The sequence below is a fragment of the Onychostoma macrolepis genome, chromosome 04 (assembly GCF_012432095.1).
Source record: "Onychostoma macrolepis isolate SWU-2019 chromosome 04, ASM1243209v1, whole genome shotgun sequence".
NCBI lineage: Eukaryota > Metazoa > Chordata > Actinopteri > Cypriniformes > Cyprinidae > Onychostoma > Onychostoma macrolepis.
The window spans coordinates 24,647,302-24,719,390 of record NC_081158.1 but is presented as its reverse complement, the minus strand read 5'-3'; the positions used below and the strand labels follow the sequence as shown (position 1 = coordinate 24,719,390).

The 72,089-nt window shown below is 37.2% G+C and overlaps 4 protein-coding genes and 1 long non-coding RNA gene across 10 annotated transcripts; 1 reads left to right on the top strand and 4 right to left on the bottom strand.

Moving 5' to 3' along the window:
- Positions 1-25,824: 25,824 nt before the first annotated feature.
- On the bottom strand, positions 25,825-34,782 carry LOC131539344 (uncharacterized). Of its 2 annotated transcripts, XR_009270829.1 has the most exons (6): positions 34,119-34,251; positions 33,044-33,959; positions 29,883-30,022; positions 28,350-28,458; positions 27,895-28,122; positions 25,825-25,839 (listed from the first exon to the last, which is right to left on the bottom strand). It is a non-coding gene; the product is annotated as an uncharacterized LOC131539344 (long non-coding RNA). The 2 variants fall into 2 exon arrangements; XR_009270830.1 differs by lacking the exons at positions 25,825-25,839; positions 27,895-28,122; positions 28,350-28,458; positions 29,883-30,022 and having other exon boundaries at positions 33,500-33,959; positions 34,119-34,782.
- Positions 34,783-35,013: 231 nt separating this feature from the next.
- si:dkeyp-38g8.5 (uncharacterized protein LOC568385 homolog) lies at positions 35,014-40,465 on the top strand. 3 transcript variants are annotated; one of them, XM_058773874.1, is made up of 7 exons: positions 35,014-35,097; positions 36,903-37,074; positions 37,175-37,310; positions 37,661-37,809; positions 37,987-38,080; positions 38,225-38,312; positions 39,648-40,465. In XM_058773874.1, the coding sequence occupies exons 2-7, from the start codon at positions 37,038-37,040 to the stop codon at positions 40,368-40,370; spliced, it is 1,227 nt and encodes a 408-aa protein (XP_058629857.1). In that variant the 5' UTR covers positions 35,014-35,097; positions 36,903-37,037; the 3' UTR covers positions 40,371-40,465. The 3 variants fall into 3 exon arrangements, with proteins under 3 accessions (XP_058629857.1, XP_058629856.1, XP_058629858.1); XM_058773873.1 differs by lacking the exon at positions 35,014-35,097 and adding an exon at positions 36,361-36,577; XM_058773875.1 differs by lacking the exons at positions 35,014-35,097; positions 36,903-37,074; positions 37,175-37,310 and adding an exon at positions 36,436-36,577.
- Positions 40,466-40,609: 144 nt separating this feature from the next.
- Positions 40,610-52,606, bottom strand: epyc (epiphycan). Of its 2 annotated transcripts, XM_058773877.1 has the most exons (10): positions 52,440-52,606; positions 49,559-49,739; positions 45,957-46,170; positions 45,462-45,698; positions 44,137-45,015; positions 43,661-43,756; positions 42,839-42,997; positions 42,280-42,482; positions 41,926-42,021; positions 40,610-41,714 (listed from the first exon to the last, which is right to left on the bottom strand). In XM_058773877.1, exons 2-10 carry the CDS (start codon positions 49,730-49,732, stop codon positions 41,544-41,546), a joined length of 2,229 nt encoding a protein of 742 aa, XP_058629860.1. In that variant the 5' UTR covers positions 49,733-49,739; positions 52,440-52,606; the 3' UTR covers positions 40,610-41,543. The 2 variants fall into 2 exon arrangements, with proteins under 2 accessions (XP_058629860.1, XP_058629859.1); XM_058773876.1 differs by lacking the exons at positions 43,661-43,756; positions 44,137-45,015; positions 45,462-45,698.
- A 1,590-nt stretch (positions 52,607-54,196) lies between these two features.
- On the bottom strand, positions 54,197-61,151 carry kera (keratocan). Of its 2 annotated transcripts, none has more exons than XM_058773756.1 (3): positions 61,072-61,151; positions 56,464-57,338; positions 54,197-55,596 (listed from the first exon to the last, which is right to left on the bottom strand). In XM_058773756.1, the coding sequence occupies exons 1-3, from the start codon at positions 61,086-61,088 to the stop codon at positions 55,433-55,435; spliced, it is 1,056 nt and encodes a 351-aa protein (XP_058629739.1). In that variant the 5' UTR covers positions 61,089-61,151; the 3' UTR covers positions 54,197-55,432. The 2 variants fall into 2 exon arrangements, with proteins under 2 accessions (XP_058629739.1, XP_058629740.1); XM_058773757.1 differs by lacking the exon at positions 61,072-61,151 and adding an exon at positions 58,551-58,625.
- A 5,417-nt stretch (positions 61,152-66,568) lies between these two features.
- On the bottom strand, positions 66,569-69,774 carry lum (lumican). Its single transcript, XM_058773257.1, has 3 exons — positions 69,518-69,774; positions 67,779-68,684; positions 66,569-67,698 (listed from the first exon to the last, which is right to left on the bottom strand). The coding sequence occupies exons 2-3, from the start codon at positions 68,656-68,658 to the stop codon at positions 67,544-67,546; spliced, it is 1,035 nt and encodes a 344-aa protein (XP_058629240.1). The 5' UTR covers positions 68,659-68,684; positions 69,518-69,774; the 3' UTR covers positions 66,569-67,543.
- Positions 69,775-72,089: the final 2,315 nt, after the last annotated feature.

Here is a 72,089-nt window from a genome sequence, read left to right as displayed (position 1 = left end):
ACTTCCCTTTGTCCCGTTTAACACAGTTTCACAATTTAAAGTTTAAACACATAATAGTCTTCAATGGCCCACACAAAAACACGGTTCCCAAAACATTCATAAACACCTTAGGATCACTGGACAGTAAAAACAGATGCTCATTTAGATGGATGGGGGTGGACAAACAGGTGTCCAGTTTGGGTGGGTGGGAGGGGTGGGGAGGGGGTCTTCATGAGAGGGCAATAAATAAAAAATTTGGACACATAGCACACTGGGATCTCTCTGTTTGATGCTTTCAGCCAAAAATCAGGTTACAGCATGAAATGTGCTAAAGCCCTGCACACAGAGGACAAATGGAACATCTAAAGATGCCCAAAACATTCACTCCACAAGCAACTTTAAAGGGATAGTTCACACAAAAAAACGGGGGGTTGTGTTATCAATTTTTCACCTTGTTGATTTAAACCCTTTCTCTCTTCCGTGGAACATAAAAGATGAATCTCTTAACCAATATTCTGGCTGTTTTCCCCCCAGTTAATTAATAACAGTGAATAGGGACTGGAGTTGTCAAGATCCAAAATGACAAAAAACTTCCATTAAAAAGTTATATTAAAGTGATTCATATGACTTCTGTGCCATATTATAAGTCTTCCAAAACCTATATGATAGCCTTATGTAAGGAACAGACTAAAACTGAAATCAATTTTCGCAAATAATATAATGCCAGCATATGATTTAGCAGCTACAGAGGGGATGGTTTTCAGTACAAAAAGACTGACAAAAATCTATAAAACTGCTTTGGAAAAATTGGAAAATGGAGCACAAGTCATATGGACTCCTTTTTCATACTTTTATAGGGATTTTATTGTCATTTTGGAGCTTGAGCGCTCCAGTCCCCATTCACTTCCATTATATGGAAAATGTTCTTGAAGTGTTCCTTTTGTGTTGCACAGAAGACATAAACTCATACAGGTTCATAATGACATGAGGGTGAGTAAATAGTTATTTTCATTTTCATACAAGTCATATGGATTTGTTTTTTAATATTTTTATGGGGCTTTTATTGTCATTTTGCAGCTTGACCGCTCCAGTTGCAATTCACGTCCATTATATGGAAAATATTCTTCAGATGTTTTTCTTTTGTGTTTGTACAGTAAATGACATGAGTGCAAGTAAATGGTGATTTTAATCATCATGCACAAGTCATATGGATTCCTTTTAATGTTAATATTTTCATGGGGCTTTTATTGTCGTTTTGGAACTTGCATTCATTTCCATTACATGAAAAATATTTTTCAGAATTTCTCCTTTTGTGTTCCACAGAAGAAATGAAGTCATGCAAGTTTGGAATGACATGTGGGTGAGTCAATTACAATTTTAACTTTTAGGTAAAAATATAAAAATATATAGAACTGCATTCATTATCCCAGCATTTTTGTCAACGGGTCAACACGAACGAGTTTACGAAAATGCTTCCCAGAATGCTGTGTCGGCACTGATGTTATCAGAGTGCAATGCCAATTCCAACTGCTTCTAATTTCTGACTTGCCCCTAAAACCGCTGTAATTTCTCTCTTATCCGACAACATCTCGCTCCCCTCCCTGGAAAGGATTATTGCTGAAACTGGACCCTGATTCTTTTGGAAGCCACAGAATAGTACGTTCAGGTTGCATCGGCTCAAACTGAATAAACCATACACTGTAAAGTCATTAAGGCTTAACAGCTCTATAGACGGTAAGCCAGTGGATGTGTGCCTTTTATCCTTAAGCACAGGAGTTGTGCCTCGATGACTGCTTTACAACTTTTCAACACATTTGCAATGGGAGGAAGCTGGAGATAAATGCAGAAAGGCATGTGAGAGGGATATACATATCTCTGCTTGTGCTTAAGTTGAGCGCAGTTGTGACGTTTGCTCTCTAGGCATCTCTAAAGTTGGATGAGCATTACGTCATCTTTCCACTATACTGGATGATATTTCTGCCACCGTTTTCATTGTTACTAAAGCCAGAGTTCACTGTAACACCTTACAACCAACCTTTTAAAAACAACTGTAATTCATTCCATGGTTGTTCATTTTTTACATTGATTAAATGAAGTATATGAAGTTTTATGGAATAAAAAAGGTAGTTGTGACTTGCATGTTAACACACTGCAATTTTTTCCGTTTAAATCTCACAATTCTGACTTTTTTTCTCAGAAGTGTGTGAAAAAGCCGCAATTCCATTATTACATGATGTAAAACCTTCCCAAATAAAATTCAAAAGACACTGCATGAAAGAAGAATAACCGTTCCTTAAAATAAGCCTTGCAAAGACTTTCATAAACTACTGAAATAACTAATTTGATGTCCATGAATTAACTATGAATCAATTAAAATGGGATGCATTATTTAACAAAAAAAAAAAACATAATATTTGGTGAGAAAAGTCACCAAATGAAGATTCAAAGACATTACAGATAAAATCATTGAACAGACTACATACTACAAGTGATTTTAGAATTCAATTATTTCCATATCATTGACCATTGAGTATATAATTGAACTAAATTAACGTGTTAAATTGACAGCCATGAATAATTCATAAAAGAATTGGGTGTCTCATGAGCCATGTACATGTGCACACACACACACATTCACACCACTGCTCTCTTCTTTCTGTGGCTCTCAGCTGCCAGACTGCGTAACCCTACACTGAAAGTTGCCCCCTCTGCCTGCTTCCCTCTCCTTCCAAATGTCATATGTGAGACATCCTGCTCTCAGGGACAAAGACAGGCATTCAGTTTCCAAGTGGGACTTAACAACATCCAAACTTAGCTCTGACTCACGTAGAAAGGGGGCATGAGGGGGTTCTACCGTGCAATGACAGGGCAGAAGGAGATCCCCCAGCCTTCATGCTAACAGTAAAAATAGATGTACAATGAGTATATGAAAATATCTCTCTTTTTTGCCTTTGTGCTCCTTGGAGGTTGGAATATTCCAATATGTTCGTGCCACCCAGAAGATTGGATGTTCAGGCATCACATATGGATAACACCCAAACAGCGACTCTATCATGTATGAATGATGATTAATGATTTTTCATTATTTACAGAAAAACATGTGGCTTTCTTGTGTGGAAAACAAAATAATAAGAAAAAAATAATTGTAATGTATTATTTTAATTTTAAATTATAGAGTCAAATTTATTTTATGTGGTGCGTCAAATCAAATACCATTTAAACCATTGAAGGGCTTAATTTGTATGTAAATGGGCTTAATATCTTGAATGCAATCATTTGTATCTAAAAGGGCTTAATTTAGCTTTAAAATGCCTTAATTTTATTTCTCTCCCATAAATAATACTTTTAAAACAAACAATAACAACACTTTTATTATAATAAATATTAATTTGTATTTATTTTTGGTTTTAATTATTATTTTTGCATAAAAATAATTTTAAAACAAGCAATAATTGTATTATTATTATTATTAAAACAATAATAATAATTATAATAATAATTTAAAAATGAAGCCCATTTAGATCCCACGAAGTCCATTGAATTATTACCGTATTGTTTAGATTATTATTATATAAAAACAGATACAAATTAACCCATTTTAAAGCATTTGAGGCACTACATACCACCACAATAAAAATAAAATAAATGCTGACAGTTATGAACTACTGCACTTACAATGAAGTCTATGTGGCAAAAATTAAACATGAAAATATTTCTATTATAAACTGATGCCACATGCATCAGTGAAACAGAAATAATGTTTCACCAAGTCTTTAAAGCAACTTATAGAAATTGTTAGACACACTGTGAGCAATGCTCAACAATAAACATTATATAAAAACAATAAATTAGTTGTAAATGGAAAGGGTTATGGTTTAGGTTTCACAGCATATTATAAAGCTGTAGCTGGCTTCTAGTTACACAGAGACAAGTTATTAGAGCAATCATGTATTTAACCTAGAATATCTCTTTAACGAATGCGCTTTCAGCTTGTTAAACAATCCTAATGTAGCAAAATGTTTTTACAGTGGGAAAGAAGAAACAAGATTTGACTCTACATCTACTGTTATTTGAAGATACAACTCATTATAGCCCAGTGTTTATATTCATATACTACATGTACCTAGTAGCCTTCAGCCATATTAATGTGTGTTTTGACCACAACATGGCAGCTCTGATGTTATCAGTCCAGCTCACTAATGGCTGAGCCTAATGATGGGTGGCAGACGGAAAACTTTTTTCTTCTCCTTTTTGCTATCATCCGGATATCCATGTTTCATAAATACAGAGATAGCACAAGTACGTTGCTTTACGAAGATATATATGGACAGAAAAAACAATAAATGTGTGTTGATGATAGGAACCTGATTATGGAACACGAGTTGGAAAAGAAAAAAAAAACATTCGTCCATTTGTACTTGCAATATGAGGACACAGAACAGATCCTATGTTAGGTTTGCCCTGTATAACATGACCTGACATTTTCATCATGTTAAGTGCAATAACTTTGTTACTGGAGCCGGTGAGTGAGATGGGAATGATGAAATAGCCTCACTATTTAAACACAGGCTACCCTATTGCATAGGAAATCATCTTCTGAAATAACATCCACAGACGTGAGCGCATCAATCAAATAGGTTGCAGACCGTTTTGTGGCTTGTGAGTACAGGATGACACAGACCAAATGAGAAGTTCAAGGGAACAACGGAGGTACACGGGGCAGTTGCTGATTCGTGGACCCTGCTGAGTGAAGGCAATGATACTCAGGGTTAATCGCATGTCTCTTAGTAGAGCAGAGCTGTGACTCTGTACAGAACACAGGTGACACAGGAAGTAGGTCTAATTTGATGTTATTAACTAAAGGGCACACAGACCAGCAGAAGAAGAGCAGGCCAAGTACATCAATCAGTGAAAACATGACAGTTCAAGTCAAAATCAAACCAAATAGAATAGAATAGTAATGAAAAATTATATACACAATTATTAAAAACAGAAGTTTTTCGATATAGTTTATTAAATCTCATGCTCACCAAGGCTACATATATTTGATCAAAATATATTAAAAACTGTAACATTGAGAAATATTCTAGTTAAGTATATTTTAAAATGTTATTTATTTCTGTGATGCAAAGCATTACTCCAGTCTTCAGTGTCACATGATCCTTTATATGCTGATTTGGAATATGTATTATGATTGTCAACATTGAAAACAGTTGTGATGCTTAATACATTTGTGGAAACCATGATAATTTAATAAAATCATACAAATCTTTGGTAACATTATAAATATCTTCACTGTAACTTTTGATCAATTTCATGCATCCTTGCTAAATAAAAGTATAAAAAATTATTTTGAATGGTAGTGTACTGGGATTGTTTTAGCAAACCCAAATAATGCCCACTTTTTACATTCATTTCATTTTACAATCAAATTTCCGTCACACTTTATATTAGGTGGCCTTACCTACTATGTACTTACAATATGACCACAATAAGTACATTGTACTTATTTTTTGATGTATTGCAAAACACTTTTGCTGCTACTGAGGTGGGATACGGGTAAGGTTAGGGACAGGTTTGGTGGTATGGGTAGGTTTAAGGGTGGGCTAAGGGGTAAGGGATGGGTCAACAGTGTAATTATAAATTTAATTGCAGAAATTAATTACTTTGTACTTATATTTTTAAAAATACATATGTAAAAACATGTATGTACACAATAAGTGCATTGTATCAAATGATTCATTTAAATGCAAGTACATAGTAGTTAAGGCCACCTAATATAAAGTGGGACCCAAATTTCTGATGGATGTAATAAAGTCACATAATGGAAGTAAAATAGGTTACAAACGGCAATTCAGCAACTTTACTACGCATGCAGAGTAAGGGACACTACATTTACTTTATATTCAAATCCTAGTAAAGAGCCCATCTATGTGCGCTTGCATGTGTTCTGCTCAATAACACACATTCATATTAAACTATCGCTCACTTAAATATGACCATCAACGTGTCCAATGCCTGCGGTGCAAAACACGGCAGTGTCTCAGGTGGTGAAATGAAGGAGAGACATCATGTGTCCATTTACACATTAGTCAGATAGGAGGCCCTTATTCAGATGCCTGTTTCTTCACTAATAAGGCTTAGTAGGGGACATGAGCTTATAGAAGTGCATACGATGTATCAAATGGTGAAGGCCTAAAATGATGGGAGATCATTTATTTGGACAAATGAAAGGGAGATTGGATAAATTGGTGCATCATGTTGACTCGGTCATTCTAGGTAAAAGACACAATGGAAGTCTTTGGGGCAGGTTATTCCAAAAGAAAAAATATATTTTTTTAAATCAAAACATTTATTCTGTGGAACACAAAAGAAGATATTTTAAAGATATTTTAAAGTCTCAACTGTTTTGTCCATACAGTGAAAGTCAATAGTGTCCAAAACACTGAGCCCCATTCATTTTCATTAGAGAACACTGAAACATTTTTCTTGTTTTGTATTCCACTGAAGAAAAACCGTCATAAAGGTTTGGAATGACATGAAGGTGTTGAAATATGCTGATTTGGTATTCAATAAACATTTCTTATTATTATCAATGTTGAAAACAGTCGCACTGCCTAATATTTATGTGGAAACTGTGTCACAATACCATTCAAAAGTTTGTGGTAAGAAAGAAAAATGTGTTTTAATTCCATAAGGACACATTAAATTAATCAAAAGTGGCAGTAAAAACAATTACAACGCAACCAAAAGAATTGTATTTCAAATAAATGGTGTGCTTTTGAATTTTACGTTCCTTAAACAATCCTGAATGCATAATGACTTCCACAGAAATAATAAGCAGCAAGAACGGTTTAACATTAATAATAATAACCATTATTAATAATTGAGTACCAATGATAATTGAGAATAATTACGCACCAAATCAAATGAGAATGATTTCTGAAGGATCATGTGACACTGAAGACTGGAGTAATGATGCTGAAATTTCAGCTTTGCAGCACAGGAATAAACTGCATTTTAAAATATATTCAAATAGACATTTGTAACCCTGGACCACAAAACCAGTGATAAGGGTCTTTTCTAAATTGAAATATTTGGCCGAGATACAACTATCTGAAAATCTGGAATCTGATGACGCAAAAAAATATTGAGAAAATCGCCTTTAAAGTTGTCCAAATGAAGTTCTTAGCAATGCATATTACTGATCAAAAATTCAGTTTTGATATATTTACGGTAGTATACTAATGATTTTTGGCATAAAATTTATTATATTTTTCGATTATTTTTTTTTTGTCCCATACAATGCATCATTGGCTATTGCTACAAATATACCTGTGCGACTTATTACTGGTTTTGTAGTCCAGGGTCACATAATAATATTTCAAAATTTTACTGTATTTTAATCAAATAAATGCAGTTTTGGCAAACATAAGAGACTTATTTCAAAAACATAAAAAAACAAACAAAAAAACCCCTTAATTATTCAACCTATTGACTGGTAATGTAACTATTTGTATTCCACTGCTTTTCTTAAAACATTCACTGCAAAAAGTCTTAGATTTGCCATTTGTCCTTTTTAGAGGTGAGCATGAGGACAGAATGGCAGACTAGTGACTTTAAGGAAAACATGAGTCATACTTTAAACATGATTTAGTGTCACTAGGAAACAAAACTGGTCCTTGGAAGTGTAAATGTTAGCGTAGGATCTTATATTGAGTAATGTAAACACTCCTCCTTAAATGAGCCATCGTTTAAAAGCATGTCTAACAGTATGTACATTTGTGAGTGTATTACTATGCGCATTTGTCCATGCAAGGGCCTTTGGGTTTACATGTATATTTCTAAGTGTGCTTGAGAGTGTGACTCTGTGTGTAACTAGAGCCGCTGGTGTATTAAAGAGATTGTTGGAGCCAACCTGTACTGAGCCAGAACAGACATGAAATATTCACAACACCACACACACACACACACACACACACACACAAAGCTAAAACATGCCAAGGCAGATGGTGTGACATTCGAAGAGCACAATCTAGCAGCCTATCAATAGGATACAGAGAACATTTTGTCAAGAGGGGCGTGATGGGTAATAAACACTTTGCTCCCAGAGAGGGACTGGGTTACAGCGCCACCTTGTGGTGCTTTACCACGCCATATGTTTGGGCATGTGGTTACTGATTGTTGACCTCTGATACACACGGACAGATGGACGCAGCACCAGACCAAAACAGAGCCTGGGGAGACGAGATAGGCTTGTACCTTGGCTTCAAAGGCATCAAATGGATTTATATCATACGAGAAGACTGAGAATTTAAAACTCGTCTACTCAATCCACTGCTGTCTGCGTCCAGCCGGGATCAGAGAAAGAGACGAGTATTGATTTTACCTTCAGTTAACAAAATGGTTTTCCCCAGCTGACTAAATATAAGGTCTAGCGTGAAAAAGTAGGGGCAGTTCTTGGGTGCAAAGCAGAAAATCGAGGAGCCTGGCTAGCCAAAACGCACACAAAATTGCCCGCTGTCATACACGGTTTGCCTCAGAGTGGCTTTCATTCATTTGATACATTGTTCACTCACTCATCTTCCAGTCTGAATTGGCCACGCTCTACAAACTCAGCAACAGAGCTCAGAGCAGACAAGCGTTACTCTCATTTGCAGGTACTTCTGAACACACACGTAACCTGGAAAAATGGGGAAAATAAATTAATAAAAAAATAATTAAAATTTAAAACTATTAATTTTAGTAGTCAATAAGTTAATTATTTAGTAATTAACTCGTGCATTAAAATCTTGCCACAAAAATAAGGAAAATACTCTAGTGTGCTTCCCACATATTGTGCAAACTGAACACTATAGAGCAAAATATAATGCAAAAATATTTTAAATAATTAAATATAAAATAGCTTTCCACATGATTGAAGCAGCTATAAAGTCATGAAATTATCAATAAGAGTAAAGAAAACCACAAATTGATTGATTAAGGCTGCAAAAATGTACTATTACTATTATGTAGTCGGATAATTAGATATCATAAATGTTTGCATGGAAATTTCACTGCATAAATAGAGAAAATATGCTATTCAATATCTTGCTTGATGTTCTCCTTCAAATAATGTCCAAACTAAAAGCTATAAAATCTGCGTATGCTAAATATTGTGAAAAACTTTTTAATATAAACATTAGAATATAAAACGCAGATAGCTTTCCACATTATAAAAATGCTATTTTAAATAGGAAACTCATTATATTATCAATAAGGAAAAACAAAACTACAAATGAATTGATTAAATTTGTTGTTAATCATTTTCTTTCTTTATTTGATTAATTTTGCAGTCAGTTGGACAACTGGATCAAATAAATGCAAACAAATTTCACTACCTAAATAGGGAAAATATGTTATTCCACATCTTACTCAATGTTCCCCTCCAAATAATCTGTAAACTGAAGACTATAAAATCAAAATGTGTCAAAAAAAATTATTTTAAATATAAATGAAATGCAGATAGCTTTCCACTTGATCAAAACCCAATTTTAAAGCAGCAGAGAAGTCAAATTATCTGATAATGAAATATGTTGTTGATCATTTTCTTTAACAATTGAATTAATTGTCGCAGCCCTGTTTGAGCTTTCCTGATAGTGTTCAAGTGTGAGTGTATTCGTGCCAAGCATCCTCCCAGGTGAGATCTACCCTGCAGGACTGCTGCTGGCAGCAGAATTGGTGTAGTACTTAACCCAAAGAGACTGTACTCTCTTTATGTGAGAAACGCAATGACAAACCTTTGTCATCCATGGAGCCTTTTAACCCAAATTGAATACCGCCTGCAGCCTTTGAATGTGCGTGTTTGTGTCTTTTGAGCTATGTAGGAGATGTGAAAGCACAACAAGTTGCATGTCACTACAAAGCACAAGATGGCCTGACCGGTCTGGACCAGCTCTATGACTGGATTACGTCATCGTTCAGGGAGTTGAGTGTGTGAGTGTGTGCAGTATCAGTGAGAAAAGCCTATTTTGATTTGAAATGCTCCATTGTATAATCCTTTGAGTCTGTGAGGAAGGGATGACAGAACGGAGGGATAGCGAATGAGAGAGAGAGAGAGAGATGATCTGTGTGTCAGCGAGTAAAAAGCATACCTCCATCTCAGAATCTATTCAGTTAGTGTTTACAAACACAATCTTACACTAATAAAGCTTAATTAATCAGCAATATCTAATAGGATTCTCACACTTTTTGAACATTAAACATTTCCATGGCGTTTCCAGTCATTCATGACTAATAAAATTATTATTTTTTAAATTATTTTATACAGATTGAACTAAATTCTAGTCATTTCTAGCATATCTACAAAAAAATATATACTACACTATCAAAATTTTCATAATTTTCTACATGATATCTTAAGATTTTATTCATGTACATGGTTTTTACAAGCCAAATTTTATATTTAAAAAAGGTTCCCACACCTTTGGAACATTAGACAAGGATTTTTAAAAATCGTTTTATGTAATTTTATGTAAAATTTACTGTTGTAGACCGATTTTATTTGTATATAATCGTGCACTGTAAAAGTGAAAGTTGACTTAACTTAAATAAATTGAGGAAACCCGTTGCCTTAAAATTATTAAGTACATAATAATTAAAAAAAAAGACAAAAAAAAGTTAAGTGAACTTGACAATTCAATTAACTTATTTTTTTAATTATCATTTACTTAATATTTTTAAGGCAACGGGTTTCCTCAATTTTTTAAGTTAAGTCAACATCACTTTTTACAGTGTAGGAAAATTTAAATTCACATTTTTTTTTTTTCATAACTATAGAGTGAACAAATTTCCCTGGTATTTCCATATTAGCTTGACTGAAAGTCATATAGCGAATTTTTCTTTTTTTTTTTTCAGCTAATAGGAATAAAAAGTCAAAACCTGATAAATATCTTTTGCCGATTATCTCAATTTCACAACGTTTTACCATGTTTACGGTCTAAAACACTCACGCAAAAACACCCCTAAAATTTTGAAATATCATGCAAACACATTTTCCTTGCGTTCTGTTTTTTAAAAAACAAATTTTTTTATGATATTTAATGCCATCAGAATTTTTATGTATTATTACTATTATTATGGTCACACTTTATATTGGGTGGCCTTAACTACTATGTACTTACATTAAAAAATAAGTACAATGTACTTATTGTGTTCATACTGTATTGCAAAACACTTTTGCTGCTACTGAGGTGGGATACGGGTAAGGTTAGGGACAGGTTTGGTGGTATGGGTAGGTTTAAGGGTGGGTTAAGGTGTAAGGGATGGGTCAACAGTGTAATTATAAATGTAATTACAGAAATTAATTACAGATGTAACTACATATAGGCATTTTTAAAAATATGAGTACAATGTTAAAGCATTTATGTACACAATAAGTGCATTGTACCAAATGATTAATTTAAATGTAAGTACATAGTAGTTAAGGCCAACTAATGTAAAGGGACCATTATTATTATTAGTTATTAAGTAAAAATAATGGAAAATGGTTGTTTTTAATCTCTTTAAACAATGTGTTTTTTAAATGCATTTAATTTTTTGGGAAAATAATTAAAGTGTACAGGTGCTGGTCATATAATTAGAATATCATCAAAAAGTTGATTTATTTCACTAATTCCATTCAAAAAGTGAAACTTGTATATTATATTCATTCATTACACACAGACTGATATATTTCAAATGTTTATTTCTTTTAATTTTGATGATTAGAGCTTACAGCTCATGAAAGTCAAAAATCAGTATCTCAAAATATTAGAATAGTACTTAAGACCAATACAAAGAAAGGATTTTTAGAAATATTTGCCAACTGAAAAGTATGAAAATGAAAAGTATGAGCATGTACAGCACTCAATACTTAGTTGGGGCTCCTTTTGCCTGAATTACTGCAGGCATTGCGGCGTGGCATGGAGTCGATCAGTCTGTGGCACTGCTCAGGTGTTATGAGAGCCCAGGTTGCTCTGATAGTGGCCTTCATTGTTGGGTCTGGTGTCTCTCATCTTCCTCTTGACAATACCCCATAGATTCTCTATGGGGTTCAGGTCAGGCGAGTATGCTGGCCAATCAAGCACAGTAACACTATGGTCATTGAACCAGCTTTTGGTACCTTTGGCAGTGTGGGCAGGTGCCAAGTCCTGCTGGAAAATGAAATCAGCATCTCCATAAAGCTTGTCAACAGAAGGAAGCATCAAGTGCTCTAAAATTTCCTGGTAGATGGCTGCGTTGACTGTGGACATCAGAAAACACAGTGGACCAACACCAGCAGATGACATGGCAGCCCAAATCATCACTGACTGTGGAAACTTTACACTCGACTTCAAGCAACATGGATTCTGTGCCTCTCCACTCTTCCTTCAGACTCTGGGACCTTGATTTCCAAATGAAATGTAAAATTTACTTTCATCTGAAAAGAGGACTTTGGACCACTGAGCAACAGTCCAGTTCTTTTTCTCCACAGCCCAGTTAAGATGCTTCTGACGTTGTCTCTGGTTCAGAAGTGGCTTGGTAGCCCTTTTCCTGAAGACGTCCGAGCGTGGTGACTCTTGATGCACTGACTCCAGCTTCAGTTCTCTCCTTGTGAAGCTCTCCCAAGTGTTTGAATCGGCTTTGCTTGACTGTATTCTCAAGCTTGCGGTCATCCCTGTTGCTTGTGTACCTTTTCCTACCCAAATTCTTCCTTCCAGTCAACTTTGCATTTAATATGCTTTGATACAGCACTCTGTAAACAGCCACACCTTTCAATAATGACCTTCTGTGACTTACCCTCTTTGTGGAGGGTGTCAATGTTCGTCTTCTGGATCATTGCCAAGTCAGCAGTCTTCCCCATTATTGTGGTTTCAAAGAACAAGAGATACCCAGAATTTATACTGTAGGGATGGTCATTTATTCAAACTCGAATGTAAATATTCTAATATTTTGAGATACTGATTTTTGACTTTCATGAGCTATAAGCTCTAATCATCAAAATTAAAAGAAATAAACATTTGAAATATATCAGTCTGTGTGTAATGAATGACTATAATATACAAGTTTCACTTTTTGAATGGAATTAGTGAAATAAATCAACTTTTTGATGATATTCTAATTATATGACCAGCACCTGTATATGTACTCAGGTATTTAGGGACTAAGAAAAAAAAAAAAGTATTAGATTTCATATAATCCCTGCTATTTACACATCTTGACTGTAGGAAGGTATTAAATTGAATTTGATTTACTGGATAAAGATCATAGTTCATAAATATAAAAAAGAGCATTCTAGCAAGCATTGTTTTTTTTTTTTTTTGGCCATATTCTTGATTTCACAAAACTACACATTTATGGTCTGACTTGTACATATCAACACAGTCAGTTTTGTCAAAGATTTCTAATCAATAGCCGGATAGATCAAAATATGTATTTAGAAACAACCCCCCGGAAAGAACACAGAATTTGAGCAGGTCTGCTGTGGTCTCACTCTGATGTGCAGTCAGCAGGGGGCCAGGTGGGATTCTCATTAGAATAGCATTAGGGGGCAGGGTGGAGAGATAGCTTAATGAGAGTGATATAACTACTCCATCACACCATCCCCCTGCCCTCCCTTTCCTGGATATCTAACGCCGCCTGTCTGCTGTGCCATTTCCATCTCTCCAGCTGAACCTGCATTTTCAGTCAGGCATTCCCAGGATGACTCTAAATGAGAGTGCGAGGACCACCTACTGTTAGCACTTCTCACCTTGGATGATCTTTCATGCTTTTATGAAGCATACAGGATAAGACATGATCCACAATGAAGGGGCTCACGGCGTTACACATACTCACATTTGAGTCAAGGGTGTGAAAGCACTCTCATGGAGAAAAGGGCAACCTCTTGCCGCAAAGGAAAACAGAAGAAACAGAAGGATAAGATTGGCTAGAAACAGTAATACACTGAAGAGATTGCGTGATGTTTATATATTCCATATCACTGATGTGTCTGAGGACTGGGATTGAAACAGAGCTGTTCAGTCAATTAGCAGACTTTCTCTGACAGCTAATATATAAAATAAGCTGTTCGTGGTTCATTTTAGGGTTTCAAACACATATGCCAACTTTACAGTAATGTCATGTTGGTTTGAATTTATCTCTAAAATCTTAAAAAATTTAAAATCACAACATTTGTTTTACCTTAACTGACCTCATCTTCTTGACAAGTTACCAACTAGCAACTAGTTGTTAGCTATACAATGAACAGTATAGACAACGACCGACAAACAAAGGCTGAAACCTGATCTCACAGAATTCTGTGTAATGTTCACGGACTTAATTAACCCCCGAATCTGTGGTGGTATCACGGAATCGCCGAAAATTCCATGATGGGCTCACAGAAGGCATCAGCCGTGGTCCATGCACGGATTCACTGGTTCAACACCAGCGCTGCATCGGACCACGTAAAAAGAGTGACTCCGATGCAGTTATACTTTCACTGGAGTACCTGACCCCACCCCTACCCTAAACCTACCCAGTTCTGAACAATAATGATAACGATAAATTATCGCGTCGGCATATTTAAAGTGTTGAACCAGTGAATCCGTGCGTGGAGCACGGCTGATGCCTGTCACTGACTTACATTGGTATCACTTCTGTGAGCCCATCACGGAATTTTTTCTGTGAGCCCATCACGGAATTTTCGGCGATTCCGTGATGCCACCACAGATTCGGAGGTTAATTAAGTCCGTGAACATTACATGGAATTCTGTGAGATCATGTTGACTGAAACACAGTCGCCTATAAATACACAGTGTAACAAGAGGCAAATGAGAAACAGGTGACACTGATTGAATTACCATGAGAACAAATTAGGGTGACTATGGAGACAAAGGCAACAAAGAAAACAGGAACTAAACACAGGAAGACAGAACACAGAAACAACAAAATAAGAGTTAATAAAACACAAGACAGGGGAACATGTATATCAAAGGCCAAGGAGTGTGCACGATGTGATAAACAGAATTCACAAATTTCTGTTGTAGACACGGATCTATATAAATGATTGGATTTCTCACAGACTTCTAAACTGCCAGCAGGCAGTGAAGCTACCAGAAGTGTTCGAGTGGCCGTATTGCTGTTCCCTGACCTAAAATCATTGTATCAATCGCACAGGATTAGATTTTAGCATATACGCAAATTAATTGTTACTTCAGTTAATATTTCTGGTCTTTTTGGGCAGGAAAAACGATATATAGAAATTAGGGGTGTCCCCGACTAAGGATTTTCATAGTCGAATCGGAATTTTCAAATCATGCCGATTGTCGACTGATAGTCGAATCATATATTTGGGGCGGGGCAAAATACATTACCAAGAGTCAAGTCAGACATTCTACATTCATAAATACACAAGGAAAATGTGTAACGGACGCCTCGCATACAAACGGGGTAAATAATGTTTTATGTTTTGATTAAAAGATAGTTAACATTAAACGTCAGCGAAAGCCTTAAGAATTCACAACACTTTTTTTTACAATAGTGCTCTCATTATAACGTTATGTATATGACCGTAGTTATAATGTTCTGCATTTCTGGTTTGACCCGCGCGCTGAAGATGACCAGTAGAATAAAGGATAGCAGGTTTTTAATCAATGGGATTTAACTCATTTATCTCACATAGAATACGTTTCGTTATTTATATAACATAACCTTAATGTTACAACTTATAGGCTATCTGCACAAAATGCCCCGAATGCACATGAACGCGTCTGCACGGCTCTGAATGAACTCCTTTTGTGGACGCATTCTTCACGCAGTAACATGCAGAAACACAACTAAACACTAAAAAAAAAAAAATCACAGCCTTTTATTATAGTTGTCACGAATCCGGTTTATGAACTTCCGTTCACTCACCACCAGAGGTCACTCGCTCACCACATTGACTCTCACGCCATACATCACACTGGACTCCATTTCCCATCATCCATTGCACTGATGACACATACACAGCTGATTACACTGATTGCACATACACAGCTGAAGGCACTGATCACACAGCCATCATATCACACACTCTACTTAAGCCATGGACTTTCTCTCCCTCACTGCCGAGTATTGTATGCGCTTATCGCTCCCCTAGCCTTAGCTACTCTACAGAGCCCTTGATAGTTTTCCCTTGCCTGTTTTGGATTGTGTTTTCCCCTGCCTGGACTTTTGCTTTCGTTTTCAGATCTCCTCTCTCGTCAAGCCCCTTTGGATACTGTTCGCTGTCGACCGACCCAGGCCTGTTTTGGATTACTCTCTGCCTTGCCTATGATAGACCTGTTTGCCACTGTTCGACCCTGCCTGTTATGACCACGTCTCTGCTTAATAAAAGCTTGCAAATGGATCCGCACGCTTCTCGTCTCGTTGGTCTCATTACAATAATAGTGTTCTCATTATAATGCTATATATATATGACCGTGCCAGTCATGGTTATTATATTCTGCATTGTTGTCCTGCTCGCACCACGCGCTGAAGAGATATTCACCATGCAATGAAGCGCTTTATTGCAGCGTAACTCAACCAAATGCATCTTATACGAGATAAATAATATATACACACAATATAAATAAACCGACTGAAACGTTTTGAAATCACTTGTACCCTACCTGATCGAAAAAAAAAGAAAAAGAAGTCTTCCACTCTGCCTGTGTCAATTTGAGTCTTGTTAAAGATTTAAATCCCTGCCGCCAAGATGCTCCTCTGTCGGTGACGGATTAGAAAGCGAAATTTTAATCTATAGGGGAAGTTGGATTTATTCACGCACGTTAAAATATTCATTTAAAGCTTCTTTCTTTTAAAATTCTTATTTACAGAATTATCATAATAGGCTGTATATTAACTTATTGGGAGAAAACCGGTAGTTCGACGTGAAATCAGACACTGAGCACCCCCATATAGCCAAAATGGCATGATCATAACACCCCGCGAATATTCGACTGAGAGATTGGGAGTCAAATCAGGCTCCTCGAATCGAAGCATCTAATCGACAACTATTCGGGGACACCCCTAATAGAAATTGTTAAGATGGTTGTGACTGTTGACACAGGTAACTGACTTAACACAAAACATAGCCTATTTAGAAACAATTATGAAGGAAATATTAAACATGAATACATAGCTGGAATTAGTCGCAGAAATTGATATACAATAAGCATTACAATACAAGCCTCTGCTAATGCATTCAATCTTGGTTGGAGTGACAGTATAAATCCTTGGAAATAAAGCTAATGTAAAGTCGATATGCAGTCAGTGCTATTTCTCTGAATCAGTTATGATGCATTTTATTTCCTGATTGAAATTTCTTGATCTATTGATTTTATTTCCTTATCTACTTAAGACTCTTAATCAAAAGAGCAAATTCTATGCCGTTTTGCTAGCCTTATAGTTTCCAAAGGAATTAAGTGTTATATTTTGTTGAATTATTAATCAATGTTTAAATTATCGTCTACAAAATCACTGTTACATGATTTAGTTACTGTACGAACAAAAACAGTATTATATAGCTACTACACCATAATTACATAAACAGTGAATAACTGTACAAAGTGAATTAAGGTATACATGTGCATACCTTACAAAGCATCTTTATTTGGATTTCAGAATGAGCACTTTGACATTTGTAATACATATGTTGTTTTTCGTCCGTCCGCCAATCTGATGTTGGCTATACTGTAATGAATATGAACGTAACTTTTTGATAAGCAGGGGAAATTTCCCATTTTAAACAAATAACCATTTACATGCTTAGGATGGTGACCTTAGATAATGTTTTTTCATTAATAATCATGTGATTTTCTATTAAATTAACAGAACGTGTGTAAACCACATTATCAAAAATGATCAATGGAACCCATGGCTCAAAATTCTCTTCTAGGTTTTAGAATTATATAGAGAAGACCAACAAAAAAAAAAAATTAAATTGCATCTCTCAGAGTCCACCATGCACACAGATTCACAGTGCACTATTGCAATGGAAAGCAGCGGGGTGGAAATGTGAGACCCCGGTGGCTCTAATCTAAGATTTTCCTGCACGCAACAGGCGTATTGTATTTTTAGGGCAGATGGGACACCTGTTAGCTGAGGACATTAAGGGTAAAAGATGCCCCCTGGAGGCTGGAACGTGATGAAAAGGAAATGGCTCTTGAGAGAGAGGAGCAGAACAAGAGTGAGCGAGACCTGCTTCAGAGTTATTCAGTGCATGGAGTGTCCTTGATGCCGCTCAAACGCCAGCCTAGTCATGAGAGTGCGTAATGTCCTCAGAGACGCGCTGCTCTGCCGTCAGAGAGCGGTGGCTATGGGACAGAGCCTTCAAATGCCAAATATAACACATCCCTCGAGGTGTGAATTGACACGCTTTACGTAAGAAAACATATCAATCAATTTCATTAAACATACTGAGAAGTCAAAATGGCATCAGTTTTTTTAAATGTGGCTTAACACACTTACACAAGTCCAAAATGATTGCAATGATTTGAACATCTGATTTAAAACTGGAAATAAAAATATTTAAAACAAAGAAATATTATGGTGCAAACTGAATTATTTCAGATTCTGGGATAGCAATTGACAGGAAATCAACACTTCAGCCAGTGACGCATTTAAAGTGGATTTCAATTGTCTTCCAAACTGGGGAAAAAAATAATCATCAAATGTTGCCAGTCTAGTTAGTTAATTTTGCAAGGCCTGACCTTTACAAATAAATCAAGGAATAGAAAAAAAAAAATTGGAGCCATGAAATGCAATTAAATTTCTGGCTTCTCATCCAATAGTTAAGTATGTCCACTTGAATGCACTGACTACACATGAGACCTGGTCGAATGAGAGTATGTGTTTGAATGCACCTGCTGCAAATTTACATATTTCTCATTTTAATAATCATAAGAGGCACTCACAGCAGAGATAATAGAAGACTGACAGGCAGGATCTCACAGTCATTCATTATAAATAAAACAGAGGTAGTCACATACCACAGAATAAGAGAATGTATAACTTTAGGATCTTTGTGGTCATGAGATAATAATAATATTTTTTTTACAGCATTTACATAATGTAATCCTGTTTTGATTCAGAGTTTTAAAAAAATCTGTTTCAGGATGATCGTATCTCTTACAATGTTAATTTTTAATCTAAATGCAGAATGTAATAAAATTTTTTAAATAACATCAAACTTAAAAAGTGAGGGGGTAGTAGTAGTAAAGCACTTCACGCAGCTCAAGTACTTCATGTCATAATAAAAATATTTTAATACAATAATATAATACACAGAATAAGATAAAAATATTAAAAATGAAAGCAATAAATTATTAATTATATTATATAACAATAATAAAATGAATACAACAAATTGAAGACTTCAAATATCTTAAAATATAAATTTTGGGGGACTAAAAGCAGCAGATGAAGAGCTTTCAAACCTTGTGCTGGAATGAGAGTCTTTTCTCTACTCAAGAATGCTTCATATGCAATTTACCATTGTGAAACAATAAAAAAAAGAGATATATATCTGTGGATGGCACTGTGGTTAGACAGAAAAGCGTCAAGGGAGGCCAGATGTGAGAAATGGCAGCTTTGAGGTGGGTGGGAGTGAACCGTTCTGTCCCTGCCTCTCTCTTTCTCTCTCTCTGCATCGACCTCTTTTCCATCTTGTTTAGCTGCTGCTAAAACTCACAAGCCTATATTGACAGAAGCCAATTACTCCTCACTTCACCGGCTGCAAACAGGATGAAATAGCAGTGGCGTACAGCATCTGTGTACACAAAGACATCTCTACATTTCTCTTCTCCTCCACATCAAAACAAATTGATTTACAATAAAGACTCACTGAGCGTTCGAAAAAGCTCAAAGTTATGAAGCCTTGCCATGTCACAACCTACCAAAGGCTGCCGATGGTCAAATTTACTGAAGAGGCACAAACCAATAATACAGAGGCAGGAATATGTATGTGTGGGGGTGTGAATAAAAGCCTTTCTTTCCTGTAGCTAGAAATAAATTATAGTTTTTCTTATTTCTAAAGGGCAATGAAACATTTCCTCAGATACAAAGAGTGCCTGGACCTGCATTAACCTTATTTAAATATATATCTCCCTAAGGATGCTGCATAGGTCTTCTTAAATCCAGATCTCTGAGCCTCTCAGAGCTGTTAAAGTTAGCGATGTGGAGAGAGGTGTGCCACTGCCACCGATTGCTTTCTGATCCCAACTTTACTTCATCTGAGGAAACGGATCAGCACTCTGATGACAGTTGCTGTTTTCTGCTTTAATCTGCTGGGGTCTGTGTTCACACGAATGCTGCAGCTGACCTATTTATCTGGTTTGACCTCTGCACAGACTGACACACAGGAAAACAAGCACATGTTCACGCACTACTACTCTCTCTGGCTTGATGCAAAATCAGAACGTGCAAGTGTATTGATTCTCAGTTTCTAAGTCAGCACAGACAAAAAGACTTCTGAAAGTTAACCTATATTTGGTATCATGGAAATAATTCATATATAAATATAACATTTATTTTGTAGATATTGTAGTAACATGCTTACATACGGAATGATGTAGTAATATAATAAAAAAAATTAATTGTAATTTTAGTACTGCTGATATGTAAACTCCACTGATTATTTAAAAAATAATAATAATAATAATTATATAACATGACCCAGCTGTACAAATCTAGCATTTTAAAAATAATAACATTTTTCTTTAAGCTAAAGATTATTGTTTTTAAAGAGATTATTTATCTATTTTTAATAAATGTGGTAAAATCCTATATTTGGCATGCTGGAGATGATAAAAAGGGTAATAAAGGGAAATAAATTAAGTCTTTAAATGTACATTTATATGATTAAGTTGCAGTCAGGAGTCTAAGTTTGCTATGAAGATAGATGATAGATAGATAGATAGATAGATAGATAGATAGATAGATAGATAGATAGATAGATAGATAGATTTATATTCATGCTGATGTATATTCAACTACACTAATTATTACAAAAAATACACAAAATATACAATGTATAATGTATCATTCTGTACAAATCTAGGGTTTTAAAAAAATAATCAAAATGTTCTTTGAGCCAAAAATGTCGAAATCTTAAATTTGACATGCTGGAGATATAAAAGGATAAAGAAAAAATATATGTAATATATGTAATAAAGCAATATGATTTAGTTGCAGCATAATAAGTTTGCCATGAACCATACAAATAAATAAATGAGTGTTAATCATGTTGATATGTATAACTACACTGATTATTAAAAACACAAAATATGTAGAGCATGACCTATTTGTAGAAATCTAAGGTTTAAAAATAATCAAAATGTTCCTTGACCTAAAATAAAAGTGTCAAAATCTTACATTTGACATGTTGGAGGATAAAATAATAAAATGATAAAGAAAAAAAATAAAGAAAAACCTAAATCTTTAAAAGTATTGCTATGTAATACGTAATAAAGTAGGGGGGAGGAAGGAGGCAGGCCAGCGCTCCACATGAGACGAGAGTGCCAGTGTGTTCACATCCCTGTCTCAGCACACTCTCCTTGTCTGCAGTTGCGGTCGCTATGGAAACCGTTCCCAAGGCTCTGCAATGTCCCCGAATGGAAAGAGAACAGTAGGGAGGGACAGAAAAAAGGTCTTATGCACATCACCAAGACAGAACCCAGAAAGCAGAGAAAAAAGGTAGAAGGTCACAAAAACACATTCAGGAATTTATATTGCCTTATTTGACAAATGACTGCTGCTTTTAAGAAGCACAGTTGGCAAGGACACCCTGCAGATCATTTCAGGGTTGCCATACGTCAGTTAAGAAGAACATTCTGCGTGCCAAACTAAACTTCAGATGTAGAATTAATAATATTAGGTAGGAGCTCAGGAATGAGTAATCAGCTGAGAGATCTGAACCGTCACTTTCACTAAGGCCTGACTGACGCACACTGGCTGCAGTTTGCCGGAGCTGTGTGTGCTGTGGGCCGGAGCCGCGCACTGGGTAATTACGCAGAGGTTAACGAGGCTGACTTCTCTAACGAGATATGAATCACACCGCATACAGAGACTCGGAGGTCTGAGTTAGGGCTATTTATACTTGATTTTCCCTTCAACATGAGCGTTAGACGAACACTGCCAGTTTGTCCATTCTAAGGTCGCGATCTTGAAAACTCTGACATTTCCGCTAATTTTCAGTCATGATGCATTTAGAGCACAAATGAAAAGGCTATTTATTTTTGACATTTACATTTATATTTATTTATTTAGCAGACCCTTTAATGCAAAGAAACTTTTAAATGAGGAATGCTGCATTGCAAGTGATTCATCCCAAGGAAACAGAAACACAGAAGTGTGGCATACTGCGATACAAAGCTCACATTTTAAATAAATTAAATAATATATGTAAATATATGATCACTTGGAATAGAAAAGGGTCTGTTTAAAGGAATAGCTCACCCAACACGGAAAATTTACTCTCAGGTCATCCAAGATGTAGACACAGATTTGGAGAAATTTAGCATTACATCACTTGTTCACCAATGGATCCTCTGCAGTGAATGGGTGCCGTCAGAATGAGAATCCAAACAGCTCATAAAAACATCACAATAATCCAGAAGTAATTCACCCGACTCCAGGTAATAAATTAACATCTCGTGAAGCAAAAAGCTTGCTATCTTCAGTGAAAGTCATCTCATCTGAATCAGGAGAGAAATATACAAATATATTGGTGGATTTTGATGTGACAACAGGGGACAGACGTTTTCACTGGAGGAAGTGGTATTTTGGATTATAGACTCATTTAAGCGATTTTTAAAGTTTAATGCCTTGATGGATTTGTTTCTTACAAACACACACACACAGCTTTTCACTTCACAAGATGATAACTGATGGACTGGATGGTCTTATCAGCTGTTTGGACTCTTATTTTGACGGCACCCATTCACTGCAGAGGATCCATTGATGAGCAAGTGATGTAATGCTACATTTCTCCAAATCAGTTTCAATAAAAAACCTAATTCATCTACATCTTGTATGACCTGAGGGCGAGTACATTTTCATTGTTGAGTGAATTATCCCTTAATCATAAATATGAGCAAGCAAGTCTAATGATGCAAACACAAACAGCAACACACTAAACTCCACCAAAGCTCAAAATAAAACAAGCCTCATCCTCACTCCATGACATCTCCCTCCCTGCACAGGAACAAACACAGAAAAGCAAACAAAATGTGTCATGACTCTTCCATTTGCTGAGGTACAGAGACAAATCAAAATTCCAAGTCATGGACGCATTACTGAGAGTCATCTGGTTTGAACTGATCAACAGCCAGCTACTGTCTGTCTCTCAACATAGTGCTGTTTTTAGACCTTCTACGACAGCATCCCTCTCATTCTGTCTGACGGAAAATCCTGCAAGTGTGCGACGGGATGATTCTGGGAAGACTTGGGTGGATTTTGTTTTGTTTCTAAGAAGGGAACAGCAGAGTGTGCATACAAGAACATTGCTGGAGACAGGTGAGCAGCAGTGGAAGACAAAATGTGCCAGTGTTTGAATCACATTAGTGTGTTTATAAGGTGTTAGACTCAAGTGCGACTTCTCACTCTGATTAGCAATGATGATGAATATTTGTATGAGAGTGTCTTGGTTTTCACACAGTATTACACAACAGCACTAAGAGGAGGTACATGCAGTCACCGACTTGAAATAGAACATGAGCACCAACCCAAGGTGGGAGAATATCAAAGCAGAGGACACACCTACCCTAAACGAACACTGACGTAATGCCATGTGTCACTGTTTTTTGTTAAATTACCTTAAAATTAAATGTTAAACGTAACATTTGTTTTTAAAATGTATTTATTTTATTGATGTGATTTATTTTTGCTTAATTTATTTTTTTAAATGTATTTTTAATATTAATGTCAATTTCTTAAATAACTTTTAGGCATGAAATTATAGAATTAAACCCAAAATGTGACCTACCTATTTACAGACAAACCTTAAAAAAAAATTAAAAAAATAGTATGTTGAGGGTATGCAGAATGTAGGTAAAAAGTACACAGCTCATATTTACATGAATTGAGATGGTTCAAAATATCCAAAACAATTTTGTTTCAATAACTTTGTTCAAACCAGCTACAAAATTTGAATCACAAACTGCTGCTTGTTTGGTTCAAACCACACAAAAAACTGTTTGTCAGGCTGGTCTGTAGACACACTCGCACAGTGAGGTCCTCTCATCTCTTTTCACCTTCTCATTGAACAATTTGGTGTAACTACACAAAGAACTCTAAAGAAAACTGCAATAGCAGGCTGAGGTACCACATATCTGATTTTATCAACAGAGCAATGTCTTTTGCTGAACAGTAGGACCCTTGTCTGTGCTTTTTCAACTCTCTAAAGGGCTTTATGCGATCGGATGACATGCACATTCCAGGTTTGGGCCAGGTTACACGACTCAAGGACAAATCAATGAGAGTGATGTGATGCTTCCATGCAATGAGCGTGCAAAAACTAAAATTAAAAACATTAGTTTTGTACATTATTTAGGTTTTACAGCTATGAAATTGATACATGTGAAAGGAATAGTTCAACCAAAAATGAAAAGTCTCATGTCATTACAAATCTGTCTGTGAAGCTCCTAAAATACAAAAAGCACTATAAAAGTAGTCCATATAATACGTTTTTTAAAGTCATGCAACAGCTTTGTGAGAGAAACAGAGTGATATTTTAGTCATTATTCAAGGATAAGATTCACCTCAGCTACAGGTACACTAAAAGTTCAAAAGATAGGAGTCTGTAAGTTTTTGAAAGAGATCTCATATGCTCATTATGGTTGCATTAATTTGATCAAAAATACAGTAAAACAGAAATGTTGTTCATTATTATTACAACCTAAATAACTGTTTTCTATTTTATGTTTTAAAATATAACTTATTTAAAATATTTAAAAAATAAAGTATAAAATGCATACATTTTAAATATAAAAATATAATATCATTTCTGTGATGGCAAAGCTGAATTTTCAGCAGCCATTACGCCAGTCTTCAGTGTCACATGATCCTTCAGAAGTCATTCTAAAATGCTGTTTTAGTGCTCAAGAAACATTTTTTATTATTAATTTTATTATTACGGTTTTTATTTATTTATTTAAATATTTATTTAAAGTTATTTTTAATCAACATTTTAGGGTTGTTTGATGAATAGAAAGTTCAACAGAACAGTATTTATTTAAAACAGAATTATTTTCTTTGTTTTCACTGTCGCTTTTGAACAATTCAATGCATCTTTGCTAAATAAATATCAATTTCTTTTATTAAAATATATTTAAAAAAAATAATAATACTGACCCCAAACTTTTAAATGGTAGTGTACTAAAAATTTTCATAGAATATTTATTTAAATTTCAGTCTTTTTCATCATATAAGTTCAGAAGACTCAAAATATAGCAAACAGATACTTTTATAGTGTAATTTTTGTCCTTTTTGGAGCTTGACAGCCTTGTGACTATGAACTGTCATTGTATGGAAATGATCTATATGAACATTTTATACAAATTATTTCTGCGATCCACCGAAATAACGGTGAGTAAACAATGACCATCTTTCATTTTTTGGGGAACTATACCTTTAATTTAAGTAAGAGAGCAGACTGTAGAGTTGTAAGTTGGTTTAGTGTGTCAGTTCCTCTCTGCGTTTGTGCTCTCAGGTCTCTCACAGGTGAACTGTACCAGGTTTGGCTTCTCCTGCGTCCTTGACACAGTTAGCCGACCGCATTAGTGTCCGATTCCTCCTTGCCAACCTGTCTCCTTGATGATGACGGAGCAGGGGCCAATCGCAACTCTTCCACCTCGTCTCCTGGGTGGTGAGAGGGGAAATGGAGAATACAGGAAGATAAGTTGAGGGGCCACTTTGGAGTTTAGGGGGACCAAAATAGATGTGACACACAACAGCTCTGCAACTGCCCAGTTAGACTAATGAGGCGAGGTTGAAGGAGAGGGATGCTCCCGGAGGTGCGCATGCTCGCATCAAAAAAAAAAAACCCTGCCCCCCTCACCCGTGGCCTATTTCCGCTACAGAAATTCATTAAAATGGTCACAGAGAGCGAGCTTTAGGGCCTCAATTGGGTCAAGGCAAAATACTGAGCTCAAAGCATTCAACTCAATATCAATTTGTCAGTTGACCCAAGTCTTAGATTAGTCATTTATCACACCTGTATCTCAGAGTAGAAGGTGCCACAGACTCTGAACATGGGGTGAAAGGTCCTGGTTGACCATTGACTTTTGGTGCGCTAGGACCCTCCCCACACACCTGTTTCCAGGTACATCAGTGACACTAAATACATCTAACCCACCACTCAAACATCTGGCTGCATTTATTTTATGAAAAATACAGTAAAAACAGTAATATTGTGAAATATTATTACAATTTAAAAAGAACTATTTTAATTTAATTTAAAATCTAATTTATTCCTGTAATGGAATTTGTGATCCTTCAGGAATCATTCGGATATACAGATTTAGTGCAAAATAAAATAATAAAAATAAATAAAATAAAATATTATTATCCATGTTGTAAACAATTTTGCTGCATATTTTTTTATTAAAATTTTGATACTATGAATTTAATATTTTCATTCAACAAGGGTACAATAAAATGATCAAAAGTGACAGTAAAGACACTAATAATGCTGCAAAAGATTTATATACAGTCAAACCAAAATTTATTCAGACACCTTCAACATTTCTCACATAATCACAGTTTATTCACTATAGTTTAGAAAATGGTAATAAAATATGACAAGAACTCAGAGTTAAACTGTGTCAGAACAAATTCATCTTGATAATGTCAGATAATTTTGATAGAAAGGTATGTAATGGATTAGGCTGAATAGCTGTCAGCTTTTAAATTTGTGGTGAGTGTAAAAAGGTCGCATTAGCAATTAAAAAAAAAAAAAAAAAAAACACTTCAGCAAAACATGGTCAGGTCAAAGTGTCTGAATAATTTTTGGTCCCAAATTTTTATCAGTTTTACTGGCAGTTCACTGTATGAAGAATTTTTGGGTATAATATGTCACAGCTTACTTTATTTTGCTATCCTCACTTGAACTATAGGTTTATTTTCCTGGTTTCTACAAAGCAGCACAACTGTTTTCAACACTGATAATAAGAAGAACCATTATTAATAATCGAGCACCAATTAAGCATATTAGAATGATTTTTGAAAGATCATGTGAAACTGAAAACTGCAGTAAAGTCCCGTTTCACACCAAGAATTATAACTATAAAGTGAACTATAACAACAATAACTATATCAGCGAACACACAACTGTGTTCTGTTTATTCTAAGTGTGCGCTGCAGTTGATGTCGTCTGCTGCTTTAAATGCTTGGATGGATTCTGATTGTCTGTCAACATCAATGTTTTTAGCGTTCAACAGCTGGAAAAAGTGATTCCAACAATATTGCTTGTTTCTAACAATTGGTGCCTTATTAAAATGGTAAATTGCTTTATGAGGTGAGTCTACCTGTATTTATAATGGCAATATGCCATTCCAAATTCAGCATAAATCTTGCAAGACTCATGCAAAATAGATACTTCAGATTGCTGTGCATATTGTAGAAATGATCATATAGCCATATCATAACATAATTGTGACGTTTACCCTTGTATTTCTCGCCTTCTGTAAACTAACATGAAGAACAGAGCTCTCTTTTTCCCAGTTGCATCTATCGCATGAAATAATGTTGAATGAACATCAAAAAATATTTTTAAATGCTCAATTTTAATGCAAACTTAACACAGTGGTTGTTAGCCGAGTCATCACAGCTAACATTTAAAGCAACATAGAGCAAATGCTTGGTGTGGTATGTAGAAAAGTACAGACTGCTTTTATCAAGTCTGATCAAACTTACAAGGACATGACTGCATGACATTTCTGTGACCTTTTCTCTCGGCCGAACAGAGTCCACTCCGTGGGTGTGTCCAACCACAACGCCACAGGCACCTGTCTCTGTGAAGGTCAAAGTGCTGTTTTCTCTGTCTATAGACATGCATACTTTATGAATACCAAGCATTATTTAAGCAATATTTAAACTGATTAATTTTAATATTTACTTTCCCTATCCAGCCCCAACCAGTTCCTGCAATGACAATTCAGTTTCACTGTCAATTATTTATCAATTCAACATGAATTTCGCAAATTAAATTAATTTACCATTTAAATCAACTGCAGAAAGTAAACTGATGTTATTAAACTGACTTCTTAAGTACAAGCAGTACAAGCATGCCCAAGCAGCAATTTTTGTGGTTGTAAGTGTACAAAATAGAAAGAAAGGCAAAAGGGAAGAATTTCTTCCTGGGGTCTTACCTTTATCTTCTTGTAAAGAAGTCGTGCTTTGTCTGAGGGTGGAAAGCTGGTTAGTTCATCCAGCACCAAACAGCTGATTCACACATATTTTTCCATGTTCTCACAACATCTGTCAAAACAGTAGGACAAATTGCTAAACTGAGGTGAGAAATGCAAAGTTGGAAAACAAATGGCCTGATTAGAAAATCCCAGTGAGTTAGTGATGTTGAAAAGACTTCAAATTCACATCAAAATTCACATCAAAATACAGGACAAATATAAAACTGACGTCAAAATCGTTTACCTACGTATAAATTAAACCACTTTCAGTGCAGTCTTTCTATTTTTACACAATTAACACTGGAAGAAACAGCCGCCCAAATTGAATTTAAAATGACGTTATATTGTTACAGCATCTTGATCTTTTATTCAATAGTTCAACAAACTGTTAATATTGTTAAGCTTACATTTTAGATTGCTATTTACTTTGTCCTTTTTGACTCCGCCAACGAAAATGTTGTCAAACACTACATTCCTGAATGAATCAGTGATTTGAATGAATCAGTGATTTGAATGAATCAGTGATTTGAATGAATCAGTGATTTGAACGAATCGGTTCAATAATTCAAAGACTCATTCACTTGCTTCACCTAATGGTTTAATCAATGTATGTTAACTTGTAAGCAAGCAGAAAGAGCCAATAACTCTCACCATAACGCACAGACTGACAGCCTGTATATATTTTATTTATTTATGTAGCCTATTATTTTAAAGAAAAGGGACATTTACGATCAATTTAATAAATGGTTTGCCTTGACTCGTCAATCTTCAGACTAATTTTAACCTTTTGGTATCATTAATGGAATAAAGTAAAATGCACTTCCATTAAAAACTGGCCTTGATGAAACAGGCAGTGAATCAGAGTGTTTTTGTACCTGATTGCATAATTTAGGGAAGAAAAAAAACACTTTATAAACCCACAGGTTTTATGTGAAAGGAATGGACTGGAATCATTAAGTTCAAGAAAGATAACAGATAACGGCCTGTTTAGTTTACATTTAGTTTAAAATCCCAAACTACAACCTTATCTCACCTAAATGAAGCGCACCATTCACTCAAATCAGATAAGATTATATTTTTTTTTTTTCTAAATGGGTGCACCTGCACTTTCAAATAGGAGCTTATCCTGGTAACTTTTCTTGTCTGTCTAAAACGGGAGAAAATCGGTATGATGGATGACCAAGGGACAGGCCCTCCCATGAGACCAGGCTGGCTAATCAATAGACTGGCAGTGAGGCCTGGCTGGAGGGCTCCATATCAATCATAATGCACAAGCCTTGTATTCTGCAGTCATCTCTTTGACAGCACACAGTAGGTCAGGGACAAGTTGTCTCATCTATTACTTTTGGCAGATGGACTACGGGGCAACTGAGCTGACACTAAGGACTGTCAAGTGTGGGAGAAACACTCACCATAAAATGGAAAAAAAATACTGAAAGTTTGGCCTATTAAGGTCCAGAGTGAGTTGAGAAACATGGAGAAATAGAGACAGACCTTGTCTTGTGTGGGTTCCTTCATTCCTTCCATTGACAAAGAGGTGTGTCCTCGTCGTCTATGTAATTTGAGAGGTTTGTCCTGCCCGGGTCTCCTCCATTGCTTCATGCCCCTCACAAACAAATGCCATGCACTGTAATCTAAATGCGGCACTAGGATTATCAACACATTGCTCTTGTCAGCCTTCCTTGAGAACTGCGTTACACAAGACTGCCCTGGTGGGCCTTACTCTACTGTGGCACTTTAGGGCCACCTGGTGTTGAAAACCAGTTAGGAAATTGCACCTGTTTGCCACGTGGGTTTTTTGAAACCGCCTTGTGCCAAAAACAGAGCTGTGGGTGAGGAAGGGAACAAGGTGTTCCTGTGCTCAAAACAATCATATGTCAAGAGAGGCAATTAGCAGAAGTGCTGATCTACAGCTTGTTTACATTTTATTTGATGAAGTGCTTAGTGCGCCTATATAATACCCACATATTGCTCTGTCCAATAGTGTATATTTGCCAGGAAACAAATGTTTTGATTCTAGAATAGCTTGTATGAATCTAACAAGGTGCTTGAAACAGTGCTAGGGGATTTCAACCCATGCTGACTCAACGTCACACATTTCTTGCTGATTTTCCAAAACATATTCAAACCATGTTTCACTCTCTCCCAAAGGTGTTTTTGGATCTAGACTTTTTATTTTTTTGCTTGGCAGTCATTTGTGTAAACTGAATATTCTGGGCTCAATACAACTTTAAAACTCAGCTGCCAGCATAATGTTGTTCATCAACATAAACCCTTTATTTTATTTTTTATAAAAAAAAGAAAAAAAAAGAAAAAATTAAAACTTAAGTGAGGCACTTACAATAGAAGTGAATCTAAGCCGTAATTTCAAACAAATACATTAATTCTTATGTTAAACCTATACCCTAAGGATTTATCAAAAATTACTATATATAGAGGTGCCTCAAGTGTCAAATAGGCTACTAAATATTAATATTTTTTCAAATGTTTTCATTTATAAAACATATTCAAGTGAGGGTAACATTCCAAAGCAATTTAGAACGTATTTATCTTCCTAAAGTTCACACTTGTAGAGGTCAATAGCCTACTTGATAAGATTTAGGTGGTTTATCCCATCTAGCAAAAATATGTTCCTCTTTAATATGTTATAACAAGTTTATAAAGGATGCTTTGTAATTGTTTTTTGAAGCATTATATGTACCATATAAGGCTTGTTTTTAGAGTATATTATTTCTTTATATTATGTCTTCTTAACATACTGTAATCAATTTGTAGTCATTTAACATTTATATTTATGCCATGGTCTGTCTGAATACTCGATTCTGATTGGCTGGCAGGTGTTGATTAAATTCGTTGAACCGCACATGTAGTTCCAGGTCAGTTTAATCACGTTCTATATTAATGCGCTTCCTATAGACGGTTTCATCAGGCGCACGCGCCTGGACCTAAGTTAACTTCCGGTCTGTGTTTGTTTATCGGTCTTGTTAGTGGCGCCGGCTACAAACACAGTTAAAGTTAAAGTGATGAGTAATGAAGTTGGGCTCAGGTTGTTGTGCCGTGGGATGTGTTTCCCATACATTTGTTTATTTGTGGCGACCCGCCACGATATCAAAACTGACCGATTTTCCAAAAGGCTTCGTTGAATAAACATGAGCACATAACGCACCGGCTTTTTTCTAAATAATAATAAAAAAAAAAATTCCGTTTTTTTTTATTTTTGTCTATTTAAATTCTGTTCACAAACTCAAAACACAAGATTAATGGTCAAAAACTTTTTGGAAAGCCATTTGTTTTCTGAAAAAAAAAAAAGACACCTTGCACTTGAAAATAGCACATTCTGTTAGAATTTTACAGTCAAATAAACAAAATGTGTGAAAATGACCTATTTTACCCTTAGGTTTTAAAGGGTTAAAAATCAAAACGAGGCGCAGGTGTTTTTATATTACTGTATTTCTGAAGGAACACTGTCTTTAGAAAATGTTCGATGTCATTTTCATTTCATCTTGCATGTTATATGCCTGATTAAGCAGCGTTTGTAAGCTCAGAGCTGCTTTGCGTAAGGTACAGCCCAACAGCCGTTTCCGGGGAAACCTCTAGTTCTCCCACTTTAAAGCGCCTCCTGCTGGCAGAGAATGAATTTGCATTTTTAATAAGTCCGTCCAAGTAGTTATCACTGAATCTCAGTCCATCTGATTTACGCAGCAAACATATTTAGTTTGTTATCAAAACATAATCTACTCTAGAGGGACTTAGATGTTGTTACTGATTGTATTTGGATGTCTACCGGAAGTTAAGTTTGGGCCACAAAAGCGCGCATGCGCAGTAACGTTTGTTTATGTTGTTGCCGTTGAAACCGTCTATAAACATTGGTAACCATAGTAACATACAGTTACAGTTAAATAGTAATACAGACCAAAATAACCGTCATTTTTATCGTTCCGGTCAAATATGGCAGCACAAATACTGTTAACATCTTTAATATGTGAATGCTGGGAAATGACCATGGCATAAACGGGATAGTCAACGGCTAGCTGTGCATTTAACGATGCTCCGCTGCGCGTCGGGCGGTTCTCCGCCTTCACATCGTGCATTCAAATAGTTTAATGCACAGCTAGCTGTCGATTATCCCTTACATATTTGTTATTGTAATTTAGCTCTTTCTTTGATTTCATTAGTGTTTTTTTTGTTGTTGTTGTTTAGGTGGAGGCTCTAAATAAGCCCTTTGGGTTTTCTGCCTGTCCTGCACAGTACTTTATTATTCTTGTGCAAAAAATGAAATTAAATAAAAAATTAAAAAAAATTCGTAAAGCTGTTGAAGTCACAGTTGTTTTAAGGTTATATCATTAGCTGGCCAGGCTGGGAGATCAGCTATAACCAACTTGACAAGCTACATCCAGGGTAGGTTGGCTTTTAACTCCCCAAGCAAGGACGTCATGACAAAAAGTAAAATGGTATAATTGTATTCCAAAAGGTATTATCAAACAATAATACTGGTAATACAAAATGGAGCATTTCATCATTACCTGATCAGTCCTATTCACTTTAATTGTATAGATTCAAGGAACATCAAGTCTCATGTATGCTAAATTCTTACCATACTTGTACACAAAAACAGAAAGACTCCTACTTAACGATTATGCATTATCTGTTCTCACCTGAACAAGTTAACCAAGTTCTTCTCCATTGTTCTTCAGCAGCAGTCCTCAAACTCCATGGGCCCAAATTGTGCAAAACTAAAACAATACTTCTAAAAAAACCATCTCATTTTTAAACTAATTGTGACCTCAAAAGTACATGTGTAAAAACTGTAGACAAACAGTAAAAGAAATATCTAATAGCACATTCTATATCTTTGTCATTTTATTATTAAAGTCATCTTGCGGTACCCAGCTGAAAACCACTGATCTATATGTATTCTTGTTCTATAAAATCCAGGAGTTCATACAGTGTGAAGCCTTCTTGTGCCAACTTCATAAAACTTAAGCTTCCTTGAAGATATCAGCTTATGTAGTGTATTTGCAAGGATTTGGTTGATATTGGTAAATAATCATATATCGGAATGCAGTGTATATATACACAATGTTTAATAAACAAAACATGAAAGTCAGATGTAACTTAATTAAATTTTAATACAATCTATATTTACAAAAGTTCTCACAAAAGTATATCATATCACAAGAGTTGTAGTTCTGAGTGCACTTGTGTAGATTTACATTCAAACATTTACCACAGTTACCCAGCAGTGATGAGAAGGCAGCCATGCGGCTTTGTCCCAAGGCTCTGGGTGTGTTGCACAGACAGCTGAGATCCACCGAGGAGGATCAGCAACCTGCAAAAGTCTCCCAAAACACACATGCATCCGTTGGCAGAACAATGCATGCACATTTCTCAGTAATTACACTGCGACAGCACGCTACTGCAGCGCTCTTACACCGCGTACACAAAGGGTGGAGCGGATTTACCTGCTGGCCACGTGATGGCGGCCGTACTGTGGGCGGGGCGTGGTGCACACGTCATCACGCAGCCGTGACGCAGAGCGTTCCGCCTCCCTGAGTTGGAGTCTGCGCAATGCTGTGAGAACAAGGAGAGCCGACAAATGAAACCACATTCAACTCGTAACATGCAACTCAAAAGCATTGTGTTGAACGCCTTGGCTTCAATAAACATTGTCTGACACGATTACATATTTTGACAGGGCTAACAATGAAAGCAACTGGCATTTTCACGCACATATTACTGTCTATGGGGTTCACAGCTGCCCAGTCGTCTCGTTCCGACGAAATCGAGTCAGGTTTCGGAAACGGGTCAGATTTCATTCCTGAAGAACACGTTCTCGAAGTCTCTCTGTTGGAAGTCCAAAGATCTGTCGTAATCAGAGTCTGACATTGAGAAAACGCTCTCATCAGATGGGACATTATTCTGCGTTGAGAAATCATGGCTTACATCACAAACGTCTAATCTCTCAGCGTACACCAGGTCCATTAAATATTGCGTTGTGTTTCTTGGTGCCATGGCTACAGATGGTACGTAACGTTGATTGCCCGTAACGTTACCGTCGACACGGTCCGGACTCTGCTGTGGTCTCTTGGCCGACCAAACGCGGACCTTTCGCCTCCTTCCGCTCCTATTTGCGCGCAGAAATGTCCTCCTCTTTGATTTTGACCACTTTTTCTTGTGATCAGGCGCGGCCTTGATGTCCTTCTGGTAGTTTCCTTTCATTGTCGTGAATTCAAGACACATTACCAGAACAAAAATAAACAGTCTTTGGTTGCCCAGAAGTAAATGATCAAAAATCAACAATCTAGTGGTTAAAACAAACCAATAAAAAAGCTTTTAAGCCCCAACAACAGACACCAGCTTGAAGCTGCTTACTCTCCAACGACCGACAGAAAAACGTGGCTAAGGAACGTCCGTCTCACGTACTTAAGGAACTCGCGGAAGTGACGTTTTTCGCTTCCAGCGAATCAGCTTTCACCTCGTCTTATTCGGCGGTGTTGAGTGGCGCTGTAGCAACCGTTGGTCCTTTTCAGCAAAACATATTCAAACATGAAGAAAAACAATCGGGAACTTTAGAAACAAACTTACAATAAATAAATAAATAGTTTAATTAAAAAAAAAATAATAATAATAAATAGGTATACGAGCAAGCCTTTTCGCATGTTAATAGGCCTAGACTACTGAATATTATGTGATTCGCCACATTGAAAAGGTCAATGTCTGCTAGTCAATCATGAATTGTTTATTTACAGATTAAAATTATTTGGTTTGACATAAACATCAGACAATTTTGCATATTTCAGATTATATAAAACTCCAAAAGCAGTGGCATGAAATACAAAATCGTGTGATATTTATTGTCTGTCAGGCTGTGACCATCGGTGTCATGACACCGATGGTCACAGCCTGACAGACAATAAATATCACACGATTTTGTATTTCATGCCACTGCTTTTTCATTGTTTTTCTGTCTAAACGTGCTAGACGGAGATGTTTTGACCAATATCTCATAAAGTAGACTAGCATTCTAAAGAAATGCCACCGTGTACATGAAATATAGTTATTATTAAAAAGCAGTTCTAAAATTTAAAGTTGCTTCACTTAAAAAAAAAAAAAAGTGTCTCTAGATCTCTTTTATTTTGTAATCTCTGTGAAAACGCCATTTTAATTTAAAAGCGTGAGACATCCTTACATGAACTAAGTGTTAATTTACATTAGGTTAGTCTGATTATTTCGGTGACAGTAGCTGTTAACTCCAACATCTCGAGCAAAACCCAAATGTGTATATGTGACCCTGGACCACAAAACCAGTCTTAAGTCGCTGGGGTATATTTGTAGCAATAGCCAAAAATACATTGTATGGGTCAAAATTATAGATTTTTCTTTTATACCAAAAATCATTAGTATATTAAGTAAAGATTATATTCCATGAAGATATTTTGTCAATTTACTACTGTAAATATATCAAAACGTCATTTTTGATTAGTAATATGCATTACTAAGAATTCAACTTTCTTAGGGACAACTTTGAAGGCGATTTTCTCAATATTTTGATTTTTTTTGCACCCTCAGATTCCAGATTTTCAAATAGTTGTATCTCAGCCAAATATTGTCAGATCCAGACAAACCATACATGAATGGAAAGATTATTTATTCGGCTTCGATTTCGAAAAATTGACACTTAAGACTAGTTTTGTGGTCTAGGGTCACATTTATCCTTCGATTTGTGTTACTTCCCAAACAAAAGCAGTTATTGCACACAGCTCCTTGTTGACCGCTCCAAAATGTCGGTGCTCCCAGACCACGTAAAACCAACGTCCATGTTTAAAGTTTAAACATCTGCTTGAACCTGTCTCTTGAAGCTCTCTGCTGCCATCTTTGTATCGGAGAGACTTACAAAAAAATAAAATACATTTATTCGCGAAACAAAACTTTACTTGCGTCAGCATTTTCTCCAGAAAACCACCCAAATGTGTGAGATGTTTGTTCTTTTGACCCTACATGCAAAAACACTCTCTCCCACTTGTCTGCATCGAAGGGCGTATATTTGCATTACTGCACCGCCATTTACAATACAGCACCGCCAGCAGTTTTAGTCCAACCGATCTAGGCCAACAGTTTCGGGACTCGAGTTAGTAAACATGACAAGTGACAATGTAAAATTGAAAGAGAGCACATCTGGTCCTATCTTAGTGAGTATATTGTGCTTTTTTGTCGATTCTAATTGTACGTTACGAGACAGACGCGCAACATCTGATCTCGACACTAAGCTGCTCATTGAGTAGACATAGACGGGTTTGAGACCACGACAGCTGACACAAAACGGGATGCTTTTCGCCTTCCTAGTGATGGAAATATTATGCTTATGGCTGAATTTGTAGATAAACACATTTTTGGTGCTTTAGTTTACACGGGGCATTATTATAATACCCAGTTTTCCTCTATTGTACTGTTATAAAGTAAAATATCGACTAGAAGTTCCCGGAGGATTAATTTGTAGTCTTGTTTTCCTTTTAGACGCATGTAACGATTCAGAAAGGCCACTCACTGCCCCCCTTACATCAATGCAGGACGTGCTGCAGTGGTTTCCATTGCCCCTTTTGCTCTGAGACTGTATTTAAATCTACCAGAAATGACAAATTAAAACTGCATATGACAAGACATTTTAACAGGGCAGTTTTCCACGAGGGTGCGTACATCTACAGCGTGTTGTTCTTGAATATATATATATATATATACACGGCATTGTTACTTAATATTTTCACAATATACCATTTTTCATGCTGTAGGTTTCTCCATTCACAGATGTGGATTTGACTGTCGACCATCACTACATTATCACTGCCCCTACTGCGAAACTACAGTTTTACGAAGAAACGATTTCGAAAGTCATTTAGTTGTTTGTAAACAAGCACATCCTGAAAGGTAGAATACGAATGCTTTCGTTAAAATTGTAGGCTATGGTAATAAAGCACATTTGTTTCAGATAGCCTACTTCGTAATACTGTGCTATACGATGTGAACAAACCAACAATTGTGTATATCTGCAAAAATGTGCAGGTTTCTATATCAATTCCACATTTTTAAAGGTTTTCGCTAATATATACGTTTCTAATAACAAATTCGTGTTTAATGCTATCTTTATACACTACTTTTTCGCCGGACTTTTTACATTGTGATTTCACAGCAGTCCAGTAGGTGGCGGTATGCACGCTCGGACCGCCGTGAATCAACGGCAGAAGAAATGAACGTAAACCCTCCATTTTCTCTTCTAGTGCCCTTCGCTTGTGCACTAGCGCCATGAGTAGCGCACTTGATGACTCAAAGACAACAGATGCAAGTATGGACCACGAACTTTACACTGTACAGAGTCCCTCTGAGGACACTAAGGATGGCCCAGATCATGCAGAATTCATTTATAAAAGTGAGTAGCCATTAATTTTATGCATTTAAAGTCCCAATGCATTTAATTAACGGTCTTATTTTAGCAGTTCAGCATTGAGCTGGCCATATAAATTGGATGCATGCATTATACAAATCACGCGTCCTACCGTTATTAATATCTGCATTTGTGTTTATTTGTGTGTGTGTGCGCTTCAAGTGTCAAATGAAGAATTCGTTAGATTCGTGAAGTTGCGCGTGACCAACGACTCACTTTTCACTGGAAAGAGAAATTCATCAACTCTGGCTTATAGGTAAACCAGTCACCACCAGCGGACAGTTACACATGCATACACACACATTCAGGTCTTTGCACCAATAAAGCAGCATACAGTAGATGTTTATGCCAAGAACCTGCAGCAATTAGTGTGTAAAGTTTGCATATCTTTGTGCCATAGGGCCATCTTGAAAGAGCTAGGTCTGCAAAGGGAAATTTCTGCCAGCCAAGCCAGGAGGAAATGGGAAAACCTTAAGATGAAGTATAAGGTACGCTAATGCCGTCTTATGAGTGTTCAGTAGAGCTCCACTCTGTCCCACAGGCCCCCAGAACAGCACATTTTGGATATCGCCCATATTTCGAACACCTCATTGGACTCCACGAACCTTTCAGTCTTACAATAGTGTCCTGTAAAGGTTTAAATATATAAATAATTACATTTGATTAATTATTAGATATTACATATTTTAATATATTTCATAGTATATTACAGATACATTTATGCATTTGCATGATTGCATTATATACATAAACAATAACACACACATATAGTGAATATATAAATAATTATTTTATAAGTATAATTCCATGTAATGTGTATTATATACTTACAAATAACAGTAATTAAAATTACACAAAAATAATGAAATTTGAATATTAAACACCAGAATGTCATAAAATATGTATGTAATGTATCTCTGTGTGTGTGAATATATATATATATATATATATATATATATATATATATATATATATATATATATATATATATATATATATATATGATTTTAGCATTAAAATGTATTTCATATGTTCATGAATGTATTATATGCATACATTTGTTTTAATTAAACAAAATTAAATAAATTACATTTTAATATTAAACATTAGAAAGTAATAAACTTTATATATAATTAATAAAAATATCTAATACAATTTATATAACTTATTTAAAAAGCATGGTGCATGAATGTATTATATAAATACACATTACATTAATTAAAGTTACACAAATTAACTAAATTTGACCCTCAAAAGGGTCAATTATACATCATCTGAAAGCTGAAGCTTTCCATTGATGTATGGTTTGTTAGGATAATATTTGGCCGGGATACAACTATTTGAAAATCTGGAATCTGAGGGTGCAAAAAAATCGAAATATTGAGAAAATCACCTTTAAAGTTGTCCAAAGGAAGTGCTTAGCAATGCATATTACTAATCAAAAATAAGGTTTTGATATATTTATGGTAGGAAATTTACAAAATAGCTTCATAGAACATGATCTTTACTTAATATCCTAATGGTTTTTGGCATAAAACTAAAATAATTTTGACCCATACAATGTATTGTTGGCTATTGCTACAAACATACCTGTGCTACTTATGACTGGTTTGGTAGTCCAGGCTCACACATGTCATTTATTTTAATAAACATAAACATCTGAACGTCATTAAATGCCATTGTATATTGATATTATAATTAATTACACATAATTATGAACATCATACTGTGTTATTACACTCTACAACCCTAATCTGCATGATTGTGCACTGTGCTTGCTCACTACTTAAACTGTTTGTATCTGTGTACTGTGTGTGCATCAGGAACTGAAGAATCCCCCACTTGGGGTCTCGGTGAACCCCACTAACTGGCCGTGGTTCTCCCTCATGGACGACGCCATGGAGGGTAGACTCGTGGGAAGTGAAGTCACTCTAGACACTTCTACAGTGGGCGACGACAGCGAGTATCGCCCGAACAACACCACACGCAAGAGGAGCAAGAGAGTGCGTGAGCCGGACAGAAGCGAGATCGAGCTGTTCGTCGAAGAGGATGATATGATGTCTGAAGAGATGGGGCGAGACAGGGCAGACCTGGACAGAGACAGGGACGAGATGGAGCACGAGAGGGCCATCCTAGAGAGCGACAAAGCCGCTATTGAATACGAGAGGATGGTCCTGGAGCGGGAAAAGATGGTTTTAGATCGAGAAAGAGCAGGAGTGGAACGAGAACTCGCAGCATTGGACCGAGACAGGGCCTCTCTGGAGAGAGAAAAGGCCGCTGTGGAGAGAGACAGGGCCTCTGTGGAGTATATCCGAGCTCAGCTGGAAAAGGAAAGAGCGATTCTCGACAGAGAAAGGGCAAAGCTTGAACGAGAGCGTGCCATCCTAGAGCAGCAGCGTGGGGTGGTAAAAGGGGAACAGACGGCTAATCTGAACGATAATACAGAAGGAACTGATACCTCAATTCCCTTAGTGATGGAACCGGCTTCCTTAGAGAGGAGGCAGAAATTCCTCAACCTGTTTGAAAAGCTCATTGAGAACTTCTAAAATGGAACTAAATGTTCTGATCGGGACCCATAATGTATATGTCATTATTTTTATACACCTTCTGTTTGAAGTAAAACCGTTTTCTGTTGCCAGAAGTGAATTGTGCTGTGTTACAGTGATTGGTTTTGTGATGTTAATAGCTATGCTTGTTTAAGAGAGCGACAAGTGTTGCTTTCATGCCTTTGAAGCTAACAATGAAAACGTTAAGCCACCTCTGTTTTGGAGAGGTCATCAGAAAACTTTATTCAGGTGCGATTATTTCCATACAAAACACACAATGCTGAGCTAATATTTACCCCCCATTCCCCCCAGTCATTCTCAAACCCATTCTCAGCCAATACAACAGTTCTGAAATGTTCATTTTGAAGGCCATTGGTCATAACAACAGCTTGAATCGTGATATACCAAAATATTGCAGTTCTTGTAAAATAAAAAAAAAAACAGCTTATATATATTTATATTACAGTACAGACTTTACAACAAATTCATTGTTAGAATGCTTCTTTTATTGCATTAGTCAAATTTACCTTTCAAAAAAATCATTGAGCGCCAGCTTCAATTAGTTTATGCTAATTATGATAAACATTTGTTAAATTCCATATGAATATTAACAATATTTCATTTACAAAACAAACATATTTAAACAATTGGGGCTGGCTATTGCAGCTAACCCCAGACAGGCAACCAGTACAGCACACAAAAAGAGGGTTTTTGTGCGGTTTTGTTCATATTTGCACTTGTAAATTAATGACATCTTGTTTTCCTCAAAGGTTCATTAGTATTTGATAAATAAAAAAACTTTCGGAGTTATGCATGGTTCTCTGTTTCTCTAAAAGAGATTGTTTACGAGGCTAGACACGCATGTGTGTTTGAGACGTCATAAATCCAGATATGATTACAAACCTCCTACATTATGAAAAGTATGCACTGTGTAAAAAGGTAGAAACACAAGCAGCGTAGAGTTGGAAGTGTCCACCAGAACTCCTGTGAGAGTGTGAGTTTATGTATTTATGCCAACCTCCTTTAAAGACAGCCATTCATATCCAAGTGTTTGCTTGAGCCCAAAGTTAAAAAAAAAAGAAAAAAGAGAGAGAGGTACGCACAGAGGAGTTTTGATGCATGTGCATACGTGTGAGTTTTGTACGCGTGCATTTGAGTGTACGTTTTCTTGGCTTAAATAAGGGCACCAATGGGGATACGTGGCAAACATATGTAGGCCTGTGGGGTTCTGCTGAGGTTGATGGGATTACCGTCCAGGCGAACATCCTCAAGAGCGTTGCGGATGTAATTCAAATTGTGTGGATTGCAGAAGGTGTCCTCATGCATCATTTGGATATTGTTATTCTGAATGATAAAACGGAGAATGTTTTCAATGTAGCATCCAGCAAAGATGTCAATGTTCATTAAAGAGCACTATGCAGATAACCATGAAGACTTCTTAAAAGTTAACTAGCTCTTTAAATTAAAGTCTATACACAAATGTCAATGTTTCAGTTAGGTGGCAAGTGCCATAGATGTCCACAAGGTGGCACTAGTGAGGTGGGAGTACAGGTACCTGTAGGTGCAGAGAGCGCAGACTGTCAGGCAAAGGAACCGGGATGTGGTCTATGTTGTTGTCTGTCAAGTAAAGGTAACGTAGCCCTGGCATGTCCTAGAAACAGAAAACGTGAACTGATGACAATCCTGTCAAACTAAGTTATCTAGTAATAGCAGCAACTCCCATAGAAAGTGGACGTTTTTCTGCTGTCTGGTTTTTCTCTCATTTAAATTGTTTTCTCAGGTCTGTTTGCACAAGAGTAGACTATCACAGGATCAAGGATCACTATGCAAGGAAAGCTTGGGAGCTAAAGGTGGGATTATGCTTTGTTATTAAACTCCACATTATTGCTTTTTTCTTTTCTTCTTTTACCTTGAAAGCTTCTCTCTGAATGCCAGTGCTGCCCAGCTGGTTGAGAGAGGCATCAATAAGGGTCATAGAGGGTGGCAGAGCAGGAAGTTGTCTAATAATATTCTCTCGTAATACCAACTCCTCCAGAGCAGGAAGGCCAAAGAAAGCATCATCATCAATCCTGGAAATGCCATTGCTAGTCAGATCGATCCTCTTTAATTTGTCTTTATGACAACAGAAGACAAAAAGATCATTCAGTAAAGTTCATGAAAACATCAAATTCATATTTTAGCATCAAGCTAATGCTATCAAATGTTGCTAAAGCTAATAGATCTGGTTATGAAATGTTACTAGACAAACTGCTGTCTATATGAACTCTAGGCTTCAAGTCAACAGGAATTGTCATTTGCAACCCATTTTACTTCTGTAATCTGATGTATTTTTATGAAACCAGATATTCAGCTAGAAAAAAAAATGAAGGGCAGAGCTTGATTTTATACAGTTTTGTCAATTTCATATTGACTTGAATTTAACTGTGACATGATAAAAACTTTGACTGTCCCTTTGATGAAACACATACTCAGGTTGGCGAAGTCAGACTTGCCGATCCTAGCAATTTTGTTGTAGCGGGCATAGAAATGAGTGGTTTCTTTGGAAAGGGGAGGAACACGGTCCAGCTTCAGGTCATCACAGTACACAGATCCGACCAGGCAGGTGCAAAGCATACAGGTACCCATACCTTACCACCAAATTAACAGGTGGCATTCAGAAGACAAACACAAATACATATTAAAACAGAGAAACTGTACTGATGCACATGCCAGCGGCCGCCTGTTTGGAGACATGAGGCAAATAGTTTTTGCACTTTTGAATCATATCGTTAAGAGACTAAAAAAGTCACATGCAAACATGTGCTGTATACAGTACAGCAGAGGTGTCCAATCCTGCTCCCAGAGGGCCACTTTAGTGCAGACAATAGGTGCATTCACACCTCGTAGTTCTAGGAACTAGCCAGCAGGGTGTTTCCTAGGGAACCAATTTCTTCCAAGGAACTTCCACCAATAGTTCTAGGGACTATGAAAAGGTTCCTCTGGTGTGAAAGCTCCTTTTAGCTCCATTACCCAAATAAACACACCTGAACTAATGAAGGTCCTCAAGAGGACTAAAAAACTTCCAGGCAGATGTGTTGGAGCTCTTCAGGATAGTGGCCTTCCAGGAGCAGGATTGGACACCTCTGCAGTGGTATTGCAGAACAGAACTTCATAGTGATATGTAGGTATCTCTGGTAGCAACAGAACTTCATTAGATAATACACTGAACAGGTCTTAGAACTACTGAGGATACATATTATGGAATTATTTCAATTGCCTTCAGAATGATTAAATACAAGTGAAATACTAACCTGTTGTATCTGTGTCAATATCAGGTAGCCCTGAACCTATATCACCCCCAGTCCCCTCCAAGGGAGTGGTCGGGGTAGTTAGGAGTATCTCCTCCTCTTGTTAAACACAACAACATGAAGGTGTTAGGAGAGAGATTAGCACATGGACAATGGAACAGGACAGACAGTGAGTAATACTGACACTGAGAAGTTATAATGATTATTATTGTTATAATGCACACCAAAGCAAATGAACACACATTTAACAAAGGTCAGACAGTTAAATTAAGTATATGGGTGTCACAGAGGGAATAATATCAGGGGATTGGTAGAAAATGCTTAGAGCCTAGAATTGATGGGTGCAACAATAAGTTCAGTAGTGATCGTAACTCTTGCTAAGCTTGTCTAAACTATTCTTCTAAAAATGACTCTAGTAAGTTGTAACCAACACCACCAGATTTCATAGAAGTGCATAGTATTGATATCATGGTACTGACCTTCATCTAAGTCAGGTATTATTATTTCAGTGGTGACAACTGGGGCCTCAGTCACCCCAGACTCTTCTGGGCTCCCAGACTCTCCTGACTCCAAAGTGACCTCAGGCTGTTTAGACTCTTCGGGGACCCCAGACTCTTCAAACACATCAAAGGGTCCAGGCTTTTCAGGGACCTCAGGCAGCACAGAGATCTCAGGCTCTCCAGACACCTCAGGCAGCACAGAGATCTCAGGCTCTCCAGACACCTCAGGCAGCACAGAGATCTCAGGCTCTCCAGACACCTCAGGCAGCCCAGAGATCTCAGGCTCTCCAGACACCTCAGGCAGCACAGAGATCTCAGGCTCTCCAGACACCTCAGGCAGCACAGAGATCTCAGGCTCTCCAGACACCTCAGGCAGCCCAGAGATCACAGGCTCTCCAGATGCCTCAGGCAGCCCAGAGATCACAGGCTCTCCAGACGCCTCATGCACCCCAGAGATCACAGGCTCTCCAGACGCTTCATGCACCCCAGAGATCACAGGCTCTCCAGACTCCTCATGCACCCCAGAGGTCCCGGACTCTTCGATAACCTCTGCCAGCCCAGAGAGCCCAGACTCTCCTGAAATCTCTGGAACACCAGATACTCCTGACACCTCAGGTTCCCCAGAGAACCAAGATTCTCCCAACAGCTCAGGTACTCCAGAGGCCCCAGGCTCTCCTGATACCTCAAGTACCCCAGAAGCCACAGGCTCACCAGATAGATCAAGAACCCCAGAGGCTGAAGGCTCTCCTGACACCGCAGGTAAGCCAGAAGCTCCAGACTCCCCAGAGATTCCAGACTCTCCAAAATCCCCAGAGGCCTCGTGTGGAAGGGTTTCAAGCGTCAAGTGGAGCTCCTCCTCTTGTGAGAGACAGGTGGGGTGGCAAGAAAGAAATTAGCCTCCTCAAAAGTAGATGAGATAACAGAAGTGCTGGCAATGATGAGTTACCCATTCTGGATCAACATTTTAACCGATACAAAACTGTTAAATGTTGTGAATTACAGGTCCTGATTCCTTGCAAAATCCTCTGGAAATCCCTCCCCACCAAGGTCTAGCAGGTAGAGACCATAAATTGGACTCCACCCACAGAAAAACAAATATTGTGCTGAAGTAATCAAGAATCCTCTCAAGCTATACTATTTAAAAAATGTAAAGGGACATCTAATATGCACCATTTAAAGGGATATAAGGCACAAGGTTACTGCCCCAGTGACAAGCTGTTGAACCCCTAAAGATACAATTTTAAAGCATTTTTTTTTTCTGACAGTGTAAATATATAAAGCAAAGCAAAGTCCTGAGTACTGACCTCCACCTGAGATCAATATTATGCCTGAACCAAAAAGCCCAGAGACTCCAGAACCAAGGTCCTCTGAGTCCACAGAACCTGATATGTCACCAGAGGCCCCAGAACCTCCAGAGCCCAAAGGCTCTCCAGAACCAGACGCTTTGTCATCAAGTAAGTCTCCAGAGCCCAAGTCACCAGAACCCGAAATGTCCCCAGAAATCTGAAGGATGTCAATGGGCGTCAGACGAAGCTCCTCCTCTTGTTCAAGACAAGGTTAGGTGTTAGAACAGTTATTAGAATTAGAATTACACTTAGAACCATACCATATGGACTGGTTCAGTAAACACTATGAGTGATGAATTGAATATGATGCACATAAAAAGCAAGTTAAAGAATTATTAAAACACATTTAACCAATCAGATTGCCAGTTAAATGGAATGACAGCATGATGAAATGGCTGGCAGGCTAGTCATGATAATTAGTAGTGTGTGCATTTGTCCATGCATAGTACAGACCTCCCTGTGCACTAGGGCCCATCAGAGTCCCGGACTCCCCAGAACCTGATGGAATAAGCTGAGGCTTTATGGGTAATTCCTTGTCCTCTCTCCCCTCAACTGTCCTCCGTTCCTCATGTTCTACATGTTCCACCTCCTCCTCTTCTTCTTCCTCTAATGAAGCATGGTGTGAAGGATCAATGTCCTCATCAGGGCTCAAGGTGCCAATCTCTATCTGCAAGAAGAATTTAGGTCAGTACACTATACTCATTTTTGTTATGTTACAAACAAGGCCTTTTCAGACTGCCGACGGTTTAAATAATTGTGGTTAAAAATGCTAAAGCAATTTAAAGTTCTGGTTTAAAAAGACTCCAAAAAACAAGTAGAACATAATTATTTTGCTCTGTACTGCTCCTGGAAGGACACCGTAAAGTGGAGTTTAGCTCCTACCCTGATTAAACACAACTGAACCAGCTAATCAAAGTCTTGAGGATGACTAGAAACTTGAAGGTAGATTTGTTGGGGCAGATTGGAACTAAAATCTGCAGGATATTTGCCCTCCATGAGTGGGACTGAACACCCATGAGCTATACTGAACTGATTCACATCACATATGGTTTTAAAAATTGCAGACACTTTAAGACCACTGATTGTGACAGAAACAGTTTTGAGGTTCAGTGAAAGGTGTGACTCGGCAAATGGCTGTCCCATTGCAAGAGAATAGGCTTTTCACTGGGTATCAGCCTATGCATTTAAAGCTTTCAAAGTCACCCTCTTCCTTATAAATGCTAATTGTTGTAAGGTGTGAGACAAATTACAGATCATATTTATGTGCTGATTTTTAAAACTATCCATTTTTCATTTCTTTTACTCTGCAAATGTAATGTTGACTAGTTTTATCAGCTTTTTTGTATTCGATTCCACTACAATCCAGAGTGGGGAGCTGTGAAACCATTCACAGTCTCATCTGCAAGCAGCTGCAATTCTCCAGAAATGGTCCTTGTGGAACCAAGACATACATGGTAGCAGAAAAATACATATTCTTTCCAGAGTGTTGAATCAACTCCAGAGATGTCTCTCAGTTGTCTCACAGAATGGTCAACTTGAACCTATCATGCTAAATAATTTTTCAAAAAACACCATTATTAAGCTATAGAACAGTAATTTTATTCAAATGCACTACACTATTAATTTTGTCAACAATCAGGTATGAAGGCAAATGGCCAAAATCTATGCTGAGAGTCCATAAAACAACAAGCCTTTGAGAGATCTTACTTAGAAAATATGCTTGCTTTTCATACAAAAACCTAGCCAAACACGCAAAGCCAAAGGCTAAAGGGATGGCTAAGAGGAATCAATAATGTGTAAAGCAATAAACAGTGCTAGTGACTCATTTCAGATACCGGGATGCATGAAAGCTTTCTGGAACCCCTACCAAAATCTATTCTACAGCAGCCAGGCCTGTGACTCACAAGCCTGTCAGCATTTTGTTCTTTAGTCAGAAAGGGTAGACAAAAGATGTTTTTATTCAGTAATGTACATTTCATAAATGTTGTTTAAGTTTGGAAGTATCTTTCTGTTGTGGAAGCAATGAAACAGTTTGTTTTATGTTTTTACATAAAGGGGTCATTAGGTTATACTGAAAGTTAGTTTTATTTTTTCGAGAAATAGAGAAAAATAACCATAAAAAAATGATCAAACATACATAGATAGTATTGCAACTATAGATAAAGGCTTGTGTGCCTTCATACTTTTTGTTGGCATTGCTTTATGCTTTTTCAGAAACCTCTAGAACAGGTATATTGAGTATATTATTAAGTCCAACCTTTAGAGCCCAAGAGTCACATGGCATCAGGAGCAACATTTCAGCAGTCACTCTAGTGAGAGTAATATAAATACACCTGCACATACATTATATGTCTCTGTTCACACATGCATTTACACAGACAAATACAGGCATGCGCCTAAGGAACCTACAAGCACTCTTACATGTGCAAGCAACTTCAACTTGTAACTTCTCAAAAACAGAGTCTTAACATGTACTCAGTTATGTAAGATAAATTTAGTCAGTTTATTTACATAAAGAAGTTGTACCAGAAAACAAAATAAACTACAATTCTGAAACATTTCTTCTTAACACGTCTGAAACAGTTCATTTCTTAATAATAATAATGATAGAAACTCTGCAGATGGTGAGAAACAACAAACATTTCCACACTTTATGAAGAGTTGAAAACGAAGAGCCTTACACAAGGAAAATGTGTTGTAACTCACAAGTGTGCTTTTGATTGTGGGTTTAACTACATAACATTCACATCAGGATCAAGTTAAGTCTCTTGGCTTCAGTGAAATTCTTCTAAAAACCCATCTTGGTTTGTGCCAGTCAAACATAGTTTTAGCCCAAATTTTTTTCCATGCTGAAGATGATGAACTGGTTGTTGTTGTCTCATCGTTTTACTGAATACATTTCTTCATACCTGCAGCTTAACTTCTGGCTATCAAACCTCAGCGAACAACTCAAAGCATGTAAAGATGTGCAACATTAAGTATAATTCCCAAATTAATGTTCTTAACTAAAACATTCCTTTAAAATGAAGATATTTTCGATGTGGATGCTGCTACAAATGTAATTTAGGACATGACAACCAATTAGACAGAAAGCTTAGATGCTTTGAGCTACCACCAATGATGTTATTGTGCATCCAGTCCAAAAAGTACAAGTATGACTAGTGTTGTACAACTATTGATTATGAGTGTATTTCAGTACAGTAAAAAATGCCAGTGTCTGCCTCTCATTCCATAAGATTGTGCCAGTGGAAAATTCAGAACATTTCACATTCAACCACATCTGGTCTGTCCATCATACAGATGATATGTCCAAGAAAAGTATTTGTTACATTAAAAAAAAGAACTATAAATCAATCTGACACACTGAACTTTGCTGCACCAGTATGCCTCTGTCCACGAGCAGTTCTTTAAACAAAGTACAAAAACAAAAACTAACCTTTGAATGCAAATGATAAAGTATGTCACAAACTAACTTGACTGAAAGCTTTGTATCATAAATAATGAAAATGGCGGTTCTTATGAAGTTTCACTGAGAAGGGATGAATATTAGTATGCACAGCCGAACACTGATCTGAAATCAGAGAGGATGAGTAAATACAGGCCCACATGCCCTCAGTGACCGACCCTGAAGCACAGCAGCTGGGTTTAAACCAGTTCCTAAATGGAAATCATAAACCAAAGACTGACATAGCTGGATACTATTATCCCCAGGAACATTTGGATCAACAGAGCAAATGAAAAGTTGTCAAACTCCCTGAAGCAAAACTGCAGAAATACATTCCTGCATGACAATTAGAACTGAGTCCAATGCTTGAACATTAGCCATCTCAACAGACTGGAGGAAACTAATGAATATGCAGAGAGAGGAATCAGCAATCGTGGTCCAAATATGAATAAGGCTTGATTCGAAACACTTAGATGAGACATAAATCGGAAAACATACTTTTACTTGCTTGTTTGAAAGGAAAGAGTTCATGTACTGATGCAATACTCATTTATGGCAAGTAAAGCTGCAAAAATGGGGTCATCCCAAAATTCTTGAATGACTCTCTCACCTGTGGTTCATCAATTCCATCATAATAGTCATAGACATCGCTATCCACATTCAGGTCTAAATCCACCTTGTTGTTGTCGTAGTTATCTAGTTCTGCTTGTCGGACGTATCTGCGGGGAGAGGCTGCCACCACACTCAGGACCAGGAGTCCCCACATCAACCTCAGCGTTACCATCTTCCTGCTAGACACAGAATCAGATTGGATTAATGTCTGGTGAGATCTTAAAATGTTCATGTAGAAGAGCAGCAATAGAGTTAGTAAACAGAGGACATGAATGGCTGGTTGGATATAGCAACATAATCAGTCCACAATATATCAAGTGACATAACCTTATCAAATTTAAAAAAATATATATATCACACCCTGCATTTACATGTTGTGCATACGTGTCTTAAAAATCAAGGATTTGGCTCACCAAGTACTATTTATACACATCCATTAAAAGTGACTTCTTTTTTGGGAATATACAGTACATACAATTTATTTTTGAGGTACATAAAAATCACAGTAAAGATAAATTAAATAGCAGAATTCCAATCAATAGTCTATTGTTACCTTCCTTGCATTTACAGTCTCTGCATGGTTCTGTGGCCATAAGTATAAAGATGTTTTTATGGGATAACTCAGTATTCATTACCAGGGTTTAGACAGCCAGTAATACTGAAATATAAACCTCTACAGTCTTTAAAAGAGCCAAGAAGTCACCACCTAACCCAGCAGCCATCTTGAATGCACTCAATGACTGCTTTGTGCATTAAAGTTGAAAGGTCACCTGTGAAATGCCTGACATTATAAAAGGTTTCTTTTTAAACATAATGATGACATATAAAGTTTTTTATTATTATTATTATTTGTAAATATAGCATGTAATGGAAATGTTTACATTCTTTAGTTTTTTTTTTGTTTGTTTTTTTATTCTATATGGGTCCATGAAGAAACTTTAACATCCATTTTATTGCACAAAAGGTTCATTTAGGTCATTAAACATTCTTTACAATAAGAAAAAAAAAAAGGTTTGTATAGGAACTGTTCACTAAAAGGTTATCCCCCCGCCCCCCTTTTATTTTTAAGAGTGTGGGTAAATTTTCTATTACAAATCCATACATATTGAAAGAAAATAAAACATAATTTTCACATTGTCATTAGCTGACCCAGAGGAAATCTGCAGATGCTTTTCCATTTTCTGTGCTGATTTTGGAGAGAAATTCTGCTGACTGGATAAAAGTCTGGGATTAGATTCCACATGGTCCTAATCAAGTTCTTAATAACTAACAATGTACATATTTCTTTCTCATATTTTGTTGTCAAACTGTTTCTCCAACAGTTATCGTCATTAGAATTTGAGCTCATTTGAGATATATGAATGATAAGAGGCTCACAGGAAAGCAATGACCAGCTGGAGTGGAGGAAGAGCAGGGTGTACTTGATGGGCAGACCAGGTTCTGGTCCTCGGGGTGAGACGGAGAGAAAAAGAGAGGGAGAACTCTGACAGAGCCCCTTTATGAGTGTCTGACTCTACACTCAAGTTCGAAATTCCACCGAGGTTTGTGGACAGCATGGCAATGAGTTACGATCTCCCTCTATCTCTCTCTCTTTCATACACACACATATCCACGTAACTCTCCATGAAAGGCTATTTTGGGGCACAGCTGCACTCTAGAAACCACTGCATTTTTAGACATAAATCAGTTCCCTGTGGGTTTCTGACAGCCAATCAACACATGCCATCACATCACATCATGAATAGAGATTATATAGCGGTGATATCGATTAGAGTCTAACTAGTTCAGTTTGTATCTATGAAAGAAAAATCGTCTCACAGTAAAGCTTCAGTGTATCGGTGCCTGACAGCTTCAGCTGGGAAATGCTGAAAGAGAGACTATACTGCACACAGAGCTTGGCTTTTACACACTCTCAACAGTGTTTGCAGTGCATAGACCCTGTGTGAGTATGTGTGTGTGAGAACTAACTATCCCAATGTTGTTTTTGGCTCTACCCGACAGTATTCCACATACTCATTAATTTTACAATTTCTTCTCCTCTAGTGGTTCTGCCAATATTGCCAAATTTATGAATTATTTAATTCCAATAAATCAAATTGCATACATATATACACACACTGTAGCTTAATTAGACACATTAGACGTGTTAAATTCAATCTGTTTGGCAATTACAGTTATATCTACTCTGAAATCTTGGAAGTTTCTATAATATGGCCCTTGACCTGAACACATTTCCAATGACCAAACATCTCTTGTCTATAACAGTATTTATAGCTCTCCTATCACACTTTCTGCAAATACTCGTATTTTTATTGGTCAAGCTTAAAAAATCAACTAAAAAGTTTTCAAATATCAGTCACACAAAACAAACCAAGGAATAGTAAACTGATCAATAAAGAACACATAAATTGCCATCATTACCACACAGATCACCTGTTAACCCACTTATAAATGTTGTAAATCAATACTGTTATTATTGTAAGAAAATTCATAAAGATGATGGAGAATGGCAGTATTATATCATCAAGCCAGATATCCACAAACGAAAACGGAAGAAAAAAAAAAATGACAGCCTCAGTAAAGTCAGTCATGTGTACTTGAACTATTTTAACTTAGCAAATGTGCATTATTATTACAAGAATTACAAGATTCATAAAGACCATGGTGTGCAACCAGTCATATAGGCTACAAGATAAAACTGTAAAAAATGAAAGCCTCAGTAAAGCCAGTGATTTGCATTTTAGCTTTTTTAGCTTAGCCTCTGTGGCCAAGTACCACTGAGGCTAAGAAGCAGAAGGGACCCCAAGAAGCCCTTAGGTCCGGTCCCTGCTCTAAAGCACAGCAGCAGCATTTAGAAGAACATACAGTAGAACCCTTACCTCTTTCTCCTCCTTTCCCAAATGGTCCTGTTCTTCAGCTCGGACAGGCAGAGGGTTGGTGGGCCTGGCCAATGGCAACAGGTCACTCACAGTGAGTGTGTATCTGTGTGTGGATGCTTCTGGGTGTGTGTGACGTGTACGTGTGCACACACTCCCAGACCCGTGTGCCCTACCTGTCTGTATGTGTGAAGGTAAGAAATGAGACTGAGAAAAGGGAAAAATTTAGTTTTGGTCGCATCTACAGCAGCGCCCACCCCATACCACACTGCATCACACACACACACGCACACACTGAACGGACACACAATTTGCACGCTGACAGACCCCCAGCTGCGAAAATCCTTTAATCCCTTACAACCATCTTTCTTTTTTGTTTCCTGAAGAGACACATAAGTTATTCAATCCTAAGTATGAGATATTTGTCTTCCTTTTCCTGAGGTGAGCGTGAGGGATACTCTGCTTTCATGTAGGGATCTGCCGGGCCCAGGCGCACAATGGGCCCTCTGTGAGGCTCCTCTGTTAGTGCAACGCTGAGAGGTAGAAAGGGCCTCCATTCTGCTCGGCGCCAGGATTTGGTGCTAAAACTCTACAACTGTGCTCAGTACCTCTGTGCAGAGATGCACTGCAGAAAACCTGCTAACCTATCAGGAAGTGCCGTACAAGTGCCTGCTTCATGTTCGGTGGGATGTTTTTACAGGCCTCAGTCTATTTTTCCAAACTAATTCTCTTTCTCTGCGACTCAGTAGTCATATTTCTGCTGAGTCACTTGAAATAAAAATCCAGCATTTGTCTGTTAAGGACTGGTTCTGTCAAGCAATTCAGATTTTTAAATAACATCTGACACATACTGCATTTTGTTTCAGTCTCACTGATATGTTTACATGTCCCTGGCAGTTTTACTGACCACCAATCTCACTTCGTTTGATTATATGTGACATTTATGGGTGTGCAAACATTTCTCTTTTATGTGCTACTATCTGCCATCTTTAATTAAATGTAATATGCATCTATTTATTTAATTATTAATAAATTATTTACAGCCTGTTTTATATAGTTGAGCATTAAGGGACACCAAACGCACCAGAAAGTTCCATAGCTGGACCATGCATTGCATGAATATCCGTGCAAACCCACTGGATAGTGCCAAGGAAATCCATTTACTTGCACGATCAATTTAAGCTGCACAGCCCTGCACTGTGTGGTGGAGGACTTAATGTAACAGTCAGTTATGTCTAAAGTCAGCATAACTGATGCAACCAAAAATATATGCATCAGGCATTGCAGAATAAATAAAGCTATTGTTTCAACTGATACCCACAGGTACTGTAAACTCACTGCTGCTCTTTCTCTTTGTCAGATGTGTATAAATATTTAAAAGAAAGTGTTCTAGAGTCTTCAGTTGCACACTGTTTAGTTTTAAAAGGTTTTTGTAACCACAAAGCTCTTGGACCATAAAGATGTGCTGGCAGTATTTCTCATACACCACATTCTCATGAAAAGTTTTGCAATACATCTGAAAATCTTAAACAAACCGCCTTAATAGACGGGAAATGCTTTTGCTGGAACTGAATGTTTAGGAAAAGATACAACTGAGTGGTAATTAAAATAAATTACAAGTCTAATCACAAGTTACATTATTGCAGGAGAATACATTGCTTGTGGATGTATATAAATTCCTTTAAAGAGGTTACCTGCTCAGCTATTCTACTTTGACAAATGAATCAGTGACAATGCAGAGACAATTGAAACCAGTTTAATCAAGAAAACCAAACAAAAGTTAATCTCATCTTATATTTTCCCTCTGACAATCCTAATGGTTATCACAGTTCGCAGTGGTAAATGAAAACATGAAAAATAATCACATTTGTGCGTTGAAAAAGAATATTCACATTATTTGTATACTCTAGAGAAAAATACATTTTAAAATCTGTCTAGAAGGTTCACTGGTAGTACCCTTGTCAACTTCTAAATTGAAACTATATTTATACATTAATTATTAAAACAGTAGGTCCTGTAGGTCTGCAGTACATCTTTAAGTTCTAAAATGGCTGCTTCTCTCAATATTAATGTCACACTAAATATGCATTGAATATTGAAATATTGATTGTACAAAGATGCAAAGAGATATTAAAAAGTAGAAATAAACTTACTTTTTTAAAAATATTACATGTCAGTACATGTCAATCACTATAACAGAGGCAAGAAACAATTGGAAGTTAATCTTCTCTTGGTGCTGAGAGTAACCATGCATTCAAAAAAGTCAAACAAACCACCCTATGTACTCAATTCACTACCAAAAATTTGGCTCCATAATCAGACCACAACTCTTCTGTCCAAAAACACTCCAGAATGGTGTGGTGAGGTTAAACAGTTTTGGGGTAATGCTACACCTACTGAGATGGATTTGTTTCTTTTTCACTTCTGCACAGGATGGGGAAATAACATTACTTGCAAATTAGGAAATTGTTTTGAAGCTCTCTTCATTATACAGAACATTTAACAGATAATGGTGTTTCCCACAAAGCAGGCCTGCTAGTTTTTCAAATGTATGAAATGAAGAAAGGCACAGTGGTTTTACAATACAGTCGTGAGAAATCATCTATAAATGCAAATGTGAACCAGTCTTGTGGATTTCTACCCTGCTGAAAAGACCAAAATAGGAGACCATCTGAAAATATCATATTTTGGAAACTGGAATCCCCACCAGCAATCTTAACTAGCTTATTTTAGCAGGGCTTTCTTGGTCAAAAGCTTTATCAGATTAGTTTCACTAGCTAGTCCAGAACTAGACCAGCATAAGCGAAACTGGACCCACACTGAAATTCATTCTAGTCTTAACTAGTCTTTTCAGCAGTGTACCTTTCTGAATATTTACTTTCTGACTTTGCAAATAGATAGTCCGTTTTTTGGACCCTTTTCAAGCGTTTTAGATTCCATACATTTTCAGGTCTGGTAAATGAAATGGACAGGAGTATCTAGATGGCGTGGCATCTTCATATGACAACAGCCCTGAGAAGACGGAAACACATCATCAGCTCTTGTGGAATAGGGGGTTTGATCTCATTACCATCAAGGCGAAGGTAACGGAGACGTGGACCCTTCTCATTAAGGTAATCATCGAGTGCACCAGGTGGACAGACGTCAGAGCTATTCACACCTATGGAAATTAAAGAAAAAAAATACACATCTTACTGATAAAATCATAGACGTGCATCCAAAGTTTAAAGTCCAAAGTATACTTCGCACTTTAATAACAATAATAACAATAATTTTTGTTATCAGGAGGATCCGGACACGGCTGCATGCAAGATGGAGCAGAATGCGGAAAATGAAATTTATCAGAGCCTTAAGACGGCTTCCTTGCTGCTTGGTCAGTCAATAACATATTACAATAACAGTCAATAACGTGGTGTTTTGCTTATGAAGTTGCTTCTTAAGGAAACTGTTTTCAGACAGGTTTCCAAAGGCACCATAAAGTCTTTAGAGATAACCAAGAAAGTATTGACTATATTGCTTATTTAAAGGGATAGTTCACCCAAAAATGAAGATTCTGTCATTATTTACTCACCCTCAAGTAGTTCCAAACCTGTACGAATGTCTTTGTTCTGCTGAACACAAAGGAAGATATTCTGAAGAATGTGGGAAACAGAGCACCATTGACTTCCATAGTAATTTTTTTTTTCCTACTACGGAAGTCAATGGTGCCCCAAAACAGCCTGGTTGCAAACTTTCTTCAAAATATCTTCCTCTGTGATCGGCAGAACAAAGAAATACATACAGGTTTGGAACTACTTGAGGGTGAGTTAATGATGACAGAATTTTCATTTTTGGGTGAACTATCCCTTTAATAGTAGAAATGAAGTTATATGCTTTGGATAGAACAATAGTGTGACCATACAGACAACAGTATGAACAGAGATACTTTGGGCCTGTCTTTAACTAATTACCAAAGGATTTTGCCAAAAATACAAAGGAAGTCAATATGTACAATAGTGTATGTTCAGAACTTTGATCTTGAACTTACTCTTGATCTTATTGTGATCCAGATGCAGGTGCTCCAGGCCAGAAGAGATAACGGGCATCTCTGTGAGCTGGTTGTGAGAAAGCTGTAGATCCAGGATGCTGGAAAGATTAAACACGTTTTTTGGTATACCTCCATTAGCCAGCTTATTGCGGTTGAGCCTGAGAGACACCACTTTGGGAAGACCCTTGAAGTATTCAGCCGGAATCTTTTCAATGTTGTTGCTGTCCAAAAAGATCTGTGTGGTTGTGGGTGGTAGGCCAAGAGGCATGGTATTTAGCTGATTCTTTGCTAAATTGATCTGGATCAAGTTGTTGAGGCCTTTCAGACTGACCTCAGTTACTGCATCATCCTGTAGCTTGTTGCCTTGCAGATCCAGTAAGGTGAGATGGTCCATTCCAGAGAAAACACCGGGTGGGATCTTTGAGATTCTGTTTCGGGAGAGCCGTAACTGCTCTAATTTGGCAGGTAGAGGAGATGGAATGGAAGAAAGCAAATTATCTTCCATGTAGAGGTGTACAAGGTTGGACATAGCCTTTAGAGCATCTGCCTCCAGGCCTTCGCTTGTGATTTTGTTACGGTTCAGGTTGATCCACCTTAGTTGTGTGGCATTACGCAGAGCGTCAGCTGACAGGACATCAATCAGGTTGTTCTGGAGGTACAGGTACCACGTGTAGGGAGGGATGACAGGTATGCGTTTCAGACCCTTATTGTCACAGTAAACAGCATTAGGGAAACTTGGAGAGCAGTGGCACTCTTTAGGACATGCCTGGAGCTGAGACATAAGGTGCTCATATGGAATTTCTTCAGAGCGGACATGGCCGGCCAGAAGTAGGGCTACAAATGCAACCATGAGCCACTCCATGGTTAGGTTTACCCTGAAAAAAGATAGAAACAGAAAAGAAGAAACAAAAAACAGCTGTTAACAATATTGGAACCATATAATTCTTAGAGATAAAGAATTGTCACAGAGCCTAGAACAATGTTTGTCCCCCATACTAAGAATATCCATAGATCCACCCTATATTACCTCAGGTTCTCTCTAAGTGGATAAACTCATTGACAAAAGATTAGGAACATCCTCTAGTTAAGATTATTATTCCCCGTGTCTTCATCTTCTAAGTAGTGATCCTCTTAAATTCTGAATGTGCTGCCAGGTCAACCTTAATTGACTTTAGCGTGGCACAGTGCTTCTCATCTCCATTCAGAAGTTACATCTTGGACTCTGGGAAACATAAGGGTTTAGATATGTCCCATTTCTGAATACAACAAGATGTACCAAACATAGCAATGCTATCTCACGACCAATTTGTAAGGAAGGAAAAAGAAAGGAAAGGAGGTGACTTGTGGCCAAGTATGGTGACCCATACTCGGAATTTGTGCTCTGCATTTAACCCATCCAAGTGCACACACACAGCAGTGAGTAGTGAACACACACACACACACACCATGAACACACACCCAGAGCAGTGGGCAGCCAATGCTGCCATGTTACAATAGGGACACCTACATACTAGGCATCTGATGACTGATTTCAGATAGGCTGTTTCAGTTCCACACCTTTTAAAACATGTCTTTCCACATTCCTATCTGTCAACTGCAAGTTTGAGCTTTTTCAAGTGTGTATGCAAGAAATTATATATCTCATCTGGTTTAAATTCTGAGCTCCAAGTGACTGCCTGGAGATCATTTTCTACGGGCAGCAGTCTCACACTAAACAAGAAGGGATCAAAGGGAAGTCCTGGATACCTAATGATCAGATCAGGTGGAGCCAGCTTCACCTATTAAGATCTCTCAAAGTAAGAAAAGCCTTTTAAATCATGACCTCCATACTGGCTTCGCAGAACCGGTTCTGTGGATAAATGCATCAAAAAACTGCTGAAAACTTTAGTGCCATAAATGAACTGTGCAAATATGCATTTTTGCAAGATAAAATAAATACAAAGCCATGAAGATCAAAGCAGAAAAATGGCTCCTAGCTCACAGTATGCAGTTCTGGAAGCTTTCTATTGGTATGGAAGAAGTGGATACTGTCTTTGTCAAAAAGAATTCAACTGCACATTACCATTGCACGAATGCTAGAGTCTTACCTTTGGCTTCTTGATGCTCTGCTGCTGTATCTCTTGCTGTGGGTACAGATGCCTCAATTCTGAGCTACTTTGCACTTTCCTGCCCCTATTTGTAGTGTCAATGGCATCTCATGATCCCTTCACAGACAGACACATTGGACACAACCTTAGCCAATCATAGCCTCTTGAGATCAAGAGTCATAATCCTGTGGGGATGGACAATGCTTAAACCAGCGTATTGGTCAAAAGAAGACATGGGCCTTGGCCCAGTTATAATTAGGCTAATACAGGCCTATATACCATGCTTCATCCTTTTCTTCATCGCCCCTCAAAACAACACCTGTCTTTGAGTAAACAAATGGCTCAATCAGACCACTAAATTGATGAATCAGAGTTGATCGATCTATCTATCTATCTATCTATCTATCTATCTATCTATCTTTCTATCCATCCATTTCCTCTCAGCTTGACTGGTAAATGACAATTGATCTGTTTTAGGTTTGGAGATGCTTACAGTTGCAAAATGAGTAATGAGAAAAGTCTGCACATGTTTGTTATTTAATGTGCACAATTGCCAAAATTCATGTGCTGAAATTTCTGTCCCCACGGGAGCACTTGTCTGGATTTAGAGGCTGTTTTGAAGTCGGCACAGGTAGCCACATATGGTGTCTTTGTTTGACTGCCAAGCATGGATCTTGTTGTGTCATTACTTGCTCTCAATTCCGCTGACGACAACAACTACTTACTCTGCCATTGTAATCCCCTGTAATGGGCTCCCCATACGACCATTAATAATCCGGTCTATTATCCAGCATCTCGTGTCAAGGATGGTGCTGCTCTACGTTAGAACCAGTGGTCTAAAGGGCAGAGTGTACAAAGACCAAACTAATCCAATTACAGAAATCAAAACCTATTATTCACAGGAACCTAAAAGAGCTCTAAACGCGGAATATGTCTGTGTCAATGTCTACAACACTAAATCGGCAACTAAGTGCATTAGGCTCCAAAATACAGGACATGACGAGGTCATTTTCAGGGCAGCAATTAGCATCTAGCTGTAGGAGGTTTAAGCCTATTAAAATACTCAGTATCTTGGATATCCATTTATTCCAATGATGGCTACAATACATGCAGACAAACTATGCAATATTTATATACATCTAATAGTGTCAACAGGGAAAAATATTAAAGACTTGCTACTCTCTCGCTGACATCAAGATCATACAAGACTAAACCTTGTCACTCTATTGACTAGTCTGCGACAAAAGCCCCAGATCATAGCAGGTGCCAGCTTTTCCAATGTCTGCACCTGTGAGACTAGACATGGCTTACAGACTTCAGACTGGATTTTCCAGTCACCCAGTCTTAAGGTAGGTGGACTGTCCTAACTTGCGAGTCCGGGATTAAATAGTCACATTTTTGGTTATGATCAGAACAGTCCAAACTGTTCAGTGCTAAGTGCTAATGCTAACTATTATGTATTTGAGGGTATCTTCATGAAACCTCACTAGGCACCTAAACTTTTTGAATTCTGAGACTGAGACTGGTCTTTGTGGTTAATTAATATCTTTAATAGCAAAATATTTAATATACCAGCATCTTTGAATGGAAAAGAACAGAAGTTGATCATTAAAAAGAAATGCAACAAGAATAAAATCTGCCATAGATGGGGGACTATGACTGAAAAATGACAACGTAGTCAACACAAATTTTATGCTTCACCTAATAGAAAACACATGCTCTCAAAGGGGTTTAATTTCCTGTTTGGGGCATTGTGTCTCAAGCAGTTATGTTAATTACACACAGTTCCACATTTGGCTCTAGCTCTGTGGCTAGTGTGCCGTCCAAATGTCCACTGTCCAATTTCACAACTTTATGCTTCTAAGAAACTTGATTTGAACAGAAACCTCTAATTAAATATTCTGTATTGTCTAATTGTTTTAGCCAACATCAAAAAGCTGTCTTCTATCTTCAGTAGAATCTACATTTAGAGCATTCGTTAATGCTAGCTTTACAAAAAGATAAACGAATTAAAGTTGAAATAATTAATTGCACATTATAAACACATCTCCTCCGCTGCTTACACAAGCAGAATCTAAGACTTTCCTTTAAAAAAAATTGTCCTGGTACCATGTTACAGAAGTGATATGGTCATACCATAGTATTTTGATCTATACCATGGTATTTTAAAAATATCATGGTGCTATCATGATGGACACTGTTACTTTTTGGCACTTTTGTGTTGTATCACACAAGCTATTAATTAGATACCAGTACATACGTAATACATATACATTTCAAGTTCATGATCCTTTTGCTAGCTATTACGATTCAATATTTTTTTTTCCAATTACAATTAAAATACAAAATGTATTATCTTATACAAAGACATGCAACAGAAAATTTGAATATATAAGGAAAATACAAGGAAGTGGGGTTTAAAATATCTCAATCCTCAACTACAGAAAAACCATGAACCCCCTACACCCACTTCCTTGTTGCATCACCACCACATAAAGTATAAAGAAACGAAAAATATTACCTGCTCATCTCAGTCATAGAGTTGATTTTGGTTTGTGCAGGTGGAGGCGAAGTGTCTGGTTCTGGTTTTGGGGTTGCAGTCAATCTCTTGGTCCGCCTGCTCTCCTCTCCAGTTTGAGTCCAGTCTGCAGTTTCTCCCACTTTCTTTCTGGCCCGGACATGCATCAGAAGACACAGCCTTATTAGATTACTATTGTTGGTAGTGTAACTTCCCTAAGGCCAAACCTTTGACATCAGCTGGTGAGTTTGAATAAGGGGGTGTGTAGAAGTTTGAAAGATACGTGTGGAGTTATCTTTCTGCAAGCATGCATTGGTTACCTATTGCTAGCACAGAACGTTTTTCTCTATTTTCTTACTCTTTTCTTTGTGCAGTGAGGGTCTGTGGAGCCTCTGGAGGTGGGGGCCACTGGCAAATACGACACCCTCCAAACAGTTGCAGGTGGCTTCGAGACATTTAACTCTTTCTTTTCAATGGACATATCTCATCTCTGTCCCTCACGACTTTGAGGGATCTTTTACACCCTGTTAAACTAGGCCGTCCCCTCAGGTAATGCACATCATCTGGCTGTCATTTTGCACTGATGGAGACTCGTCCCAACCCGTGAAAGGTAGAATTAAGCTGGAATGCAAAAACTGGTGAAAGGTACAGTGATGTTAGAGAGTTAATCCTGCACTCTTACCATATCCCACAAGGTCCCTCTTCTCTCCTTAAGTTGCACATAGCTTCACAATGAATGAAAAGGCAGTGGGTAGTAACCAGGCAACATCTGTTTCAACATCTGGATCCTGTTGTAGACATTTCAAGATGGAGAAGAGGAAAGTGGGATATAGAAGGTCTTTGATTTGGGTAGGGCACTGATTAAAGTCCCATTGCACAATTGAAAAGGAGCAAATCTTTATCCTGTTGAAAGGAAGCTATTGTCTGGAATAAAATATGATTCATGATTTCTGTTCTTAAAGGAATAGTTCACCCAAAAATGAAAATTCTGTCATTGATTACTCACCCTCATATCGTTCCAAACCCGTAAGACCTTCATTCATCTTTGGAACACAATTTAAGATATTTTTGATTAATTCTGAGACCTTTCTGACCCTGCATAGACAACAACACAACTGACAAGTTCAAGGCCCAAAAAGGTAGTAAGGACATTGTTAAAATAGTCCATGTGACATCAGTGATTCAATCGTAATTTTATGAAGCTACGAGAATACTTTTTGTGCGCAAAGAAAACAAAAATAATTACATTATTCAACCATTTCTTCTCTTCTGTGTCAGTCGACGCGTATTCACAAAAGTACCACGATGCATGCATGTAAATAATGACAGAATTTTTCATTTTTGGGTGAACTGACCTTTAAGTATTTGGGAACATCAAATCACACAATCTCACTTTACAAAGCACACATGCCCTGTCAGATCTCCAGATGTTTGGCCATGCCCAAAGAGGTCAACAAAAGTAGTATTTATACCAGCATATTCTTATCTCATTCATGAACTAATCATTCATGAACCGGTTCACAAAACCGGTCTGAATGATTCAATCACAAACTGGATTGATCAGGGTCTGGATCTTATGACGTAAAAGAGCTACCAAAACATTGCTCACTACTTTACTTTACACTTTACAGATATTAAGCAAATTCCAACATTCTTATGTAGAGCTGCGATTATCATAAAAGGAAAAAAATATATATGGCAGAACCCATAAATGTTGATTGGAGTGGCAGATCTGTTGGGTGCCAGATCTGAATGAGAACTTGCAGTCAATTGTAAAAATTTGGGGGGTTTTGGCAGACTAAAAGATTGGAGAAGTCTAAGAAGAGTCTGTCATTTCACTGAAACATGACAAATTATGAGATTTTTAATTAAAACCATTAAAAATATTAAGATGCATTTAGATAGATAGGGTAAATTTCCATTTCACGTCGACTTCAAAGAAAAATTCCCAACATTTCTCTGTGCAGAGCCACACAAATCAAGTTTATAATGTTCTGACAATATCACATGAATCAAATAAACAGATTTTATCCCCTCAGGGAACCTTTGCAAGCCTTTTTTGTGTTCTCACATACAGCATGACAGTGCAGCACAAAAGTCCTATTCTAAACAACAACAGGAAACTCTTGTGTCCTCTCTCTCAAGAGATCAGCTGTAGGAGGACGAGCTAAGAAACATCACAATGGTCTCTTTCCCCCACTAAGTCTCTCCAGTGTCTAGTAGACGCTGAATAACAGACTGTGGTTTTCTAGCAAGACCTCAATTGCACAGCTGACAAGCACACTCACACAAAACATATGACATGGCAACATTCACTTTTGTCACAGCAATATTACAGTGTCCTAGCAATGCACTTAGGTTAGGTTATGGAATAATTATTTTGAAAATAAAAATGTTTCAGATTACTTTCTTACATGCAACACAAAACAAAGCAATGGAAATTCACCATATGTTTAGCTTGTGATATTAAAAAAATTTCATAACAAAAAAAGAGACTTCTCACTGTTAGATTTCTCCAACCCTGCCCCTTCCTTACAATCGCCTGCAAGCTCACATTCAGATCTGCCTCTATCCAATCAACAATCAATGTATTTAACCAAGACCCTGCTATCATCCATGCAATGATGTGAAGAGAGCAGGGTCTGCCAAGCTCCAGAAACACTCAAAACCCTAATAAGTTGACTCAACTCAACTGATTGAGTAAACTCGTTCCCTCAACTGAATTGAGTTATGGGTGTCCTAAAACTTGCATGTTTAATTTCACTCAACTTAGTCTTCTTTTACACTCTACTTAAATTTTTAAGTTCACTTCATTTGTTTTTCATATATTGTACAAAAATTATTAAGTTGACTTAACTTGTACATTTCATGCGTAATTACATACACTGTAGGTGTTAGCCTCTTAATGAGATTGGTGAATAAGACCACACTGTAAAAAAATATAAAGTTGAGAAAACTTAAAAGTTTAAGCTTCAGCAAATTTTTGAGTTTTCTTAACTTGTTGTTTTCAGTTTATACAACAAAAAGTTGAGAAAACTCAAAAATCTCCTACAAAAACAAATTTAGAAAACTCAGAAATCTGCTGAAGCTGGTTGCCTTAAACTTTTAAGTTTTCTCAACTTTTAATTTTTACAATGCACTACATGATGACTATCATCTGATCAGATTTTCTCTTGCATTTGTTGCTAAACTTTACTAAACCTTTACTTTTCACTAAAAGATTAACATCTAAACCTTTGTTAAGTCTCAACAAGAACTTTTGTATGAAATTAAGTCAAACTGGTAAGTGAAGATGCTGAGATCTTGAGAGAGTTTTTTTTTAAAAATATATATAGAGAGAGAGAGAGAGAGAGAGAGAGACAAGACAGAGTGAGCTGTTTTATGAAATTAGGATTTTGAGTTGACAACACTTAGAATCTTAAGTGTACATATTTTGTAGATGAAGTTACACAAACTTAGGTTTTTGATTTTTGGGCTCGAAATGAAAAATTTTAAGCAACGTTTAGTCAAGATTACTTAATTATTTAAGTAAAAACAACATTTGGGTTTACAGTGATAAGCTTTGATTTCTCATGCTATGCTATACTATAAATTAACCCTTTTCTTCACAGAATAAAGTCAAATGGGTTTCGAAAGACTGTGGGTGAGAAGACAGAAAACTGCATTTCATTATCAACATCTGGTCACCAACATCAAAAGATTTTTGTGTGTGTGTATTTGGTCCTGCAAAATCAGCTTGTGGTGAACTTAAATGCCCAGGCTGCTATAAAGTGGTAAAGATATTTCAAACAAAAAGCCAGAACTGCCTATCCATCATCTGTTTCTAACACATGGACAAAAGAACTCCCACAGTGTCTTTCTGTCTAACTATCACATGGTCACCCCAGACCCTCCATTCCTCTGGAATGCTGGGTTGTCTGCCTGCAACTCTACTGTTTTAAATAAAACACTCATGTTTAGTGCTAGCTAAGACTTGTGCAGAAAGATCTGTAGTTACATTAAATGCAACTTTTGACGTGCCTGTCATAAAGGTGTGGTTTGGGATAGAGATAGGAGCAGATGGTTGGAAGAGGTAAAGGGAAAGAACAGACCAACTTGTTGGGCTATTTTATGATTCATCCAAGGTATGTTCTGAGCTGAGGAAGGGAATGAATGTTTACAGTTAACTCAAATACAGGCTCTGCATCTGAATATGCCAACAACCCAGCTACACGGTATGTAAAAACAGTATGCCAAATGGGAAGGATGTCAGACTGCTTAGTATTCATGATACAGTAGACGAACCCGGATGACCTTCTGCATCCGCCAAGCCACTGAGCTTCTGAAATGTGCAGCCAGTGAATGCTTAGCTATCCCATGAGGCCAATAGTCGAATTAAAAATAGTGTCGAACTAGAGCTAGAGTGGCTCTTTTCAAGTTTAAGTGTTGAAAATACCAGGAAGTTTGTTCTGCAGGGCTGAATTGTACTTGTTTAAAACGTAAGTAAATCATTTTGTGGTTTTTGCTAGTAGGGCGACATCGCATGACAAGAACATATAGTCAAAGGACAATGTCAGCATTGCAGATGTAGTTGACCATGAACTATTTATTCCACACAACTGCATACTTCATCTAGTTTGTTGTCAAATTCAGTACATAGTTTGTAAGTTTGGAAATGTAATCGCAGACTGGAATTTATTGTTAAAACTACTTTAATAATCCTCACTAAATCACAATTACTATAAGATGTTTTGATATGTTCTTATCTTTGGCAGCAGTATAAAGTTTCTGACATTGCACCGCCATCGGATGCGACACCAAAATAACACCTTATACAAGCTCTTCCATTCAAAAGCCTTTTCATCTTACAATCACTATATTTATATCCATGGCCTGTACTTCAGCTAGAGACATCAAGAGAACACATTTCCTTCAGGAAGCAGTTCTGCCATCATGGCTCTGCTTCAAACAGAGCAAACCTCATAGACCTTTGTCCATCCATAAGTTTGGCTGAGAGGCCAGAAAGGAGGAAGATGGAGAATAGATTCATACCACAAGTTTCTTTCCATCCCAGACAGCAGGACTGAGAAATGGAAATCCACATGAGTCAAGCTGGAAGATCAACAACCAAGACGAAAATAATAAAACATGGAGTAGCTTGCCTGTGTGTAAAGGGAACTATTTGGGGTTTACTTTCAGTGTAGTAAAGATTGATGCCCTTATGTTTATGAATCATAAGACTTCATCACTTCTAATATCTACTGAAGATTTCCTGTGATGGTGCTTCAAAGAATTTTGATGATAAAATGGAGAGGAGATTATTCATATTAAACAGGTAACAGTTTTGGCTAAATGTATTATATTATTTGAATAATGCGTATAATATTACATTTACATTAAGTCATTTAGCAGACGCTTTTATCCAAAGCAACTTACAAATGAGGACAATTAAGGATATTAATCTATTAATTTCTACGTGACCTCATTATAAGGATAGATATCATCAGTATCCCTCCACACATGTAAGAAATCTGGTTTATTCAAATAAAGATGAACAAACTGCTTTGGTATGTGTTTTTTAACAAAATAAAACAATAAATCAAGGAACTTACAACTTTTACAACAGTCTGCCAAAGTTACTGTAATCATACGGTTCAATAATTTGACTAACATTGTGATGATGTGAAATGGTGTATTGAATACATAAAAAATTTCAATGTTGTTTACCATAGAATTGAAAACAATCGCTTTTACAAAATAAGATGAACTGCATGCAGATAAAATATGGTATAAATGTTGGCAGAGTTCAGAAATTCAAGCTGATACTAATTTGCAATTAATACAACATTTTGTCACTGAAATTCCTCAGTTAAATAATAAACAAAAAACCCTTAGATTTATTTAGCAGTTAGCTAAACCTCAGCAAATTCACTCAGTGTCCAGCATTATTACTATGATTTTTTTCAGGTTTGCGTGCATTTCGATTTCAGTTGAATTCTTGATATCCTTCAACATTGCTGCACATTTAGCCATTTTATATACAATTAGATAGTTATGTTCCATAACTTGTACTCTAAACAGTTTAATTTCCTTACCGGCAGGCTTATTAATAACATGATTACAATTTTGAATGATAAGGTATTTAACATGCGGTTAGATGACATATAGTGCAGCTTCTTATAGAGTGCACACTGGGCTATTCACAATTTGCACAAATATGTCTCTCTTTAGATTGGAATTTCTTGTCTAATTCAACTACTACTCTTTATACAGTACCATACAAGACTGATATTTTATGTGACAGATTTTCAAGATCCCAGACTACTGCTGCCCATTTTTTCATACAGATGTGTTCATCAACATTTTAGAGAGAAAATATTGCATGTAACCAGATGTGTTGCCAGGATCGTGAATAAAGATGTGCATATGTCAATCAGAGTGTCTAATAAGAGCAATAGCCTTAATTTGTTTGATAAACTACTGGCGAGATGTGACTCTAATCAAAGATGATCTCTGAGGCCTGGCGTAGGCAGTTAGCCGTGTCATCAGGCATACTGCTGTGTGTGATGTTGTTTCCATCCAAGCGCAGGGTCCTCAGTCGAGAGTAGTTGACCGGAGAGCTGAACTTGCAGATATTCGTCAGGTCAAACTCTGAAGAAGCAAAAGTGGAAATGAAGTAAAAACCATGCAAAATCTGCAGCTTGAACAGATGGAAACGGAGTAAGACTTACTGTTTATCTCGTTGACTTGCAGGTACAGGTGCTCGAGTGATTCGTTGATCTCCGGGATGGACTTCAGCTTGTTAAAAGACAGGTCGAGCTCAAGGAGAGAAGACACGTTGAACACACCTGCAGGGATTCCAGAGTCCACCAGCTTGTTGTGAGAGACACGCAGGTACTGCAGGACCGGGAGCTTGGCCAGGTAGCCGCTAGGGATGCTGTCGATGTCGTTATTATCGGCGTAGAGCATCAAAAGTGAAGATGGAACTCCTGCGGGAGGTTTCTTGAGCTTGTTCTCACTCACGTCCAGCAGAACGAGGGACTTCAGGCCTTTGAAGGCACCTGTGATGCTCTCGGTGGTCAGCTTGTTCTTGGACAGGTGGATGGTGGTCAGGTTTTCCATCCCAGACAAGGTGTTAGCAGGGAACGAACTCAGCTGGTTGCCGATCAACTTCAATTCATCCAGAGACTTCGAAAGAGGACCAGGGGGTTTGGTCAGCTTGTTATTACTGAAGAGGAGCTTCTCCAGTTTGCTCAGCTTATCAATGGTACCGGCCTGGATCTTGTCGCTGGTGATGTTGTTGTTGTCCAGGACGAGCCAGCGAAGGTCAGTGGCGTTATCGAATACGCCAGTCTTGATCTCCTCAATTAAGTTGTTCTGTAGGTAGAGGTATTTGATGCCGGTTGGCACGATAGGGACGAACTTCAAGTTGCGCTCGTTGCAGTACATGGCTGTGGGGAAGTTGAGGGGACATTCACACTCCTGGGCACAAGTAGGAGACGATACTCCCTCCAGTGGTGCGGAGGGAATGTAGTATTCGTCATAGTAATCGTATTGACCCAAACTCTGACATAGCAGTCCAGCCAACAGGAAGAAGCCAAGAGCAAACATGTCTGCACAACTCAGTCGAATCAAACCTAGAGAAGAGAAGAGAAGAGAAGAGAAGAGAAGAGAAGAGAAGAGAAGAGAAGAGAAGAGAAGAGAAGAGAAGAGAAGAGAAGAGAAGAGAAGAGGTGGTAGGGGTTTATATGGTTACATAAGTGGCAATATCAAAATGTGAAAAAAATGTTTAAGAATAACAGAACTTTCTCTGGTCAACCTCAGACATAAACAAAACCCAGAGACATTCTTCTAATGGAAATTGATGACTTCATCCTCAAGAATGCAAATAGGCCCAGACAGCTGTTCCTCCCTTTGCAAATTAGACCCACATTGCTTATGTGCAGATCCAAGTTTATCTCAAGTTACTTTAACCTTACCTCATACCTATAGATCGCTTTGTCTTTGCATGCTATGCCGAAGAATTATTGCATTGCAAATGATGAATAATGCAAGAGTACATTTATAATATTGACTAATCAATTAATATTTCATGAAAGTTAAAAGAAAAGAATAAATTAGATCAGGTGTCATGCATGCAATTTTGCAACAGTATTTGTGAATAGAAATTCAAGGAAAATACTGTATAATCTCTCTCTAAAAATTCATGCATGCACCATAATTCTATCAGCTCATGCATTTTTAATAATTAATCATTTATGTAAAAAATATATTTACAACAACTTAACACAATGTTTTGAATAAAATGCATGCATGGAAGCTTCTCAAACATCACCAAGCCAAATATCTGCAATATGATAATACATATTTTCTTCAGACCGCCCCAAAAATCTGCCAAGCAGATTTCTAATAATCTCATCCAGACAGAACAAAAGCGAGCATTATAACCGCAGATGCTAGATATCCTTACCTTCCTGCTTCTCTCGCTGTGCACGACTTCAGGTAGAGTTGTGTGCGGCCCGAGGACTCTGGAGAGAAAGAGTAAGGGAGGGAGAAAGCAGAGAGTGAGAGAGCGAGAGAGGGAGAAAAAGAGAGAGACACTCAAGCCAGACCTTAGTCGCCCAAGATTGATAGAAAACAGCAGTCAGGCGGTTCTAGTGTGTAGATGTCAGCAGTTGTTCCCTGAGAAACATATGGATTCTAACAAGGTTCAGGTGTAGCAAAGTAGTTTGGGACATGTAGTTCTTCATGGGACACAGAAAGGAATAAAGACTCACTGAGGAGGGTTTGCAAAATATATATACCTGTATAGTCACCACACACACGCACACACTTTTCCATCCCATCCTTTCCAAACAATCCCACAAACAATTAATCAATTGTGTGTGTGAGACACAAACAAGCCTACAAACACCTCCATCGCTGGTTCCATCATAACCAATGCTAAGCATTCCTCATAAAAATAAATATTCTTAACAAAACAAAGGTTAATGAAACCATTTAGAAAACCGTCTGCAAAAAAAAAAAAAAAAAAAAAAATTGGCTACTTGAGATGGCAGCTGCCTGCTATTAGACTACTGGGCTGTAAATGAGACTTGGAAAAATTGACCAAATAAGATGGTAGTGGGCCAAACCAGACTTACATAACCGTGTTGACTATCTGAACGGAGAGTGTATCCAATTCTTAACAGCTGGTAGATTGTATATCATCAAACGGTGTGCCATCTTTAATGTTAAGCCTCATAAAATCCAGACGGCTTCTGTCTGGCTGTGGTCATGGACATGTGTGATGGGAAGCTTGCACACGGTGGTGGGCTGTATGTCATGAGGGACCAAGGAAGGATGGTACTGATTGCAGGTCAGTTTAGTTTTAATAGCATACATCGGCTCTTAGGAATGCAGTAAAGCCAGAAAACCAGATGAGAGGTCGGTTCTGTAAGCCTCGTGTGTATCAGAGAAGCTGAGATTATGTACTGTCTTTGATCACTACTGCAAAATCAGTAAAGAATATGAAGACAAAATCTGCACACCAAATGTAAAATAATAATAATAATAAATAAATCATGTAGGGTCAATGATAAATGTCAGGTTCACTGAGAGTGTTGATTCAAACAAAACAAAACAAAAAACAAAAAATAAAATGTAGGGTCCAATGATCATCATTTAAATGTTGATTCAAAATAGATAAACAAAAAAATTAAATAAAATTATTAAGAAATATAATCATTAAGAAAAAAATAATAAATGTAAACAAATAAATCATTTAAACACATCACCATGTTTCTAAAAAAAATGGATGAGCAGATTCGAGAGATAGAGTCAGATTCAAACACTAGTTACATACTCGAGCACCATGGCTTGTTATGGCATGTGCGCTTGCTAGGCCACAGATCTGACGCCGCTGGGTGGTCTTAAACTGTCATTCAAAAAATCATTCTGACTGCTGCAGTGCTCATACCTGTCCCATACCAACAGCACTATGACCTTATCACCCATTCCTCATCGGTCACGTCCCTTGCAGCTCACCCCTCACTCACTCCACTCATCTGTAAGGCCTATAGGGCAAGCACATGGTGCTGAGCTCATGTTGGGACATTATGGATGAAGTTATGCAGCAGGGGCAGGTCAGGGCAAACCTGTGCAGCTCTACCTGATGCAGGTATGTGAGGTTTGCAGTTGCCCCCAAATCATGTAAAAATTGTACATCTGCAAGCTGAATGATAAAAATCAGATTTTTTTTAGATGATACAAATGTATTGTTTACCGCATTCGGCAAACACACTCCTAGACATAGTTATGTGCCAGGTCATTTATTACACTTTACATGCTCATTTCACTAGCCTTAACGGATGCTAATTAGCTTTGGTTGAAGGACAACACTGTTATTTTAGTATCACTGGGATACAATAGATACAATATAGTTTTTATTAATATTTGAATTAGTTTTTATTTCTATATATATATATTTTAATTTCGGGTAAAGTTGAATTTTGTTAATAATACTATTTGTCAGTTAGCTAGTTATAATTTAGTCTTTTTTTCACCATGTATTTATTTATTCATTCAGTAAATGTCTATATAGATTTTATCATTTTTATTTCAGTTTTAGATTGAGTTCTTTAGTAAATCAAGTTAAAAATGAAACTAATTGAAAATGAGAAAAGCTGCCTTTAAAAATATAAGGCAACACTTACTTAAAGCCTTTATGTATAATGCATTATGAAAACAGTTTTTATGCATTAATTATGCCTTATAATGCATTGTGCAAGCTTATGAATAATTGTAACCACAGTTAATACATTATAACACTTATCAATTCATTATTACACTATATGCATTTTAAATTCGGTTATAATTATTTACGGCAAGATATAATATATTACAATGCATTATACATAAAGGCTTAAAGTAAAGTGTTACCAACTATAATATATATATATATATATATATATATATATATATATATATATATATATATATATACACAGTGGGGCAAAAATGTATTTAGTCAGCCACCAATTGTGCAAGTTCTCCCACTTAAA

What these genes read in the sequence shown, in the direction of transcription:
- si:dkeyp-38g8.5 (XM_058773873.1), top strand. Translation starts at nt 36,527, where the DNA reads ATGACAAGTGACAATGTAAAATTGAAAGAGAGCACATCTGGTCCTATC. An exon ending in GCACATCTGGTCCTATCTTA is followed by an intron (nt 36,578 to 36,902) that starts GTGAGTATATTG and finishes TTTTCCTTTTAG; the next exon opens with ACGCATGTAACGATTCAGAA. An exon ending in ACCTTAAGATGAAGTATAAG is followed by an intron (nt 38,313 to 39,647) that starts GTACGCTAATGC and finishes TGTGTGCATCAG; the next exon opens with GAACTGAAGAATCCCCCACT.
- epyc (XM_058773877.1), bottom strand. Translation starts at nt 49,732, where the DNA reads ATGGTAACGCTGAGGTTGATGTGGGGACTCCTGGTCCTGAGTGTGGTG. An exon ending in AATATTGATCTCAGGTGGAG is followed by an intron (nt 45,016 to 45,461) that starts GTCAGTACTCAG and finishes GTCTCTCACAAG; the next exon opens with AGGAGGAGCTCCACTTGACG. An exon ending in TATTGACACAGATACAACAG is followed by an intron (nt 42,998 to 43,660) that starts GTTAGTATTTCA and finishes TTTGGTGGTAAG; the next exon opens with GTATGGGTACCTGTATGCTT.
- kera (XM_058773756.1), bottom strand. An exon ending in GGATCACAATAAGATCAAGA is followed by an intron (nt 55,597 to 56,463) that starts GTAAGTTCAAGA and finishes TAATTTCCATAG; the next exon opens with GTGTGAATAGCTCTGACGTC.
- lum (XM_058773257.1), bottom strand. Translation starts at nt 68,658, where the DNA reads ATGTTTGCTCTTGGCTTCTTCCTGTTGGCTGGACTGCTATGTCAGAGT. An exon ending in GCAAGTCAACGAGATAAACA is followed by an intron (nt 67,699 to 67,778) that starts GTAAGTCTTACT and finishes TTGCTTCTTCAG; the next exon opens with AGTTTGACCTGACGAATATC.